This window comes from Camelus dromedarius, chromosome 4, assembly GCF_036321535.1.
Source record: "Camelus dromedarius isolate mCamDro1 chromosome 4, mCamDro1.pat, whole genome shotgun sequence".
Taxonomy (NCBI): Eukaryota; Metazoa; Chordata; class Mammalia; order Artiodactyla; family Camelidae; genus Camelus; species Camelus dromedarius.
This window is the reverse complement of record NC_087439.1, coordinates 11,764,870-11,836,531: the sequence shown is the minus strand read 5'-3', so window position 1 is coordinate 11,836,531 and position 71,662 is coordinate 11,764,870. Positions and strand designations below refer to the sequence as shown.

The following is a 71,662-nucleotide window of genomic DNA, read 5'->3' as shown; positions in this document are numbered from 1 at the left end:
GGCGATGACCCACTCCCTTGTACCTTTTCAAAAAAAAGGACTGGTTTGGAGACCATGCGTGGTGGGCGATACATGTGCGGTGTCCTATGTCCTGTGTCCTTTCCAGAGCGTGTTCCTGTGCTCTGGGTCAGTGCCTGCCTCAACCACAACCACACTGCGACCTTGAACTAACATCTTCCAGTCTTTCCTAACCTGTAAACTCATGGCGCTGGACTGGATGCTGGCTGAGATTCTCTCCAGCCCTCACGCGCCACAGCAGGACAAAGAGCAAATGCAGCCGCCCCCTCTCCTGGCTAGCGCGCCTCCAGGCTTTTCTGGCAAGTCCAGCTTGTGGAAGTCTCAACTTTCCAGGGCAGGGCTATATCCTAGCGTGTGACTGCAGGATGCCCTGTATCAACCCTTGGCTGACCACTCATCGTCATGGTGGGTCTGAAGAATCAGAAAGCACCGACCTCTGTTTAAGAAGAGGCTGCGTTTTAGAAATCTTACATTAACTGGCTAAAACAAAAGAAGTCTTGCTATCCAGAAGAAAAGACCTCAGTCATCTGAAAAGCCCCCCAGTATGGACGTCTCACGCCCCCCAGTCTCCCATGGTACAGGATACATGGGAAATCCTCTCTCAGGGTGGAGTCTCCTCTCATATATCTTTTGCTTGTTTCATTTTGCCATCTTCAATGACATTGCCGCTGACACCAACGCAAAATGTGAAAAAGGGGCAGTTTCTCATCTGAATATCAACTTAAAGCCAAAAGTCTCAGAACAGGGGCTGCCTGTTTTCAAAAAATAATACCATGCTAATGAACAACACCACAGAGAGTGTGGCAACTCTGATTTCTAATGGAACCTGGAAGAGGGGCTCATTAGAGATTCAAGGCTTGTGACTCACTTTAATTAAAACTTGAGCTGGGAGAGCTTGGAGAAACCAGCCTAACGAATGAGGTTTAGAAGAGAGGGAGGGGAGAAAGGGGCAGGATATTGACATGAATAAAGGAGACCTTAATTAAAGGATTAATGATGACAATAACAATAAAAATCGCTTCATCCTCACTTTGTGTCTGCAGTTGGACGAAGTACTTTGTAAGTCACCGCCAGGCTGAAGCTGCCCTCTGTGACTCAGAGGGAGTGAAATGCTGGGGTCATGCTGGAAATACCTGCACATTTATCACTTGGATATTTTGAACAATTGAATATTTGGCTGAATCATCCCGTCCAATTCGTCCCTTACGAGTTGTGTATAGACCCACCTGCCTCATTTAAGAGGAGGGTCCTTTGGATCCCTTAGTGATGATTAAGATGCCCAACCCTCAAAGTAAACTGTAAAAGAGCAGCAACACAGTCCAATAAATCCCCCCTTTCTCCTTTATGGCTACCTGAATTATTTGAGGGGGGAAGATCAAAAATTAAATGCTTTCAAAAGAATGTTTAAATTTATTTTGCTTTTGCCCAAGCTTGTGCTTTATCTGCCAAGGGGGTCAGTCAGCAGTGACTGATGGCCACTCCCACTGCACTGATTCCTTTGGCTGCCCACTGTCCTCGTTTTTAGGTCTTGAAATTGAGCTCATAACAGGGATTACAAAGCAAGTGCTATCAGCACACTCATTATTCACCTGGAGTAAATGATACAATGTTATATATTTGCATGGTTCCTTTCCTGGACTCTTTTCTTTGCCCAATAGGTCCAGGCTGTAAGCCCGGTTACAGAGCAGAATTCACCCAGATTTCAGTATATTAGCTACAACTCACGTCTTGCTGAGTTCCCTAAATTAGGATTCTGTTTAAAATGAACTTAATGCAGAGACTCTGGTTAGGATGATAAATAAACTTTCGTAAGCATTTAAAGCTGCACAATTAATTATGAATATCTTATACAACTCTATCTGTAAGTAAACTCCACAGCGCTGGGTTTCATTTAGACCACCAATCCCTCTGCACACAGCAAGCTGGCAACATTCACTGGCTGGAAGTGGCTCAAGCAGGCTCTCCTTGCTCCTCGTGTCTGTTGTTGTCCACAGACTTGGCCTTGATGTCCAGGTGGGTAGATGCCCACACACCGAACCCTCTGCAGACAGCTCTGCACCTGCATCCCTCCCATCCTAGGGATGTTTCAGCCCTTGCTTGGAAGGTTTTCAAGCTCCCTCTGTTCCTCTTCTTTTTCCTCCTCTTCCTCCTTCTCTCCTTTCTCCTCCTTACTCCATTATTTTCTCCTTTTCCTCTTGCTTGTAGTGGAAATTACTATGTATTTCTCCTGTGGTTTTTCCTTCTCTTTGGGGGAGAAAGAATGGCCTCTACTGTGGGCTGAATTGTGTCCCCTCAAAATTCATAGGAGAAGCCCTAAGCCCACAGTATTTCAGAATGTGACTGTGTTTGAAGAGAGGGCCTTTAAAGAGTAATTAAGTAATTAAAATGAGATCACTGGGGTAAGCCCTAAATCCAATGTACCCCTATAGGAAGAGGAAATTAAGACAACAGAGACACATACAGAGGGAAGACCAAATGAAGACACAGGGAAAGACAGCCATCTACAAGCCAAGCAGAGAGGACTCAGGAGAAACCAACCCCTACTGACACCTTGATCCAGAACTGTGAGCAAATACATTTCCGTTATTTAAGCCAGCCAGTCTCTGGCATTTTGTTATGGCTGCCTGAGCTAAGACAGCCTCCTATAAGTGCCATGAGGAAAATTATCCCCAATCGCATCTCCTTTCTCCCATCATCCCCCACCTCTACCTCTAAAACATTCTTTCTCTATTTTACCCTGAAAACAGAAAACAGCCACTACCAGGTGGTCTGGCTGCAGACACGTGGTGGAGATGAGAAAGTTGTATGTGCCAAGTGGAGTCATGGGAACTCGCCAGTGATCTTTTGCTGAGAAGGCATGAACAACCCTCATCTATCCACATAAGTAGGCTTCAATATGCTTTTAAAAATACCTCCATCTTTATTACCCATTGTATCCTCACAACAGTAGGAAAAAGAGAAAACATTGAAAAAAATTAAATGTACAAATGAGGAAACCAAGGTTCAAAGAAGTGGCATTGTTGATCCAGGACCACACAACTCACCATTCCTAGAGTTGATATCAGTTTATGTGGTGGACATTAGTGTCATCACCACATAGTTCCACATTTCCACCTTTTGGGCAGAGGGCAGGACTATACTTCCTGGTAGCTTTGGAAGAAAAGTGTATCCACATGACCTGCCTTTAAAGTGAGGGCAAGTGATAGATGCCACCTCAGGGCAGAAGCTTTCAGGACCAGTGTGTCATTCACAAAATTCTCTTCCCAGCCTCCAATAGCTATGTCTCTGAAAGATTGTGATGAAGAGATTTCCCTGCCAACCCCAAGGAGCAGATGGCCTGAGTGAGAGATGAACTTGTATCAAGCCACTGTGATGTCAGTGCTGTTTGTTATCATGAATGATCTAACTTATCCTGATTCATTTTTAAGATGCTTTCAGCTGGAGGAAAAAGAAAATCCATCAGAAAATATCTTATAATAAGGACACTTATTATCTCCTATAACACAAAGTATATAAATAGAGAAGTTCAAGTTTGGGCAATTCTGAGGCTCAATAATGTCCTCAAGGACCCAGGTGTTTATTCACCTGCCGTCCTCCGCACTTTAACTCCTCCCCTCAGTGGGGCAAAATACACCAGCAGCTCCAGACATCACATCTTTACCCAAAATACCCAGAAGTCAGAGAAAGACTTTCCCTTTTGAAGAATGAACATATTTTTTCCAGAAGTTCCTTTCCTTCCCCCAGCAGAGCTTTTTTCAAGCTGCTGTGGCCAGAACTGTGTTACCCACTGAACTGCCAAGGGGAAAGAAATCAATGCTGATTTGCTAGACTAACCCAGCTCCCTCTCCAGGGGCAGATAACAGGCCCATTCTCCCCTGAAGCACAAGGCCATTTAATTCTATTTACAAGAAAAGAGAGGGACATGGTTGTGAAGTCACCCAACTGTGTTTGCTATGAAGGGGATTCAAGAACCCAGTCTCATGTACCAATTTTTCCAAGAGTCAGAGAGCAGCACTAACCATGCTCAACCCTGAGACTTTGTAAATAAGCACAGGAAGATTCAGAACTTTCTCTGACACATCAGCGAATTCCCCGAGGGTCGGAGCTGTGCCTTTTTCATGCTCCTGGGATCGGACACAGTGCACAGACAATTCATCCCTGGAGGAAGCCTTGGGTCCATCTTCAGGCAGGGAAGCCCAAACTTGAACTTCTATATTTATGTACTTTGTGTTATAGGAGATAATAAATGTCCTTCTTTCTCTCACGTGCAGATGTGGACTGAGACCTCGCAAGGTGGTGACTTCCTGGGTTCTCAGCCAATTACTGATGCAAGAGGCCCCAGAGCCGTGACTTTTGTTTCCTACTGCCATACCCATCCCTCCACCAGCTCCTGTTTGCACGCTAGCAGTTGCTGATGGATTCATTAAAGTCCTGTTTACTACTCTCACTTTGGGAAATAAACTGACAACTGAAATTATAACTAGATTTAAGACAAAGATGACAGACCCAGACCGGAAAGTATTAAGGGAGACTGGATGTTTGGGGACCTCAGGAACACTCAGAATTTGATATCCGGAAAAACCTGCCCATCATTCCATTAACCATTTCCCCAGGATCTCCTGCAAAGACAGAACTGTGACCTATGTAAGCCAAGAGGTCAACCCCTTGTAACAACTCTGACCTCCTTAATGGCCAGGGTATAGGCCAGGGAGTTTCCGATCTCAGAATAACTTTTGCTGAAACATTAGATACTTTTGAAGAGAGGGAAACAAGCCATTCTGCAGAAGTAACTGTGTATTTGTGTATGTGAGGCAGTGTGTGTGTGTGTGTGTGTGTGTGTGCCCATTTCTTTGCTGGGGTTGGGCGTGAGAACCAAGGATACACGTGACCTTCCTAGTTAGCTTTCTAACACTGCATGTTCCACCCCTTATACAAGGTTAGGGTTTTCATTCCCTTGGAATTTCCAATCCTAGAAATTCCCCAAGCACACTTGATCTGCGGGACGCTCCTCTGACTATGTTCCCACGGATCGGATCAGATCAGATCAGCACAGGAAAGACCCAGGGAGGCTCCCAGGAGAACTGCTGCTCCCTGCTGCCCTGACATCCCACTGGTTACTGCTCAGTTATCACTGGACTGCCCAGTTGGCTGCAGGCAGGCCAAGCCTTACTTCCTCCGAACAGTGACAAGGGAAACTTGGGGAGACAGCCTTTCTATGGTCAGAAGGTTGGGGGTTGCTCAGGGCAGAAGCCGGGGTGATGACTAGAAGCAGTTTCACACCCCAGGGGGCTGGCTGGCTTGGGCAGTCCCCTTCGGACTGAATTCAGGCATTACTATCTCATGGTGGTTGCAACACTGCTGGTTTATCCAGGGCCTTCAAGAGTTTTTAAGCCAGTGTCCTAATGGGGCCTGGCCATCTGGCAGTGTGGTGGAGTGAGCAGAAGCATTCATTCATCCTTTCATTTATTCACTCAACATAGTTATTAAGCACTGTCACGGGCTGAGCCTTGAGAGAAGCCCTGTAGATGCAGATAAGAAGAGAGGACAGTCCTTGCCCTCTGGACAGTCCAGCTGGGGAGACATTCAGTAAATAAGTAAATAAGCAACCAAGACAGTTACAGATGGTGATAAATGCAATGAATGAAATAAACAGAGTGATGCTGCAGAGGAGCTGGGATGCTGTCACTTCAGGTAGGGAGAGAGGTCAGACTTTTTCTCTAAAGAGGACAATACACAGATCTCAAGGTTGAGAGTAAGTCAGTCACTCGAAGAGCTGAGAGTGCACCCCTGGGAGAGAGAACAATGGTTGCAAAGGCCCAGGGGCAGGAACAGGGAAAGGCTTGTGCCTGGAGCTTGGTGGGTTGGGGATGGGGGGCTTGGGGGCCAGATCCAGCAAGGATTTGTAGGATCTGCTAAGGAGTTCGGATTTCAATTTCAGAGCAACAAAAGTCCACGGAAGGTTCTGGAGTAGGAGAGAGACATGACGGGACTGTCATTGTAAAAGAGCCCTCTGAATACTGGTGGCTGAGCCTTATCTTCACCACTTCATTGGTGGTTGTCCCAGAGTCCCACCCAGTGACTGGTTTACCTGTCTAGGCAAGTTCAGATGGCCAGATAATGGTCAACACCCCACATCCCCCTGTCGTGAGAGGAAGGCAGTGTGAGAATTCTCAGCCCCCCAGGAATGATGGTGGATTCTGGAACTTGTGTAAACAGGGAGAAAGAAGATCAATAGAGAAGACCAGAATCCTTGGCCTTTGTCCCAGTCTTGCTTTGAGAGCTGTGAGGCTAATGGGGACCCACCCCAGTGCCACCAACCTCTGTTACACCATTTACAAAATGGACGTGCTGACTGGTTATTTCTTAAATACCAAATTCTGACACTCCTTTGAAGTTTCTGGATCTGGGATCTATTGTGAAAGTAAGTATTAGGATGCTCATTGCATTGGTGGAAACACTGAGACTCTAAGGGCACCAGGGCAGGGAGCAGGTGGAGGTCGCGCTGCAGACATCCTCAACCAGTGGCCCTCCAGACACTCCTAAGCCTGATTCCCCATCCTTCTCCTGGAGAGCCTGTGCCTAAGTCTTCCTGGGACAGGATGATGAAGACTTCTTTGGTTCTCCTCCCAGTGACTTTGAAGGGTATATCATTGAGGATGATTTCAGTCACAAGTAAAATATCCTGCAACTGACAGTGGCTTAAACTATTAGGACATTATCCCTCAATAACAATAATTCATGGGCAGAGTTGTTAAGTGAGCGGCTTCATGATGATGGGGTGTTTGTTATCTGTTTCTCTGTGATTTTTTTCACTTCCCCTCATGGTCACAAAATGGCTGCTGAAGCTTGAGGTATAGCATCAGTTCATTCATTCAGCAAATAACTAATAGTGCTACTATATGTTGGGCACTTTTCTCAGTATTGTGGACACAACAGTGAATAAAACTGACAGAAATCCCTGCCCTCAAGGAGATTCCATTCTAGTGGGGAAAAGGGAGACAATGAACAACATAAATGGTAAAATTGCATAGTGTGTTAGTGGTATGTTCTGTTCAGAACATAAAAAGGAGAGAGTAAAGATAAAGAGGAAAAGAAGGATAGGGATTTTTTTTTGATGGCAGCAAGGAGAGATCTAACTGAGAAAATGACATTTGAGCAAAGACCTGAAGGAAGTGAAAGAAGGAGCCAGTGAAGATCTAAAAGAAGAGCATTCTAAGCATTTAGAACAGCAAGTGCAAAGGCCCTGAGATAGGAGTGTGGTTAGCAGGTTCTAGGAAAGCAGGGAGGCCAGGGGTTGGAGGAGTGTGATGGAGGAGGAACCTCATACAAAATGAGGTCAGAGAGAACAAGGAGGCCTCAGGTCCTTGAGAGAGCTTGACAGCTTGTGTAAACACCAAGGAAAGAAGGGCTTCTTCTAATGCAACTTTTTTGTTTATCAGAGTGGAAAATATTCCCCAGCAGTCCAGTCCCACCTCAAAGATTTTCCCTTGCATTTCACTGGCCAGAACGGGGTCATGTGTCCACTCCTAAACCAATCACTGGCATGATTCAGTCCCAGGGTCTAGACCCACTTCCTGCAAACATGTTGCTGAAAGCAGTGGAGTCCTGCCAGCAAGGACAAAGGTGGAGTACCTCTTGGGTGTGCACCCAAGAATGTCAACCATACAGAGACTTCCCTCCCATTCAAGCAGTTGGCCCTTGGTATCAGCAGCAGAGCCTGCTCCAGACACCTGGTTATTAACAAGTTATTAACCCACAGGGTGAGACTGGGGAGCAGTGGATTCTGTCTGGGCTTTGGGGGCTTTTTTAAGAATGAACTTTCAAGGTTCCTCTTCATCTGTTTCTCTCTCTGGTCACTGGTCCACAAAAAGTCTCTTTCATTAAAAGAAAAAAAAACACTTTTAACTATGGAAATGTCAAGCATATTCAAAGTAGAGCGAATAGAATAATAACCCCTTGGGGACACATCTCCCAGTGCTTTAACATTATCAATACATCTGTCCAAACAGTCCTATTTCATCTATAACACTAGCCACTCCCTCTGCCCAGTATTCTTTCCATTAAAAAGCATGATTCAGTTTTCACAGAGCTGGGACAAAAAAATGTTAAAATTTGTATGGAAGCACAAAAGACCCCAAATAGCCAAAACAATGTTGAAAAAGAATGGAGCTGGGGCAATCATACTCCCTGACTTCAGACTATAATACAAAGCTACAGTAATCAAAATAGTATGGTACTGGCACAAAACACACACACATAGATCAATGGAACAGGATAGAAATTCCAAAAATAAACCCATCCACTTATGGTCAATTAATCTACAACAAAGGAGGCAAGACTACAATGAAAAAACGACAGTCTCTTCAATAAGTGGTGCTGGGAAATCTAGACAGCTACCTGTAAAAGACTGAAATTAGAACATTCTCTAACACCATATACAAAAATAAACTCAAAATGGATTAAAGACCAGATACTATAAATTCCTAGAGGAAAACATAGGCAGAACACTCTTTGACATAAATCACAGCAATCTATTTTTTGAACCAGCTCCTGGAGTAATGGAAATAAAAGCAAAAATAAACAAATCATATCTAATTAAATTTAAAAGCTTTTGCACAGCTAGGATGTGCAAAATGAAAAGACAACCTACAGAATGGGAGAAAATATTTGCAAATGATGAACCGACAAGAGACTAATTTCCAGAATATACAAACAGCTCATACACGTTAATATCAAAAAACCCAAAACAAAAACATAAAACCAAGCAACCCAATCAAAAAATGAGCAGAATACCTAAATAAACATTTCTCCAAAGAAGACATCCAGATGGCCAACAAGCACATGAAAAGATGTTCAACATCACTAACTGTTAGAGAAATGCAAATTGAAACTACAACAAGGTATCACCTTACGTCAGTCACAATGGCCATTATTAAAAAGTCCACAAATGATAAATGCTGGAGAGGATATGGAGAAAAAGGAATCCTCCTACACTGTTGGTGGGAGTGTAAACTGGTGCAGCCACTATGGACAACAGTATGGAGGTTCCTTTAAAAACCAAAAATAGACTTACCTTATGATCTAGCAATCCCATTCCTGGGCATATATCTGGAGAAAAATATAATTCAAAAAGACACACGAACATCAATGTTTATAGCGGCACTATTTATAATAGCCAAGACATGGAAACAACCCAAATGTCCATCAACAGATGACTGGATAAAGAAGTTGTGGTATACTTATACAATGGAATACTACTCAGCCATAAAAAAGACTAATATAATGCCATTTGCAGCAACATGGATGGACCTGGAGACTGTCATTCTAAGTGAAGTAAACCAGAAAGAGAAAGAAAAATGCCATATGATATTGCTCATATGGGGAATCTTAAAAAAGGACACAAATGAACTACTTATTATTTGTAACTTAAATGATTGATTTCTTGAATATGTATAAATACATTTGACTGTCCTTTATTATTGGATTACTGCATTCTGTTGATTTGTATTTTGTGGTTGGCTTGATTCCTTTGATAACCATGTAAGTTTAAAAAGCTAAAACTCTAAACTGTTCTTAGAAACAATGAACAGTATATATAGGTAAATTTTAATTAATTAATTAGTTAAATGGCTATGAAATTAAGAATCTGAAAAAAAAAAAAACATGATTCAGCACACAAGTTCCTGGGGAGGCCTGCTGTGTTCTGAGACCTGGTTGTGGGAGAGGCATGGGGAACTGAGATGGTCACTTCACCCAGCCAAAGCTCTTCTGGGCCCCTGTCACTTGCCCGCAACCAGCTGAAGGACACCAAAGCTTCTCCTGAATCATCCTGGCATCAGCTCTCAGGAGCTACAGATGTTCACAGAATCATCTATAATTGGGGCATTTGGCCCATTAGGAATTTGGATAGACCAAAGCCTAAGTCCTCAGCACTGCTCAGAAAAAGCAAACACGAGCAATGCGAGATTTGACTTCTGTGCAGTTAATTTAAACTCCGTTCTGAATATAAATCAGCTGCTTTAGTTCCGATCCACTCAGTCCCATCCAAGCCTTGTGCTGAATGATAAACACTGTCGGTAAGGATAAATCATGACCAGCAAAATGAACTGTTTCCTTCAGCTTAAGTGAAGTCCCTGGACAAGGGAAGGACAATGCTCTTTTTGAAGAAACTTTGCTCGGCCATGTTCAGAAGTTCCTCTGGGTAGCAGGGTCAGCTTATTGGAGGGTGAAAGGCTCACTTGTCATGTTTTTGAGGACCTGGCAATGTCTGTAGGTGGAAGAGAAAATTAATAAGAAGTTCCTTTAGAAGTTTCTGGGGAATGACACCATTATTAGCCATGTCCTTCTGAAGGACGGGGTTCTTGGTGTGAAGGCTATGATGAGAGCAAGTTGGAGAGGGATGGGGTAAGTTTTCCTGGCTCCTGGCTGCTTGGTGGGGTTTCACTGAATATCACAGATGACCAGCTAAGCTGATGGAATACAGAGGGGAAGGCTGAGAGAGTGGAGTTACAGACTGCCTCTCCCTCTTAACTTCAGGGGAATGTGTAGGTCACAATAAGGTGTGTCTGAGGGTATCTTAGAGGATTGTGCCTACCCCAGCTTCTCCCACTGAGCTAGAAAGTGTGTCCCAGGGGCACCAGGATAGAAGAACCTCATTTCTGTGTGATGATGGAAGTAGTGCCTATAAGGAAGTTCAGGCAAGGCTCATAAAAACCCAAACATTTCTCCTACCAGATTCTCCTGGTCCCTGAAGTTCCTACATCAGAGCTTCTCCTTTGAATTAAGACCTTAAAGATCCTGATAATATGCAGATTATGATCTTGATGGATAGACTTTAATTTAGTCATTCATTCAGTGGACATTTTTGACTTCCAGTTCTAGACCAGACATTATAGTAGGCACTGCAAAACGTGATATTTCTCTCAACTGTCAGAACATAATTTTAAAAAGTTTAAAACACGGCTTTCATTACAAATATAAAATGCATATGTGTCACAGATTTTATTCAATGTATTAACGAATGAGAGGACCAAAAAGACGGTAAAACTAGTTCTAAGCGCACTTAAGGAACCTAGATTAATATAATCCATCAAAAAAAAAAAGGGTATTAAGAAAGAAAGAAAGAAACAGGGAGAGGGAGGGAGGGAAAAAGAAAGGAAGGAAGGAGAAAAGATTGTCAGGCTAGATAAAAACTCATTAATGTCCTATAGGGCATTAAAAGCATAACCATCATTGGGTTATATTCTTTGCCAGACATAAATCTGCAGCTAAACATGTGATTTCTCAGTATCTAGGCTCTAATCAAATAGTATGAAGCAGAAGACCATTCTCCCAGACAATTAATAACCTGTGAGGGGGCTTGTGAAACAAGGCCCTGGTACACTGAAGGACATGCTGCCCTTTCTTTAAATTTCCAAGATTCTGATTAATTTTTCTTAACACAGGAGGTGCAGAATAACATGCCTATCAACCCTCAGTTGAGACTAAGACCTAGTGCCAATAGAAGGAGATGGAGGAGAAAGGAAGAAGTTTGGGTCTACCAGCCAGGAGACCTGGGTATCAGTCCTATCACCCAGGTGTTGTGTGACCTTGGGCAAACCACATTACCACCTAAGCCATAAATTTTCTCTCTGTTCATGAGATGTTGAACTGGGCAGGCTCCTGGGCCCCCTTTGGCCCTGATATTTTCTGAATCACCACAGATTATAAGGTAAGGCTGTCAGGCAAGTCCACAGTGACAGACCAGTGGGGAAGCACCATGGTAGATCTTTGGATAACTGGAGGGAGGTGGTGGCTGGAAGGAGGTGGGGAGATGGTGCACTAGAGCACTGAATGCAAAGACAGAGCACTGAAAGACAGACTGGAGGATGTCCCATCTAGGCTCTCACCTTCTCCCAGCCTCTGTTCCCCCTCAGTGCTCTGGGGTGTGTAGGAGTCAGGAGAAGCCAGGACATGCCACAGTAACAAATTGGTAATGAAATCCCAGTGGCTTAACACAACCAAAATTGATTGCTTGCTCAAAGAATTCTGGTGGGCAGCTGTCCTCTATGTGATGACTGAGCAAGTCACACTTTTTTATCTGATAGCTCTGCTATCTTTACGTGTGGCACCATGCATCACCACAGGGGAGCAGGAGAAAGCATGCAACACTCACTACAGCTTTTAACTTCATATAACTTGTGCTTATGGGCCATTAGTCAGAACTAATCTCCTAGCTCCAATTAAATCAAGGAGACTGAGTTGCAAACCCTCCATGGGCCTAGAAAGAAGACTAGATAGTCATTGAGTCCTGACCTGGGAAAGGTCCAGTTCTTGTAAAGACTGAGGGCCTTTTGAGTAGTCCAGGGTACCCCTCTCCTCTGTCTCTGACCCTAGAACTTCAGCTGGAATGAGAAAGAGTTCAGCCAGATACCTAGATGCTCTGTCCAGGCAGTATTGAACATCTGAGGGTTTCTAAAAGCCTCAAGCCTGGGGCCGTATCTACATAGTTCAAGGAGAGAAGGTTGGATTCCCTTGAGCCATTAGATCAACGTGGACAGGTGCTCTGGGTCTCCAGGAGGCCACTGCAGCATTCTTGATCTCCCAGTGATCCGTGGTCTGAGGTTTCTGCCTGGATCACCGCCAAAGCCCACTTCCCTGTATTCTTGAGAAAATAAACTTCTTAAAGGAGAAATGGCTTTTATTAGCTCCCTTGTGTCATTCCTTATTGTTCCTTATACATCACCTTGATTGTTTCAGAACCTGAATTCTTGTCTTTCTGACAAGGTTACAAGTTCCTTAGGGAGGGGAACGAGGTCAGTTTTTCTGTGCCTAACTCCCCAGACAGAGTGAATACTTGAGGATGGTGCTGTGTGCTGACTCGTGCATCCCTGACCAGAGCGCTGTAGGGATATTGACCAGGACAAATGCATCATGGGTGCCAGTCAAGGATGCTGGTCGAACACCTGAAAAGGGAGTTTGTGTAAACAGGTAGATCCATAAGAGTCTCTGACCCTTCCCCAACCACCTGGCTTTACTGTTATTTCTCTTTCTGTCTTCAGTCGCTTTATCTCTTAGCTTGTTTCAAATTATATTTGAGGCTTCACAGAGGTACACAGATGATTTAATAAGATTTAAAAATCAACACGGTGAGGAAATCAGACCATCATTTTATAAGGAACCCAGATCAGTTGATTGAAATTCTTGACGTTTGCTGGTGGCAGGGCAGCTGAGATGAAGCTTAGTTCCTTGTGCTGCTGGCAGCCTCGTCTTTGCTCAGGGCACCCAATGGAAGGTGTGGGAGGGGGTACCTGGTGCCTCTGAGGAAAGAGTAGCCCACGTGTACAGGACATGTGATGGGTGTGCAGTTGCAACACACCTGGGCATGGAACTGCAGCAGTTCTCAGAGCACGAAAGAAACTTTATCTTTCTGTATGGTAACAGATTTCAAAGGTCCAGTTGTCCCTCTGAGCTCTGTCACCTAATTCCATTGTCCATCACATCATGATAGGATTTGGAGCATGAATGCCAGCTTATGCTACTAAATTCCTGTGTGACCTTGGTAAGTTATATCACCTCTCTGAACCTCAGCTTTATCATCTGTAAAATGGGGATAAGGACACTTACCTTGCAGGGTTTTTTAAGGAATTTCTAGCCATTTCTTGGTGACCTGCCTGGCTAGTTTCTCTCATCAGTGTGGGAACTACAAAAGATTGTAGCTATGTGTTTTCCACAAGACTGGGCTCTCCCAGGGACAGAGTGGTTAGTTTCCCACGTTGGTCTGGGGGCTCCCCAGGGAAGGGACATCCTCTGCTTCCCACCTAACAGGTAGTTATTGTTATTCTTATCATTATTGCAATTATCATATTCCTACCTGAGGGGAGGGCCAGGAAGAGGCAGAACGGGAACTCTAGAGTTCTTGTGACCTCTGTTAAGCCTCAGCAAGCCCCAGTTGGTGGTGTTTGTTACTCCTCTGCCTGGCTCCGGGCCTCCCTCAGTGGACTAGAAACTCCCTAAGGCCAGGGACCGTGGCTGGAGCATCCCGAAGTTTCTCACAGGAGATGATGAATTAGTGTGCATTGAAGGGAAGCTGAGACATGGGGGGAACCAAAGGTAGAGGAGTCTTGACTCCTTTCTAGGAGCTTCAGGAGACACTCTGTTTGCTGACTATTTAGAAGTAGTAACTCTAGGGGAGGAGGGTGTAGCTCAGTGGCCGAGCTCATGCTTAGCAGGCACGAGGTCCTGGGTTCAATCCCCAGTACCTCCATTAAAATAAAAATATATAAATAAATAAATAAATAAATGGATGAACCTAATTACCTCTCCCCTAAAAAAGTCTTAAAAAAAAGAAAGAGTAACTGGGGCACTTTTAAGAACAAAGAGGGACATTATTAATAATCAGCTAATATATAACCATCATCTTCAGTACGAGTTTGCTAAAGCCTGGCAGGGAGTGTTAGTGACCAGAGGGGCAGGACACTGCAAGGTCATCACTGAGGAGATCAGGAAGCCCCAGACTCAGTGCCTGCTGGGGAAGTCACAGTCCTTGCCTTTGCAGAGCTGCCATCTGATAGGGGAGACAATGACCTTCAGCCTGGTCTGGTTCTTGCCTTGGGGAGCTCACAGCTGCTCTGAGCCTGCCTGGACCCTGCCAGATCATCAATCCCGCAAGCCCCTCCCCTGGGTATAATCACTGGAATCAGGTGCCTTTTTCTGTAAACAGGCATTGTAAATACAAGCTTACCCAATTTTATACTTTTTTGAGAGGGGGCCCATATCCTGCAGTGCGATCAGCTGCTGGTACCCCCCACTGGAATCCACTGAGACTGGCTGGCCCGCAGGGTGCCGGCACCCCAATCACTGTGTTTAGAGATGGCCAGTGCCTTCAGAATCACAAGTCTGTCCTCTGTGGCCTTTCGTCGTAAGCCCAAGCATTTCCAATTGCCCAGGTCTGGTCTCCTTGTGCTTTCATGTCTTTGTGGGCTCTCCTAGGTGCTTCCTCCTCATCACACTGGGATCTGTGGGTTTTGAGGAGTGCCATCAGGTGTGTGCCCCTGTCTCTCCCAAGGCTGTCGAACCCAAGTTTGTGTGCCTGGCACACAGCGACACCGCACAAATGGAAACGTTGGAATTCGGTACAGAGAAAGGTTTATTGCAAAGGCCAAGTAAGGAGAATGCGCTGCTTGTACTCAAGAAACTCAAACTCCCCAATGGCTTTCAGGCAAGGGTTTTTAAAGACAGTATCAAGGGAGAAGGTCGTAGGATGCATGGTCATCTCGTGGACCTTCTGATTGGTAGATGGTGAGGTTAACAGGATGACGTTTTCAACTTCTCAACCTTCTGGTTCCAACCAGTCTAGGGTCTCTGTGTCTGTGGTCAGCATGCAGCACCAACCTCCACCTGGGTGGGGGTCTGAGGTTCCGCAGAACAACTCGAAGACGTGCACCAGATTGTTATCTGCATCCCTTCAGGAAGAACTAGGTAGGAGACCTGTGACTCTATGTTTCTAATCATTAACTGTTTGAGCCTGCTCTGTGGAACTAAGCGGAGTCCTTGGAGACTAAAGACTTCTACTGTGAAACAAAATTCATATTCTATGGTAAGGCAAGAAAAATTTAAACACAAAAAGTTTCCTCTGCCGTGTGGCCCCCTCTCTCCCTCCATGTGCATCGTGTATCTGCATTATGCATCGACCAAGCCTCCCCCATCGGCAGAAATACCTGCTCAACCATAAAGAGAACATCAACAAGACAGCTCCTTAAAAGATAACATGTCATCTAGATCTTGTAGGGAGCCACAATGACGGTTAGATCTGGACTGTGTAAACTGTCAATAATCTGTCATTTAATGTACAGCCTTCTGTCTCAAAACACTTATATAATTTGCCTTGGGCGGAACAGTTCTTGGAGCTTTCTGAGATACTGTTCCTGAGTTATAATCCTCAATGTGGTTCGAATACAATTTTCCATTTCTTTCTCTGATCAACTGATTAAGGACAAGGAGGGGCTTTTGTACCTGAGAGGGCCCGGCAGAATTCTGCCCAGCTTCACCAAACATGACGTTATGCTGAAGGCTTGTCGTCTCCATGGGAGTGTTCGGGAAAGGAGCTCAGAGTCCCAGAGGTGGTCTGGATGCACCTTGAAAAGGAAGCCAGACGTGACTCTCCAAATCCCCACCTTCCTCAACTGCTTTCTCCCCACCCACCACTGAATCTCCTCACCAGCCAGCTGCTCCTCTGACAGAGAAGGGTGTCACCCCACTCATTCCTTTTATGTCACTTTATTGTCTCTTCCTCCGTGGCCTACCTTTCAAACTTTGGTTCTTGAAGTACAAAAAAATCCAGCTTTGGGAGTTCTGAGAAGTCCCTTTTCTATTTCAGGAAAAGGCGAACTTTGAAGATTACCACTTCACTCTGAGCCTTACAAGGTCCAGAAATCAAGGCTGACAAATGCCCTCTCTGCCCTGGACTGTTTCAGCCTTCCCTGTCCAGAGGCAGTGCAAGCTCCTCTTCCAAGCCTGGGCTGCTTAATGTCCCAGAGGGAGAGAAGGAAAAAGGAAAAGGACAAAAAAATTAGCAAGAAGGGAACTACACTGGTGACATTTCAGACACTATTGTGCGTGAATGGATCATAACTGATTTAACTGGCTCCCCATTGAGGGACCTTGGGGCTGTTTTCAGTCTTTCCTTACAAATACCGCTTCTACAAATATCCCTGTACACATCAAGAATGCCTGTAAAATAAATGCTTAGTAGTGGAATTACTGCATCCCAAAAATGGTTGTTTTAATAGATGTTGCCAAATTGTTTCTCAAACAGGGTAGAGCAATTGTACTGCCATCAGTTTTGCACAGGAGAGCCTCTTCTCCTTATATTTCTGACAATAATGTTTTGTCAAACTTCCTGATATTTTCCAATCCAACACTGAAAAAATGGAAATCTGACTTGCATTATCATTTGTTTATGACTCCTTTTCCACCCTGAAAACTGCTTGCTCATGTGTTTTCTTTGTCCTTCTATTAGTGTTTTTAATTTCCTTGTAGGTTATTTACATTTTCAGGAAATTAGCCCTTTGTAAAATGTGTTCTAAATATTTTTTTGCCTTATCCTTTTGCAAGGAGAAAGTGTTGACGGTGCCTTCTCCCCTGTTGCCAACTGTAACTTTTATGTGGTCCAACTTAGAGTCCCTGTGTTTTGGTTTTGCTTGGAAAGATCTTCCCTACTCGAAGAATGTTAAAAATAGACTAAAATAGATCACTTTTCCTTCTAACACTGATAGTTTTTTTAATTTTTTACACTTATATCTCTGACTTAACAGCATTTAATTTTTTGGTGAGGGATCACTAACCAGTTGTCTCAACGTAATTTATCAAATATTTTCTTTTCGGATATGAAATATGCCCTTTTTGTGTCCTGAATTTCGGTGTACATTTTCAATATTTGTGGACTGTTTCTTCTCTCCCATTGCTACTGCTTCATCATAGGTGGACAAGGACAAATTCAATCACTACATTTTCATGATATTTTGTGATATTTGGTAAGATTAGTCTTTCCTCATAACTCTTAATTTTCAACTTCTGGCTATTCTTGCATATTTATTTTCTGCATAAATTGTAGGGGAAAAAGTATCTAATTTCCTGCTTTTAAAAAACCCTGTTAGTATTTTTATTGAGCTTGCATTAGATTTATACGTTCATTTAGGGACAATTGGCATTGTGATAACATTGAATCTTCCTATCCAAGACATTTATTCAAGTCTTTTAAAAATGTACTTCAGTGGAATTTTAAAGTGCTCTTCACATAGAGCCTTAAAATTCTCATGAATGAGATATTTTCCTGCATTATTATATTTTCTAATTGATGGTTATTTATATAAAGAAACCTACGATTGCATGTTAATTTTGCTACCATCTCACCTCACTGGATTTTCTTAATGTTTTCACTATTTCATTTGATCCTTTTCAGTTTTCCAGGTATATAATCAGTTTTCCTGGTATATGATCAAGGGAATGAAAAATGGTACAGCTATTTTGGAAAACAGTTTGGTAGTTTTTTTAAAAAGTTAAACATGCACCTAATGATCTAGACATCCCATCCATAGGTATTCACCCCAGAAAAAGGAGATGCACATTCATGCAAAGGCTTGTATGCAAATATTCATAACAACTTCATTTGTAATAGTCCAAAACTGAAAACAACCCAAATGTCCATCAACAGGTGAATAAACAAATTGTGGTATATCCCTACAATTGAAAACTACTAAGCAATAAATAGAATGAACAATTGATATATACAATAACATGGATGAGTTTCAAAATACTTATGCTAAATTCAAAAAGTCAAACAGACTGCATGCTGTATGAGTCATCCCATTTATATAAACTCCAGAAAATACAAACTAATCTAATGTAATAGAAAGTAAATCCTCATTCAATTAAGGATGAGGGTTGTGGAGAGAGGCAAGATGGTGGCATTACCAGGGGCCCAAGGAAACTTTTGGGGGGTGATGGATATCTTCAGTGTGGTGATTTTACAGATGTTAATATGCCAAACTTATCAAAGTGTGCACTTTGTATATTTGCAGTTTATTATATGTTGATTAGACCTCAATAAAATTGCCTTAAGCCTTTATTTAGTATTTTTATGTAATATAAGCACATGATTAAAAACATTCAAGCAGTATAGAAAATTATTTAATTAAGACATTCAGGAAAGAGTTTCCAGATAAATGGAATTCATAGAGTATCTAACATTTGATCATTTGAAAATTAATATTGATTGTTCTTTTTAACAGATTTGATAGAATATTTGGAAAAAATTAAAGGATGGATTCATAGGCAACTAAGCCAGTGGGGGGGGAAATGCCAAGTATTAACTCAAGAAAAACAAATGAAAGAAAGGCAGTCATTGTTGATGGTTTGGCTCACCCATGAACATATGGACATGGTCATGCAGATTTAAGCATTGACTATAGATGTAGTTAAACTTCAGGAGAGCAGGATTGGGAGAAGGAAAGGATGGCAGTGGAAGAGAGCTAAATCCTGATCTTCCATAACAAGAAGTCAAGAGATTATGTTCTATAGTTGGTAAATCAAATATAGCAACCTAAACATCTCATCATAGAAATATGAAACTAATAACCAGAAGGAACAACTAGACAAGTTTGGAAGATCTTGCCCCTAGGGAGGAAATGTGGGGCAGCAGACAGCTCCTTTTTAGACGTCAACCTTTTATCAGTTTTTCCTTTTTAATTATGTGCATATACCATGCTGTTCTAGGAGGCGGTGTGGTGCGGTGATTATGAGCCTAAACTCTGGAGCCTAAGTGCCTGAGCTCAACGCCCTAACCTGCTAGTTAATAGCTATGAGGCTTTGAACAAGTTACAGAACTTCTCTAAAGCAGATCTCAACTGCACAATGGAGCTAACAGTGGTACCTATCTCCTTGGGTTATCATGTGGGTTAAATACTTTCAAATACACAAAAAGCTTGCAAGTAAGGAACGGTGACATAAACATGACATGGAGCTTAACAATTCTTATTACAAAATAGTGATTAAAAATGATTTTAAAATGATACACCTCCTACCCCCAGTCTCATGTCAAAGACTGCCACTGTTGAAGTATCTTTGCACATGATTCTAAGAAATTGTATAAATAACATCATAGAGAGGACATATGCATAGGTTTTTTAATTTGCTTCACTGGCATCATCCTATTCATTTCTTCTGCCCCTCTTTTTTCTCCTTGAGAATAATTCTTGCAATTCTCTTCTAATTAACATGATCAGATCTATCTTTCTCTTGTTAATGGCTGTGTAATATTCCACCATTTCTTGATGGTGCCCTCTACCGAAGGGCATTTGGACTACTTCCAGTTTTTGCTGTGAAAAACAAGTCTGCAGTGTCTGAATCACAATGCATCCTGTGAGTATCTCCTTAGGATAAATTCTGGCTGTGGAAATATAGAGCACAGCCTCTTTCAGAAGGAGAGCAAGGATGTCAGACAAAGCAAATGACATCAAAGACATAGGTTACACATTTCATGATTTTCCTATGGGTGCACCAGTTTCTAGTTTTTTGTATTTTTTACAGTGGCTAGCATCAGCTCCATTGCTTGAGACAAAAATCCTCTATCAATGCACCATTTAATAAATAGCTCTGGCTTCTTTCCAGGCCAGTGACATTCAGTGGACATGTAGCAGAACTGTCTGGGCTCTGCAAATCAGACGGGCCTGGTCATGTGACCTTTGGCCCTTGTCTTTTAATGGCCCTAGGCCTCAGTTTCTTCATCTATAGAAAAGGAACAGTGACATTTACATGGAAAGAGGATTGCTGTGAAGAAAGAACCTATGGAAATACCTAACTATGCCAGGCTCCTAGTAGGTCCTAAAATGTAGATATTCCCCAGGAAGGGGAAGTGATTCTATAAAATCTATTTTTTTTTTAGAGCATTTTGAAAGCGAGACTAGGGAAATGCTGTTACTGCACCCCGCCTTTAAAAACTCTGCGTCAGCACTCCCCTTCTTTTCTTGTTTGTACCCAGTTTGCACTATCATTGTTAGTTAACTCCTTTCTGTCATCAGAAATGACACAAGAGAGACAATAATAGCCTAGAAATTTTGTAGACTAATCATACAACTAACTTCTTGCCTGTATGCTTTACATGGTTTCACCATACTCAAGACAGAACTTGGTATCGTGAGCCCCCAGATTTCAGCCTCATCTAGTGGAAAGCACAGAGTCAGACCAAACGATGGAGGCAAAGTTGTTATAGTTTACTGCACATTTTCCCACTCAAAAATGGTTGAAATGGAGGGAGGGGCAGAGCTCGGCTTCAAGTGGCTAGAAATGCCCCCCTGTGTACACCCAGCACCCCAGCGAGGGCAGGGAAATGAGGAGAAACAGACTCAGCAAAAGTCTTCAGCCCCTAGTCTGTCCCCTCTGCAGAAATGAAGCCAGTTCACAGTCTAGGTTCCCTGTTAAGGTGTCTCATTCTTGGGATGATGACTATCTGGGGTCAGTAGTAGCTGTTAACATCTAGGGGCTGAGGTTAGGGATACTGAAGAATGAATCTCAGATGGACTGGCTGTAGGATTCCTTAGAGTCTTCATAGGACAACTTCTTGTGCTAATAAAACAAACTACAAAAAATTAAAATTAAAATTAAAAAATTAAAAATAAAAATAAATTAAAAAAACAAGCCACAGATTCCCACAAAACCTTTCTTGGTCACATTGGATGGGATCCCACCTAAAAAGTCAATAAAGAACACAAGGTCCTCTGGCCTGTCTTTTCCTCCTGTCTCCTTCCACATATTTCGGGAGGACACACACAATTCTGGGTGTTGCTGCTCTGCTGTGTGGGAGCCCACTAAAATGAGAAGCATTTCAGTGTTTCCCAATCGTTTCTTCACTTCTTCGCTCTGAGTTGAACTGGGGTCAGAGCTATGGGAATATGTGGTTCCTGCTCTTGGGGATCTCACAGCTTAGGGAGGAGGCCAATAAACACAACCACTGCAGAGTTATTTATACCAGCGACACATCTCTGGGCAGAATATACCTGAAAAGGTGGGTAGGAAGTGCAGAGGGTCAGTTCTACTTAGCAGTGGGCTTCTTAGCTGAGGTGCCCTTAGTTGAGTGAAGGTCATTTACCAGATGAGATTTAGGAGTGGGAGAGCCTCTTCAAGCTGAAGGAACTGCCTTGGTAAATAATAACTGGTAATAATTCAGGACAACCAAAGAAACTTGGGCAGGTGGAGGAAGGGCAGCAAGAGCTTGGGAGGCAGACATTGGCACAACACAGAGGACCTTATTATTCTCCCAAAATCTAAACGCTTGGGCCTCCTGAGGATCTGGATTGCTGACGGCATTTCTTTCTGTCTGTAGCAGTCTGATATTCATCGCAAGCAACAGAAATAGAAATCTCACTGATTCAAACTGAGAAGGAAATTACTGGAAGACCATTGGGAGCTCCCAGAATTGCTGATAAGACTGCAGAACCAGGCCTGGGAGAAGGTCAGGGTCAGGGATACCAGACCACAAGCCAAAATCATGCTGCAGAACCCAACCAGTGAAACCCCTTTGCTGCTGCCTACACTGTGGAGGAGGGCCAAGGTGAAACGCTTGGCGTTGCTGCAGCTACTGCCCCTTCCCTGGTGTGCAGTAATCCCATCTTCTCCTCCCTCGTGGAGGCTGTGTTTGATCGGCCACACATTCATTCCTAGCTAGCTGCCAGTGAGGCTGGGAATTCAAGCAACTAGGCTCTTTAAGTAGAGCATGGTTTTCTGCCTCCCATTGGATCTTTGAAGGTGGGAAATACCCCAAATATTAAAATAGGTTCAAATGCAGGTCAGTCATAACTAAACAAACAGAAGAATGCCTGATCCAAAGTCTTTGGAGCATTATTGACTTGATACCAATTCATGAACTACAGGAAGGAAGATGCCCACCTCTGAGTTGCTTTGTGGGGGTTATTCACTCTACTCACTTCCAGCTGATTTTTTCCTGGGTTATTGTTTTTGTTTAAAAATGCTTTGTGTTGCTATTTTACTATTGAAAAAATTGCTTTTTTTTCAGAAATAGGTAAAATTGAGAAGTGCCAAAAAAGAATCAATAATTATTGGATTTGAATTGAGGAGTGACTTGAGTTACTGGGGAGTGAATCAACCATATTAGTTCAGAAAACTATGAGCTTCCCTGTACCCCCACCCCTGGCTTGAGTTAGGGCTGGTTGAGTCTTACGAGGCTAAGGCTGATGAAGGGGATATCTGACCCCAAGCACTGGGAATCCAGAATCACAGGGCACACAGATCCACAAGGTGAGAAGGACGAGGCTCAGAATAAAGCTTTGTGAAAATTTGGGAAATCTGGGTTCTTCAGCTATATGCAATAGAAACCAAATCTAGCCAACTTAGCAAGAAGAAGTTTATTCTGGGATTTCCAGATTTGACAGAAAGAGCTGGGCTTACAAAGAGAGACACTGAGGCAGTGTGAGAGGGTAGCAAGCAGGGCAGGGCTAAGGTCAAGTAGCAGGAATGGCCAACTCAGGACAACACGGCTAGGAAGGAGAAAAACTCCAGCTGTTTTTAGGCTATTAGCCCTCTGCCTACAACTTGAACACCAGAAAGGGATCATGCTATTGGCCTTGCTTTTTGCTTGACTACCCCTTGGCTGAGTTACTGCAGGTCCCCAATCATAACTGCAGTGGACTGAATGATAATAGAGAAAAGGCAATACTAATAATGGAAGGTGGGGTGCTCTAGGAAGGGAGGATGGATGCTGGACAGCTCCCACACCCATAAGCATCCACTCTCACAACCCTGAGCAGGTACCTGGTACACCTGCGGCAGTTATGAATGGCTGCAAGGACTTAAGAAGCCTCCTTCTCTCCACTTGCATCTGAACTTAGCTCAGGTGGAGCAGCCAAATAGGCACTGATTTCACCCCTCCTGACTTCAGCCTGACTACATTATCTGGTCTCTTGGGGGCCACCGTGTGCCCCTGCTTCAACCAGTGTGGAGACAACATGACACAGAATCCACTGGATGTGTGAAGCTAGCCGTCCACTGTGAGGCAGCAATTACGTATCATCTATCTATCTACCAAACCACAAATCACTGCTCCCCTTCTTCTTAAAACTCTTTGGATGCTCTCTGGAACTCTATGAGATTGTAAAGGAGCATTTCTTCACCCTGTGTTTACCATCCGCATGAATATTCAGCCCTCTCAGTGCCAGAAGCTCACTGCTAGTGGTGTCCAAAAATATGAGTCAGGAGACAAGAAACCCAAGCAACTATTCCAGCCCTAGGTCTTCTTTCACAAGCTCCTACTTCTGGTTTTTAGGTTCAGGTCACTCCATTCATTCTTTGGGTCTCCCAGGAAGTCATGTGACACTGAATAGCTAGTAAGTGAAACCTTATTCTCCCCCAAAGCAGTGTTCCTCTGAATCTAGACTTCCTGGTGACAGCGTGGCAGGGACAGGGCTTGAGGGGTGAGAAAAGGGGAAGACAGATTCCCATCCTCCAGATTTAGGGCCTGTTTCCCAGCAAGAGGGGATATTAGGCCATTCTGGCCAATCTCAGTTACATTTTTTATTGTGGTAAATGATATGTAACATAATATTTATTTTAACCATTTATAAATGTACGTAAGTTTTTGTATGTTATGCTTTTGTTTTCATTCACCTCTAAGTATTTTCTAATGTCCCTTGTGATTCCTTCTTTGATCCATTGGCTGGTTAAGAATATGTTGTTTAATTTCCACCTATTTGTGAATTTTCCATTATTCCTTCTGTTACTGATTTCTAACTTGAACACCCTGTGGTTGGAGGAGATACTTTGGATGACAACTATCTTTTAAAATCTACTGAGATTTGTTCTGTGGCTGAACATACCATGCATCCTAGAGCATGTCCATGTGTACTTGGGAAGAATATATATTATACCACTCTTGGGCAGAGTTTCTAAGTGTGTCTTTTGATCTAATTGGTTTACTGTGTTGTCCAAGTCCTCCACTTCCTTACTTACCTTCCTTCAGTTGGTCATTCTATCCCTTGTTGAAAGTAGGGTATTGAAGTCTTCAACTGTTATTGTAGAATTATCTGCTTCTCCATTCAATTCTGCCAATTTTTGCTTCATGTATTTTGAGGGTCTGTTACTAAGCCTGAAAATGTTTATAATTGTTATGTATTTTCTTGCTGTACTGAAACTTTTATTAATATATACTATCCTTCTTTGTCTCTTGTAGTCTTTTTTGAATTTAAAATCTATTTTTAAACATTTTTATTGATTTATAATCATTTTACAATGTTGTGTCAAATTCCAGTGTAGAGCACAATTTTTCAGTTATATATGAACATATATATATTCATTGTCACATTTTTTTTCTCTGTGAGATACCATAAGATCTTGTATATATTTCCCTGTGCTATTAAAATCTATTTTTTCTGATGTTAGTATACCCACTTCACTTCTCTTTTGATTACTATTTATAGGGAATAGCTTTTCTTCCATCCTTCCACTTTCAATCTGTTTTTTGTCTTTGGATCTAAAATGATAGAGGTGAGTTATGCTTTTTAATTCTATTCTGCCAAATTCTGCCTTTTGATTGGAGAATTTAAACTATCTACGTTCAAAGTAATTATTGAAAAGGAGGAAGTTATTTCTGCCATTTTCTGTTTGTTTTCCACATGAACTATTGTTCTTTTGTCCCTCACTTCCTCCATTATTGTCTTCTTTGTGTTTAGTTGATTTTTTTATAGCAAAACATTTTTATTTCTGTTGTCATTTTGTTATGTTTAGAGTCTATACATATTTTCTTTCAGGTTGCCATTGCATTCAACATCCTAAACATATAACAGTCTAATTAGAATTTATACAAATTTAACTTCAGTAGCTTCCAAAAACTCTGCTTCTGTAGTGCCTTGTGCTGTCTCACAGAGATCCTTGCTGAGGGCGCCTTGATGTGACAAGTCACTTCTCTCGTGTTGCTCTCAGGATTCTCCCTTTGTCTGTTGACAGTGTGATTATGATGGAGAGCACTGTGGGTCTCTTTGAGTTTATCCTAGTTGTTTGTTGAGATTTTGAGATCTGTGGACTCATATATTTCATCACATGCGGAAAGCTTTTCAGCCATTATTTCTTCAAATATTCTTTCTGCTATTCTCTTTTCCTTCTTTTCACAGAGTGTATGGTGGTCAGCTTGGTGGTGCCCCACAGGTGCCTTAAACTCTGTTCACTTTTATTCATTCTTTTTATTTTCTGTTCGGATTCAGTAATCCCAATGATTGTATCTTCATGTTTTCTGATTCTTTCTTCAGCTTGCTCAAATATGTTTTTGAACCCCTCTAGTGTATTTTTCATTTCATTTATTGTAACCATTGGCTCCAAAATTTCTTCTTAGACCATTTTTATATTTTCCGTCTCTTGATTGGTGTTCTTTTATTTTGTCCACATATTGCTTTTCTGTCTTTGTCCGTGTCTTCCTTCATCTCTTTGAGCATTTTTTAAAATTTATTTTATTTTTTTAAATTTATTTTTTGAAGGGGGAAATAACTAGGTTTATTTATTTGCTTACATTTTTAGTGGAGATACTTGGGATTGAACTCAGGACCTCGTTCATGCTAAGCATACACTCTACCACTGAGCTATAACCTCCTTCTTCTTATAGCATTTTTAAGACAATTGTTTTAAAGTCTTTGAATAGTAAATTCAACACTGAGTTTTGTCAGGTTTGCTTTCCGTCCATCTATTTTGTTCTTTAAATTGGCCAGTCTTTTCCTATTTCTTTGTGTGCCTTGTGATTTTTTTGTTGTTGTTGAAAGCTGGACATTTGAATCTTATAGTGTGGTAAATATGTAAATCAGAGTCTCCCTCTTCCACAAAGTTTGCTGGTTTCTTTTTTAAATTAAAAAATATATATAGGGTGTCTCCATGCTGGGGATCAGCCTAAAGTGAAAGCCTGAGGTTTTCTCAGTTTTTTGTTTGTTTGTTTGTTTGTTGAATCTGCCTCTTTCCCTGGGCATGTTTTTTTAAATTCCACCATATATAGGATTGTTTTTGAATACCCCAAATAGCAGGTACTGCTCCTTTAAATCTCTTGGAGGCTGATTCAGCTGTTGGGGGTGAAACAATGGCATATAGCCTCCATGCATTTCCCTTAGTAATCTGAAGGAGCAGTACATAGTCAGAACACAGAATCCCAATATTTGGAGGGCAAGGTCCTTATTGACCACTCTGGCTCTAGCAAGTCATGCCAGAAATATGGGTTCCTGTCCCTACAAATGCCTGCCATGGGGTGAGGGGCAGGTGAGAGATAGGTAGCTGCCACCATGCTGATGGCTGAAATCAATAGAAATTAAGTGCAATTTGTCAGCCAAGCTGGTTCCTAGAAACTGCAGATGTTCAAATAAACTCCAGAGTTACAATATAGTCACCTCAGACTGTTTCTGCCAGTATAATTTTTGTTCGGCCAGAGAGATAGATTCCTGCTGCTTCCTATTCCATCATTTTTCCTGACATCAAGCCTGACTTATGTTTTAAAGGGATAACTCTGGCTGCTATATTAAATGTGGACTGTATGGTAGGAAGGACAGAAGTGTGGACACGAGTTAGAAAGTTATTGAAGTAGGGATGTAATGTAAACCATAATAAATATAATTAACACAATGCTGTATGTTATATATAAAAGTTGTTTAAAAAGTAATCCTAAGGGTTCCCATCACAAAGGAAAAATATCTTTTTCTATTTCTTTAATTTTGTATCTCTATGAAATGATGAATGTTCACTAAACTTACTGTGATAATCATTTCATGATGGATATAAGTCAAATCATTGTGCTGTACACTTTAAATTTATACAGTGCTATACATCGATTATATCTCAATGAAACTGGAAGGAAAAAATAGCAAATGCTAGGTTTGAATATTATATTAAAATCTTGTTTCTTTAAAAAGAAATAAAGCTATTGAAGTAATTCAGATGAAAGATTGTGGTGACTTGCACTAGTGTGGTAGCGGGGAGATAATTAGAAATTTCAAGTTCTGGGTATATTTTGAATGTAAAGCCAAAGGATTTCCTAATGGATTGAATGTAGGGAGAGAAAGAGCATGAGAGAGAGAAAGGAGTCAAGGTTGGCTTCAAGATTTTTTATCAAAACAACTGGAGTGATAGAGTTGCCATCAACCAAGATGGAGGAAATATTAGGGGCTTAGTTTTAGCTCACTGAACTTGAGATGTCTGTGTGACATGTATGTAATAAGTACCCAGGTTCAAGAGTGAAGTCTGATCTAGAAACATAAATTTGTGAATAAAGACACATATGTGGAATTTACACCAAAGAAGTGAGTACAGACGGAGAAGACTATGAAGAATCAAATTCTGGGGCAACTTAACATAAAGAGGTGAAGAAAGCAAGAACGAACCAGCAAAATAAGCCAAGAGTGACCAGTGAGGTAGGAGAACTGTCAAGAGAGTGCTATGTCCTAAAAGGCAACCGAAGAAATTATTTCAAGGAGGAAAGAGTGAGCAGCTCTATAGTGTGCTTCTGATAAGTAAAATGAGGACTGAAACTTGATGGATCCATGTGGAATTCACTAATGATGTTAATGAGCGAAGTTTTGGTTGAGTGGTGGGGATGAAACTTCCATTGGAGTGGTTTTAAAGAGCATGGGAGGAGAGGAATTACCAACAGTGAGTATCAACAATAATTTTGAGGACTTTTTCACAAAGGAAAGCAAAACATTGGGTGGTAGGTCGTAAGAAGTGGGTCAAGGGTAAGTGTTTTAGGATGGAGAAATGACAGTGTGTATATTTGGCAGTTGAGAATAATCCAGGAGAGACTGTAACATTGATGCTGTAGAGGAGAGGGAAGGAAGGACTGCTGCCCCAAAGAGGGTGAGAGGTGATGAGATTTAGTGCACAGGTTGAGAGTGTCATTATTGATAGGAGCTTGGACAGTTCATCTAAGTCATCCTCGATGGAGATGCCAGTTGTGGTGGGAGTATGGAGTTTCGCTTCTGGTTGCTTGAATTTTCTTAGTAAGGTGGAAGGCAAGATCATCAGCTGAAAATAAAGACAGGAGATGAAATGAAGATGGAAAGTAAGTTGAATAAAGAACTATAGTACAGTCGCCAGATGGGATTATGGTTCATTTGCAGTTTATGTCACAGGATTAAACTAAGACCACCAGCATGATTATGTCATTTTCTCCATTTACATTCAGTTGCGTGGAGGATTGGATCTAATCTGTGCTGCGGTTTTTGTCAAGTGAGTACAATGAAGCAAAACAGGAGCAAGGGAGTTGAGGATGTGTGCCAGGGGTGATTATAATGACTGACCATTAATGTAAGTAGGAGAGAGAGGGTATGAAGTGGGTAATGGACAGTGGAAGAGTGGCAGAATAACAGATCAGAAGTCCTAGAGGCAAAGGACTGTGCAACATAGCATACTAAAGGAAGAGTTGGAAAGATTCAGAGGTGTGGGCAGGGAGTGGAATGGATGAGCAACTATGAAGGATTTACAGTGGGTAAGAATGGCAACGTAGGGTAAGACCTTGGGAGCGCGTGACTAACGGAGGGTGCTTTCCAGCTCATTGGAAAGGATAAGAGCCTGTCTTCTTATCAGAGCAGAGCTTGGGACAGAGTAGGCTCTCAATGAACATCTGTTGATTGAATGGGGGGTGACTGACAACCACCTCCAGGCAATTCTGATTGATTTCCTACCTTCTCTGTTCTATCCCACTTGCTCTCAGTCCAGAATTGCTCAGGCAAAATTGTTTTAGATCAATGAGAATTAGCACAGGTGACCCTTGGCACAACTGCAAACCTGCAAAATTTCTAATAGTGGCTGTTTTCCTTTCAGTGCATATTTAACACTTTCTTGTGCAGAGACTTCCAGGATCCTGGATGGTTCCCCTCTATCCTGCTCCTGCATCTCCTCTGACCCCCAATATCTGCTCCAGGAAAGGAATAATATTGCTCGTTTACACTTCAATATGAGTAAGTCACTTTTTCCTCTTCTAGGAGGGGATACATTTAAATTGGGGGAATAAAAGGATTGGCCCCTGGGAAAACAGTGTAGATGTTAGCAAGGCAGAGGGTGGTATCTGTGGTCAGGAGAACTTATGTTTTTAAAATCAGACCAGAGAGGCACAGCTGCCTTGCTGGCCTTTGCCCTGGGTGTGCCCCTGGTGGGAGTGCTGGGTCAGTAGGAAAGTCCCACCACAGACCACTCTGCTTCCCCTTTCTTCTGTCTGTTTTGAGAACACACACTGCAGTCCTGACACAGCAATCCCAGAATGTGTATGAGCATCCCAACACAAGGGAGAGAAGGTGTGGGTGGCTCCATGAGGCCTCACACACTCTTCACATCATCTACACCTGTTGCTTGGAGGCAGGCACCATCCCCCTCAGATGGTTCTCAGAGCATCAACTTCTGTGAGTTGGGCCAAGGTCCAACAATAATAATTTTGTCATCTTTTTCCTTTAATTTCTGTTTTAATTAACTTCATCGAGGTACAATTTATATATTATGTCCAATTAACTTTTTTGAGGTATAATTTGCACACTACACATATATATATTTATATATATATATGTATACACTACATATGTGTGTGTGTGTGTATGTATATATATATATATATATATATATATATATATATATATATATATATATATATATGAAGTATAAAATCCAATGAGTTTTGTAACTAACACCCCAATCAAGACACAGAACATTGACATCAACCCAGAATTTCCCTCCTGCTCTTCTGCAGTCAATTCTCCCCTGCCTCCACCTCAGGAAACCCTGGCTCTGTTTTCTGACACCATGGATGAATGTGGCTTGTACCAGAATCTATACAAATGAAATCATACAATACCTCCTGTTGGGGTCTAGCTTCGTTCACTCAACATAATGGCTTTTGTGATTCACCCATGTTGCTATTTCTTTCTCTTTATTGCTGATTAGCACCCCTTTAAATGGATATACCACAATTTATTTACCTGCTTACCTATTGGTGGTCATTTGTGTTGCTGGTTTTTTTTTCTTGTACATATATACTTTTACTGAAGTATAGCCAGTGTACAATGTTGTGTCAATTTCTGGTTGTACAGCACAATACTTCAGTCATACATGAATATATATATATATATATATATATATTCATTTTCATATTCATTTACACCGTAAGATACTACAAGATATTGAGTATAGTTCCTTGTGCTATACAGTAGGACCTTGATGTTTATATATTTTGTATATATTAGTTAGTATCTGCAAATCTCGAACTCCCAATTTATCCTTTCTCACCCCCTTCCCCCTCTGGTAACCATAATTTTGTTTTCTATGTCTGTGAGTCTGTTTCTGTTTTTTAAATAAGTTCATTTGACTTTTATTTTTAGATTCCACATATAAGTTATATCATATGGTGTTTTTCTTTCTCTTTCTGGCTTACTTCACTTAGAATGACAATCTCCAGGTCCATCCATGCTGCTGCAAATGGCACTATTTTATTCTTTTTATGGCCGAGTAGTATTCCATTGTATAAATATACCACATCTTCTTTATCTAGTCATCTGCCAAAGGACATTTAGGTTGTTCCCATGTCTTGGCTATCATAAATAGTGTTGCTATGAACATTAGGGTGCATGTATTTTTTTGAATTAAGTTTCCCTCTGTTTATATGCCCAGGAATGGGATTGCTGGATCATATGGTAAGTCTGTTTTTTGTCTTTTGAGAAATCTCCATATTGTTTTCCATAATAGCTGCACCAAACTACACTGTCACCAACAGTATAGAAGGGTTCCCTTTTCTCCACTGCCTCTCCAGCATTTACCATTCATGGACTTTTAAATGATGGCCATTCTGACTGGTGTGAGGGGATACCTCATAGTTTTGATTTACATTTCTCTGATAATTAGCGATACTGAGCATTTTTTCATGTGCCTATTGGCCATTTGTATGTCTTCTTTGGAGAATTGCTTATTTAGGTCTTCTGTCCATTTTTGGATTGGGTTCTTTTTTTTTTTCTTATCAAGTTGTATGCTGGTTTTTTTAAATTATTGAAATATAGTCAGTTTACAATGTTGTGTCAATTTCTGGTGTACAGCATAATGTTTCAGTCATACATATACATACATACATTCCTTTTCATGTTCTTTTCATTATAGGTTACTACAAGATATTGAATATAGTTCCCTGTGCTATACAGAAGAAACTTGTTGTATGTGTTGCTGTTCTTTTCATTTTTAAAATTAATCCACAAGCTTCATTAAGTACCATTAATGAAATTACTTTATTAAGGAAGCACTGAGCTAGGCTTGGGGGATACTGACAACTATCCTGCACGATTGTCAAGAAGAATAAAGTCAATAGATAGAAATGTTTAACATTTGTCCCCGTTACATTTTCTTTAGCTCTGGTCCCTCTTCCCATTGTCCCTGCTGGTGAGCTTAAACAGACTGCAGAACAAATGACCAGACAGCCAGTGAGGTGTAATGGGGACTCAAGGACCGCTCCCCTGGCCCCCACTAAGACTTGGCTTGCCTCCTTGCTGTCAGGTTTTGTTTCGAGCCCTTGGGTTTGTGTGGGTGATCTTTACATCATGCATTGACATGATTGGCCCAGTTTTAAGCTGGAATGGGGTTACTCAGGAGTTCTTGGTGATCTGCCAGGGAGCCCATCAGCAAAACTAGTCTCGGACTTACTAGTCCATAGAGAGTCCAGCTCTGCAGAGGCCACCATGAGTCAGGTGGTGTTTGCCTGGGACTCCAGCCCCATCAGCCCTGTCTGATAAAGCACCGTAAGCCAGGTGACTGTCACTTTGGAGAACATCAGAACTTGATAGGACTATGTTGGAACCCCTCTAAAACGCATTTAAATTCTCCAATCCAATTATATGCACTCTGCTAGAAAGATAAAGCCAAACCCTGCATTTCTTGAACAACTTGGTCCCCAAATGCAAGTCAACCACTTCGTCTGGTGCTCAAGGGAAGTAACAGCCAATCTGAGTTCCAGAGATAAAAGTGTCTGAGTGGGACTAAGAAGAGACTGTACAATATTTTCCAAATGGTGTGTTTTGCACTTTATGGGTGATTTAAGAGATTTTTAAGAGTAGAACTGGCAATGCAGGCATTTCACATTACATGCTAGCTTGATAGAAGATGCTCTTCTACTGAAAGCCCTTTCATTTACAAATACACTGATACTTCTATTATTTTGTTTGAGCCTCACACCCTTCCTGTAGGCAAACAGGGAAACTCTGGGTATCACATTTTGCAAATGAAGATGCCGAAACACAGAGTAATGAGCAGGGCTGGGACCAGGGTAAGCAGGTGACCAGAGTCATTGCAAAATGCAGAGTGGGATCCTGTGGTTTATTTAAAATGTCACTTTTGTTTTCAGAATGGGCTTTCTGGGTTAACTTTGATTTTTTTTAAAACATTGTGTTAAAATATTACTTACCTTGATTACTGAGTCTTTTGTACCCCAGGCTAGTGTATCATTGGCCTCACTCTAGTCCTGGCCCTGCAGGCTGGATGGATTAGGTTGAATCCTATAAAATATCCATTTATCAAGTGTCAAGTGGGATGAATATTGGTGATTCCCTATGATTCATGGATCCTCTCAGGGTGGAGTCCTGAGGGCTCGTCCCGGTCTCCGTGCTGCATGTGACCACTTCGTTATTCTGCACAGTGGTCCTCAGCCTGGCTGTGTGTCATGAGACTTCTTATTAAAGTCATGAACCTGTCATGAGGCTTCTTATTAAAACCAGAATCTCAGGCTGGGGTGGGGGAAGGTCACATATGTTTTCAAGAAGCTCATCTGGTATGAACTTCTGGATTATAGCTAGTGGCTGGATTGAAGTAGATTTAAATCAAGCTGTAGAGGCAGGGGATCCTGGAGTTGAATTCTGGTGTCCTCACTTTCTAACCACAAGACCTAAGGCAAATTACAAGTTGTTGTGAGTGTTGAGTAATTTATAGAAGTCTCTAGCATGGTGCCTAACACCTATTACATTCTAGATAACAGTTAAAGCTCTCTGAGTTATTACACTGTGCAGAGAAGTTGTCAGTCACCTTAGATCACACAGCAAGTTAATGAAAGAGTTGTGTTTGGTTCCCCAGAGCCAGAGCTAAATGACTTGACATCCACTAAATGCTCCGTCTAACGAAGGAGGCACTTGGTAATTAGCCCACAGCTCTTTCCAGTGCTCCTTCTGCACCCCCCAGAGTTGAGCTGACCAGGCAGAGGAGAACCTGCAGCCTAAGAAGTGGGTTCCTTCACTGGGGATCCCCTGAAGTCCCAGCTCTCTTGGGTGGTTCACCCCCAAACTTGTGACTGGAGCTGCCAGCTGTCTTCATTTCCTCACTTCCAGTTCTCTTCCTTTAACCTTTTCTGCCCTGGCTTCTACACCTAGCCCTTAGTCAAAACCAGAGACTTCCTACATGTTGAAATTTAGGCACACTGGGGACCCCTGCCTTGTGGAGTGCTGCCAGTCACTCCCTTTCCTGAGTGTCTTCCCCTTTTTGCTTTCTGCAACCCCACAGGTCAAAAACAATGACTTGCCCCAGCCCAGTCTCATCTCCTGCCACTTTGCCTCTCATGTCCCAAATAGCCTGGTCATCCCTGGTTCCCCTGCCTCTAAGCATCCTGCTGCTGTGAGGCTATACCTGCATCTTTCCCACCTGCAAGGCCCTCACCTTATCCTGCTCTACAGGTAAACCCCTAGTCATCCCGTTAAACCCAGATTTGACCATAAAGCTTCTTGGGTGTTCCCGCCCCCACCTCCAGGCCACTTCTGTCTCATCAGATACTCTAATCACCAGCCGCGATTGTCTGCAATTTACTTGTACCCACGTCCATCCTATGTACTAGACTGAGCTCCTTTAAGACAAGGACTGTTTCCTGCATCTCTCTAGCACCTGGTGGGTTCACAATGTCTCTAGTGAGAACAGCAACACGGCCTTAGTGCTCATCACCCACCAGGTGCCATCCTAGCCACCTTTCACCATTTAAGCCATTGAACATCTACAAAAATTATTACCACCTTCCTTATTTTACAAACAAGGAAAGTGAGATACTCAAAGCCGAAGTGACTTGTCCATGGTCACATGGCTGCTATGTAGAGGAAATGGAATTTGAACCCAGACATTCAAGGTTTTAGGGTCCATGTCTTAACAAACACACTATTCAACCTCCCTATCATAAGGAGTGTCTGATGTCGGGGAGATAGGAAAGGGGTTTCCCTTCTTTAAAAGCTCAGGTTTTACTGGGACCAGAGCCAGCACAAAGGCGCACATGTGCACACACACAGAGAACACGGGAAAGCTATGAGAGGAAACATCATTAAATGCTGAAATGTGTTGGGTAGAGCAGTGCTCCTCCAACTTGAATGTGTACATACATCACTTGAGGATCTTGTTAAACTGCAGATTTGGATTCAGTCTATACGGGGTGGGCCCTGAGACTCTGCCTTTATCAAAAGTTTCCGAGTGATACTGATGCCGCTGGTCCATGGCCTACACTTTGCACAGCAAGGATGAACTGTAAGGGTTGATGTAGGTCAAAGAAGGCAGGTTTCAGTGTGGGCTGGAGAGGTCCTAGGACAACTGGGTCTGGGATCATGGTGGGGCATGGACAGGCACAGGAAAGGGGGAGAAACATCCTTCCTGGAGTCATCAGCTCTCTGTTCTTAGGGGCCTCGGGGCAACGGGTGGTTTCAAAGTCCTGTGACTTGTGCGCCAAAGCCCACCCCTTAGCAAGCAGCTGCAGGAAGCAGGAGCTCCAAGAGTGAATAGCCCAGTTTTGAGAACTGCTTAATCCTGATCACATCAGGAAACATTTTGCAATTTCAGGCATCAGAGCCAAGGGAAATATATGTGCTCTACAAGCAGCAGCAGCATTGTTTAAAAGGGAACAATCTTTCCCCAAGTAGTTCCTCTTGAGGGGAGCATTTCTGCTGGCTCCAGAACTTTGGCCATCTATAAAGCATAGCAATGGAAAATGAGGAAGTTCTCAAGCAGGAAGAGCTCCTGGCCAGCAACGGAGCAAGAGTGGCTCTCAACCAAACCATGTTCTCTACAAGGGAGACCTTTGAAATTAATGGTAAAGTACTACTCCCCAGTAATGACATTGCCTGGCGTTGTGGTCTTTCTCTTGGCAACATCAGAATAACCAGCCAATAGAAAGTCTAGGTTTGTGGCGTAGACTGTCAACAATACATCCCTAGAATGTTTCCATCAGAAATTTGTGGAATACTGGTAATAGACGCTGTGTCTTTAGCATTCATTTGGGGTTTTTTTAGCTTTACAATTCCCTTAAATTGCATGTAAATACTTTCCCTTTGATTAATGTTAATGCTTATTAGACTCCCCTCCTTTTGCTTAGTGTCTCTTTCCGACACATAGGTTGTGTGTATGATGAATTGTGTGATGAGAGGACAATGCAAAACAAAGGAGATGAAAAAGTTCCATGAAACTGAAGGCACGTATCACATGTATTTAATGCAATTCCGTTAAAATTGCAATTCCATTAAAATTGCAATTCCATTCTTTCAGGTGACTTCTGTTAGAACCCATATGTTGCTCTGAGAGTGCATATGGTGTGGGCTAGGATATGTTACAGCTTCATAATTAGTTTGTCTTAGATTCAACTCAGATTTTAAAACTTCAGTCAACTCTGTTGTTTTATTTATTTAGTCAGGTGATGCATTGTTTTAAATCTTCTAGAATTTGTGGCATTTAAAGTCATAGGCGAGTGCTTTTAGAGGGGCTTTCTGATTTCTCATCTCAGAATATCCTCTTGGAATTGTCTTGTAAGTCAATCAGTCATTCCCCCTCCCAGTCTTTTCTGGAAGTTGTATGTGCAGGGATAATTGCAGCTCTGTCCCTTGGCCTGACTGTCTCATCCAGTGTCTGTACAGATCACTGGCTGGAATTTATGCGGTTACAAAGATGAGGAGTCTGGTGCTCTGCCTTTAGGAATTTATAGTGGGATAACGAAGAAGGCAGGAGTGTAAATGACTTTAATAACTGTTGGTGATTCAGAACTTTGGGGAAGGCAGCATTCTGGAGATATGACTTTTTAAGGTACTGTAAAGGTTCAAGCAAAGTCAGGTAAGTCAAGTGATCAAACATATTTGGCACCTACTACCTCCTGGCCACTGCACTCAGCATCGAGGAAACAGACAAGAACAAGCATGACTTCTGGCCTCAGGGAGCCCACAGTCCTGTTGCCATGGCAGCAGGCGATGACAGAGTGAGCTTATCCATCACTTGACTACTTCTATACAATTTATCACTGGCTGTGAGTGAGATTTGCACAGGACCTTATGGACAGATCTAACCTGGTGTGGGGCCCTGGAGGGCAGAGTTGAGACCTCTTCTAAAGCTTAAAGGATAAGGAGGATGAGTTAGAGAAAGGAGATGGTGACTGGGGCTAAGGTAGGGGACCACATGGTTATGATACATTCACAAGGAATAGTCAGGAAAAATACAAATAGCTCCATATTGTTGGGGCAAAATCAGGTGAAGAAACTCAGTGGGGATTGAGACTAGGACCAATTAATTGGACTTTATCCTGAGGGCAATGGGGAGCTTTGAAAAGGTTGATGTTGGGCTGAGAGGTAGTGATTTGCCTTTGCAATTATTCACTCTCAAGAGTAACCAAGACGACAGAGAGGAGGTTGGCAGAGAGGATGAGAGGCAGTGGGTATGTGGAAGGAAAAGAGAGAACACTCTGGAGAAATATTAGATGGCAAATCAGTAGGACTATAATGGGGGGGAGGTGGACAAGGCAAGTGAGGATGATGCAAGAGTCAAGGGTGAATCCCAGATTTCTGACTTGGGTTATAGAGGCCACTAACTAAAAATCTAATCCCGAACCAAATCGCTCCAGTTTGGATGGAACATTTTCCTAAATGCATTCACAACTTCCTGTCTCCTCTTACAAAGATCATGGAACATACGGACCTTTCTAGATGAGTGCCATTACGGACAGTAATCACTGGGAGGCTCTGGAACACAGGGGCCCCCTCCCTTGGGGCTTACTGAGATGAAAAAAACCTACTTGCTTCAGCACTAAATGGCTCCAGGCTTGTTTATCTGTCTGTCTATCTACCTATCTACCTACCTACCTAGATATCTGTTGGCTGAAGATTGCTTTAGTTTTCTAAAGAGCCTCCACATACTGCTGGCTCTTGATGCTTGAAGGTCCGACGAAATCCCAGGTCTTTCCTCCTGAACCAGTATCAGCCCCTCTCCCCTTCAACAATGGAAAATTTGAGCTTGAATGAGGGACTTCACGTTTGTTCCTGTTGGCAATAACTTTCTGGGATGTGATCCTTTCCACCTTCTTGAAAATATGAGCATTTGTCTGGCTCAGGTTTTCCTGTCGCTCTCCTGATGTGTCTGGTTTCTCAAATTCTGTTCCCACGTTGGCAAGCTCTTATCAGTCTGTAGAATGTAATCTGTCTAGCCCTCTCGTCCAAAGCCCTCAACTATTTGAAGTTTCACATCTTTCTTCATGATATTTCTTCCCACCAATTTCAGTCTGAAGAGCATCCTACTTGACAGAGAAGACCCCAAGAAATATAAATAGAAAAGTTATAGGGCTTTTTGTTGTTCTTTGTTTTAATTAACATTAGACATTGGCCCCAGCTTTGAACATAGCTGTCCCTTTTTCCTATTTTAAAGTTAATTTTAAATATTCTGTTAACAAACCTTAACCCTGGAGTCCATTCAAGGTCAGCCTTGCTGATATGACTACTTTCATTCCATGCATTGTTCTGACTTTATTTTTTGTCATGTCATTATTTCTCAGCATTTTTTTTAAAACCTGGCTTTACCCAGAGGTGTCTTCTTTTTAACTTTATTGTGAAATAATTGTAAATTCACAGAAAGCTGCAAAAAATGTACAGCGAGGTCTCCGTGACCTTCGCCCATTTTTCCCCAGAGATAACATCCTGTGTAGCTATAGCACAATATGACAACTGGGAAACTGACATTGGTGCAACCCACAGAGCTTGTTTAGATTTCTTTAGTTTACTCATTTGTGTGTGTAGATAGAGATCATTTTTGATATTGGAGATTTGTGTCTTCTTTCTTTTCATCTTTGTCAGTCTTGCTAGAGCTTTATCAATTTTCTTGATTTTAGTCAAAAAAACAGATTTTTGCTTTCAATTTTCTCTTCTGTAATCTTATTTTAAATCTCATTGATTTCTACTTTGATCTTTATTATTTTCTTTTCTTCTATTGTTTAGGGTTTATTTTGCTCTTCTTTTCTAGTTTCTTGAGGTCAGAACTTAGCTTACTGATTTGAAACTTTTTCTCGTTTGTAATGTAAGGATTTGGTGCTATAAATTTCCCTTCTAGTGCTGCTTTAGTTGTATCCCATGATTTGATATGTTGTATTTTCATTTTCATTCAGTTCTGTTTCAAAAATTTTTCTTTGAGAATTTATGACCCATGCATTATTTAGAAGTTTAAAAAATTTTTCCAAGTGTTTGGAGATTTTTCTATTGTCTATCTGCTGTTGACTTCTATTTTTGATTTGATTTCTATGTTGATTTCATTATTGTCAGAGACTATACTCTGTAAATTTTAATTTCTTCTACATTTTGTTGAGGTTTGTTTTATGACCCAGGGTATGATGTTAGTGACTATTCCATGTGTGCATGAAAAGAATGTGTATTCTGCTGTTGTTACATGGAGTTAGATCCTATTGGTTGATGATGTTGTTCAGTTCTTCTATAGCTCTTCTATGCCTTTGCTGACTTTTTTATCAATTGCTGAGAATGGGGTGTTAATGTCCCCAATTATAATTGGGATTTGTCCATTTTTCCTTTTAGTTTCATCAATTTTGCTTCATGAGAATAGAAGTTCTACTGTTTGGTTTCTTACAGGTAGCTGATACTTGGGTCATGCTTTTTCATCCACTTGCCCAATGTCTGCCCTCTATTTGGTATATTTAGACTATTTAGATTAAAGTAATTATAGGCATGTTAGGCTTAAAACTGCCATCTTATTTTGTATTTTCTCTTTGTTTCCTCTGTTTCTTATTCATCTGTTTCTCTTTTCTTTCCTTAATATGGTTTACTTGGACACTTTTTTAGAATTCCATTTTTATTTATTTATAGGTTTTAGAGGTGTATCTCTTTGAATAGTTTATTTAGTGGTTGCTCTGGGCATAGCATACATAAAAACTTACAGTCCACTGGTATCAACACTTTACCACTTTGAATCAAGTGTAGAAATCTTATTTCCATTTACATCCTTTTATCCTCTTCACTTTTAAAATGAATTGTCTGAGGTACTTCCTCTGTGTACACTGAGTACCACATCAGATAGTATTATAATTTTTGTTTCAACTGGCAAATGTGAGTTTTAAAAATTGTAAGAAGGATGGTCTAATCACTACATGTTACCCATTCTTCTTTCCTTTTTTTCTGTTCTTCCTTCCCTTTTCAAGTGCCAAGCCTTCTATCATTTTCATTCTGTTGGAAGAACTTCCTTTAGGCACTTTTTAAAGGTAAGTTTACTAGCAATAACTTCTATTAGTTTTCCTTCATCTGAGAATCTCCATTTCCCATTCATTGTTGAAAGATGTTTTCATCAGATATATATTTCTGATGAAGTATATTTCGTTCAGCAAACAAAAAACATTGTGCTACTTCTGCTTGATCTTCATGGTTTCAAATGAGAAATTGTCTGTCATTTGAACTCGTATTAGTTTATAGGTAGTGTGTCATTTCTGTCTGGATGCTTTCAAGAGTTTTTCTTTTTCTTAAGATTTTTAATCTTCTTTTTCTCTAAACTTTTCAGGTTTTTATTCATGTGTGATGTATCTTGGTATGAATTTCTTTGAATTTACCATGTTTTACACATATCTCCTTCTTGAATCTGTAGGTTTATGTCTTCCAGCAAATCTGAGAAATTTTCAGCTATCATTACTTCTTTGAATATTTTTTTCAGCTTCACACTTTTTCTAGGACTTCAGTAATATGAGTATTATGTGTTTTTTTTATTGATCCACAGGTCTCTGAGGTTCAGTTTGTTGTTGATGGTGTTGTTCATTTTCTGTTTTTCAGATTGGGTAATTTCTATTATTATTTAATTCACTGATTCTTCCCTTTGTCATATTTATTACACTACTGAGCCAATGTAGTGAGGTTTTAAAATTTTAGGGGTGTTTTTGAGTAATACAACTTCCATTTGGTTCTTTTACATATCTTATAGTTTTGTGAGATTAAGAAATGTTTTATTTGTAATTACTCACTAAAGCATTTTGGTTTTGGCTGCTTTAAAATCCTTATTGAATAATTACAACATTGCTATTAGCTCAATGATAGGTTTAGGTTCAGGTTTCTTACATAAGCTGTTTAGGTTTATTACATAGATTCTGGCCCATTTTGTGGGCTATGTTTCCAGTAAAAATTTAATTTTCAGAGTCCTGACTATGTTACTCTGCCCTGCTTCATTCACCTGGTGCTATTGGTGTTCTTTCTTGCTCCCTGCTGCTGCTGCCTACAGGGGCAGAAGGTACCCCTCTACGTTGCCCAGTGCTGCTAGGTAAGGGGAGAGAGACATCAAACTCACTGGGCAAAGACCACTGCCCTGCTCACCAACAGCCCAGTGCTAGGGGTGGAGGAGAGGGGCTCTCGTTTGATCTCCACTAACATTACAGCAGGAAAGAAGTGTACCTACCAAGCTACCTTCTGCCACTGGGTGAGGGGTTGGGAGATGCCAAGCCTGGAAACTCTGGAGTTAGTGTGCATCCTTTTTTCTTCATTGAGCTCCTTCTTGGAATTGCCTTTTAAATTCCATCTGGAGCCATATTTTCACTGTGAGTCAGATACTAGAGCTGTCAAATTTCTAAAACCTACTTCCCTAAGATCTTCACCCAGATGCACCAGAGTTTACTCCAAGGAAGCTCATTCTTGCTCACATGAGGCTTTTTCTTTTTTTATTCTCTCCTCCCTTCCTCATTGGTCAAACCCAATTCTGAGTAGATTTTACTTCCTCTGTAACTTTTTCTACCCACTAAGAGATGAAATGATCAGCATTGAGGGTAAAGAATTTATCAGATCTTCCTTGTATGGAGTGAGTTAGACAAAGCCCACAGATTTGAAGTTCCCAGTTTCTAAAACACCTTGCCTCTATGCCAGGTGATAGCTCTGAATTAAAATGCCTTCTGGGCCTGAGTGGACATAACAAACCTCTCCCATCATAATACCGTGTGTGTTTTCCCTCTCATTATCCTTAGTCAGATGCTTACCCCATGGTCCTACCATCTAGTTTGAAAATATCTGTATCTTCCCTGCTGCTCCTCACCTCCACCTCTGACTTCTGTAATGCCTGTGTCTCTGAAGCAGTGTTTATCTTCCTATTCCCAACACATGTTATATTTCATCATGTTTATTGCTGTCTAGAAGACTGTATTCACAACATCCACCATCTTCTGTTAAATGAGAGGCTTCCCTTGTGTGTTGCCCATCCTCACCATGATGATTGTGTGGATACCTGAGATCCAAAGTTGCATTCTCAGTGCTCTCTCAGAACTCTAAATGGGCACTGTTCAACTCTGTGCATGTTCAGCACACAAACCTTGGCAGCCACTCGCTCATCTGGTCATCTATCCAGTTATCATCTTTCTAGCACACTTCCATCATCTTTCTAAGAAACTTCCAGGCCATTTGGAGGAGGTTCTGAGACATAGACATAGTTCAGGTTGCTCAGTGGTCACAGTGGATTAAGATACAGAGTAATGTCAGGAAGCAGAGTGAAGTCCCACTCAGCCCAGGGGAGCCAGAGTATCTCTCTTGGAGTAAGGAAGCTCCACTGTGCTCCCAAAGGATGAGTAAGAATTAGTCACACCACTCAGAATGACCATCATTAAAACGTTCATAAATGATAAAGGCTGGCTGGAGAGGGTGTAGAGGAAAGGGAACCTACCTTCCTACACTGTTGGTAGGAATGCAATTTGGTGCATCATTATGGAAAACAGTATGGAGATTCCTCAAAAAACTAAAAAAAGACTTACCATATGATCCAGTAATCCCACTCCTGGCATATATACAGAGGGAATCCTAATTCAAAAAGAAATATGCACCCCAATGTTCATAGCAGCACTATTTACAATAGCTAAGACATGGAAACAATCTAAATGTTCATTAACAGATGACTAGATAAAGAAGCTGTGGTATATTTATACAATGGAATACTACTTAGCCATAAAAAAGAATAAAATAATGCCACTTGCAGCAACATGGATGGACCTGGAGCTTGTCATTCTAAGTGAAGCAAGCCAGAAAGAGAAAAATACCATATGATGTCACTCATGTGGAATCTAAAAAAAAAGAGGACACTAATGAACTCATCTACCAAAAAGAAACAGACTCACAGACATAGTAAACAATCTTATGGTTACTGGGGGAAAGGGGGTGGGAAGAGCTAAATTTGGGAATTTGAGATTTGCAAATGTTAGCCACTAAATATAAAAATAGATTTTAAAAAAAGTTTCTTCTGTATAGCACAAGAAACTGTATTTAATATCTTGTAATAACCTTTAATGAAAAAGAATATGAAAACAAATACATATGTATAAGCATGGCTGGGACATTGTGCTGTACAACAGCAATTGGCACATTGTAACTGACTGTACTTCAATTTATAAAAAGTTGTGGTATATATTTACAATGGAATACTACTCAGCCATAAAACGAATAAATTAATGTCTCTTGCAGCAACATGGATGGACCTGAAGATCATCATTCTAAGTGAAATAAGCCAGAAAGAGAAAGAAAAATATCGTATGCTCTCACTTATACATGGAATCTAAAAAAAAAGACACAAATGAACGTATTTACAAAACAGAAACAGACTCACAGACATAGAAAACAAACTTATGGTTACCAAGGGGTAAAGAGGTGGCAAGGGATAATTTGAGAGTTCGAGATTTGCAGATACTAACTACTATATATAAAATAGGCAAATAGCAACAACAACAACAACAAAGAATTTGTCACACAGAAAGAAGGATGTGGGATTGGATATGCAGAGGACACACACTGCCGGAAGTCAGAAGAGTGCAACCACAGTGGCCTGGCCTGACCATTGTCAGTGTCCACGCGGAGGTGTGGTGTGGAGGCGTGGCTGTAGGAGAGCTGGCCGGCAGCAGGGCTCAAGGTGACAGCCAGGGAGCTGTCTTGAGGGCAGTGAGCTGAAGGGCTGAAGGCAAGGGAGCAACTCGACCAGGCTGCATGTAGGAGAGCTCACTCACACTGCTATGTGGGCCTGGATTCCAGGGGTACATGGGAAGATAACTTGCACTAGACTGAGCATAGCCAAGTGTCTTTAATGAATATCAAGCATCTATTAAAGGAAACAGTCAAATCCCTCTGTATCAAGAAAACTAGAGGGACGTCCATGAAAAAAATCATTCATCGCAGAAAGCAAGGTGCTATAATTGATGTGCAGTTGCAAAATGATATCATTAGTATAAAATTAAAGGGAGAGAAAACAAGTCTGTCTAGGAGTGTATGGGTTTGTAAGTTTCTGAGAGGAAGGCCACGCCCCAGAACGCTAACAGAGTTCACGTCAGCAGGTTAGAAGCTCAGGGGGTTAATTACAAAAGTATAAATCCTTGCAATGCTCTCCACATTGTTTGATAAATTATATGAAGCATGTTTTACTTTTATAATTTAAAAATCTGGAGAAAAAACAAAAAAACAAAGGCCTGGACAAGATTTCCAGATCTTGTCTTATAACCTAACAGGTTTTGTTTTGTTTTGTTTTGTTTTTTACTTTTCCAAACCTCACTCATTGGTTATAAAATAGGAACCATCCTCCTTCTCCCAGAGTTTTGAAATTGAAATAAGTGAATTCGTTGATTCACCTGATGAACATTGACTGAGTGCCCACCATGGCCAGGCGCGGTGCTGGGGCTTGGACCGTGGGCCAGGCTGCCGTGATACTTGGGTTGAAGATGAAACTTTTCCAGCTAAAGATATGAGCATGGGTGTTTTTTGCCCAGCCACACACGTGAGGGACTGACAATGGCATTTCTTGCCTTGTGGCCAGAAGGTGGATCACGCAGAAGATTTGGAGGTGGTGGCCTTTTTGGAGGTCTCATGAGGGGAAAGGGGCACAGGCTGGGCCCCTGTTCTCCATCCTCTGCAGCAGCCACCTTCTGTCTGGGTTGTTTCAGATCCACGTGCCAAGAAGAGAGGTGGGATGAACTGCATGGTCCCGGTGGTCATCTATCTGATTCTGCTCACCGCAGGCATTGGGCTGGTGATAATGAAAGGTAAGACATTTGGGTCCTCTCTGGTCCCCCTTGGGATGACAGTGTGGCCCCACCTCACATGGCTTAGGTTCAGAGGAGAGCCCTGGGGTCACCATTGCCCACCTGCTGAAAGAGAGTTCTCAGCCCCTGGACAGCCACAGCGGAGCGGGGCGGGGGCGGGAAGCAGAGAGCAGAGTATGTGTTGTGTGTGTGTGTGTGTGTGTGTGTGTGTGTTTGTGTGTGTGTGTGTGTGTGTGTGTGTGTGTGTGTTTGAGAGAGAGAGAGACTGCACGTGTGAGGCTGCAGTGCACGTCTGAAGCAGTGAACGATGCAGTGATTTCACACGGGTCTGCCACGTGCTTCTCACATCAAAGATTCCCAGCCTCTGAGTGGGAAGGACCGTTGCTGATCAGAGTGTTTCATTCGAACATGATTTTACTTTCAAAGTTCTCCCAGTCCAAATGGTTTGGCCATGAAACAACTCCATCAACAGACCCTAAGCTCACTCAAGAATGCTGCGTACTCTGTTGTCATCAACACATCACATACATATTGAGGTCACACGTCATGAGGCCAGACCAGCAGATTAGTGGACATGCATTCACCCCAGAGCAGGCACAAAGCCCTTAACTGCATGAAGGTTGATCATGGACGCAGTGGGTACATCTCCAGGCTGAGCAGATATGTTCTATGGCATGCAATGTCATGTCTGAGGGTGGAGTGCCCACACACAAGATACAAAGTTCTGTGCTCATGTCAGTTCCTCACAATGCATGAAATGTGTGTTTCCCTATTCAGGACCTACAGAGTTATGCACAAGTGACACAGAATGTCAGGGCTTTAGTGACATCCCTAAAAGGATGCTGTGGGGGTTGGGTGTCCAGTTCTGAATCTGCAGGAGCGGCTCCGGCACCTGGAGAGTTACTATGACAATGAAACGCTGCTTGTGGAGGAGAGCCCATCTTCCTCTTTCCTCCAGTTGATGCCTGGCCCATCTCCGGTCAGGGGTGCAACGAAGCTGCAAGTCCTGCAGGCCCAGTTCATCCAGGTCTACAGCAGGCAGGAGCACCTACAGCGATGGGTGGACAACTTTACTCAGAACCCAGGTTGGCCCCTCCGCCCTGGCCTGGGACTCCTCAGAGAGGAAGGGAAAGGGGGGCGCTGCTTGTGCATGGGCAAGGGGGTCTTGGGGCCTTAATCCCTTTCTCTGGCAAGGACGGGGACTTCCCAGACCCTGGCCTGGTATGAGACCCTGGGGGCGAAGACAGAGAGGGGAGTAAAGGCCATATGAGGTGGGCATGAAGTTACAGGCCCCCTTGGGGGCTGCAGACAGGTCTCTGGGAGACGGTGCAGGCTGGAACCTAGGAACCAAGAACCCTGTCCAAGTGAGGGTGACCTCCAAAAGCCAGGGTCTAGAGCAACTGGCCGAAGGCCAGGTCTGAGTCACAAAGCCCTCAGACCGATCCAGAAGGTGCAGGAGGGCAGGTAAGACGGAGAGCCCAGGGCGGTTCCCAGGACCACTCCCACGCAGCCAACCAATGCTGGCCCATGGGAGGTGAGGGTAACAGTGGGCACCAAGCCAGTCCAGACAACATGTGGACCTTGGAGGGGGGAGGCCAGTGGACCTGCCCTTAGAGATGAGACCCCAGGGAGCTGCCTGGCTCCTTCCACCGCGTGAGGACCCAGTGAGAAAGCGGCAGTCTGCAGCACAGCAGAGGGCCTTCCCCAGAACCTCACCATGCAGGCCACTGATCTTGGGCTCCCAGCCTCCAGAACCATGAGACGTGAATGTCTGCCGTTTCAGGCCCCCAGTCTATGGTGTGTTGTGACCACAGCCAGAGTGGACAAAGACAGGATGAGCAAGGAGCCTTGTCCTGCCCCCCAGGTCCTTGGGGAAGGGAGTGATCTGACACATAGGCAGCAGCCATTGGTGCCACTTATCAGAGCCTGGGTGTGTTTTCCATGGTGGTCTCCACGTGGCCACCTCAGGACAGCCCCGCGTAACTGGTACATGACCCCCACTTCACTGACGAGGAAGCTGACGTTCCAAACAATGAAATGACACACCCGGGGCGCCCAGCTAAAAGGGAAGTGCTGTTCCTTGGCCCAGGCCCACCCGACTCAGCCGCCCTCGGAAGGCGTCATCTATATGGTTGCGTTTTGCCTCCTGGGCCGTGAGCTTCTTGTAGGAAGGAGCTCTGCTTTTATTTTCTTCTTTCCACACAGTTTTGGGGGGTCCTTCGTGCCCAGGGACACTTTGTTGAGTGAATGATGGCACTGTCACCCCACCTTGTCAGTTGGCACACTGGCGTCTCTGTGCCTATTCCTCAGGTCTTCCAGGTCCGGAGGGGCCCAGGGTGTACCCGCCCTCCCCTGCCTGCCAGGGTCACTGGCAGACAGCAAGCCAGAGAAACTGGCCTCTGTCGACAGACCCCGTAATTCTTTTTCTCCTCCTTGTCCAGGCTACGTTCTGAGTTCCTTTCCAGGACTCTCAGGACCCCGAGGCCCACCAGGCATCAAGGGAGAGGCAGGTGAGCAGGGGCTGGGCGTGCGCACTGGTTTACACAGCAGGCTATCTCGGAGCAGGTGCAGAGGGCTGCAGACACACACCCGCAGGAGCCTGAACGCTCAGTGGGGTCTGTGTGTGAGGGGAGCTACCTGGAGTGAGACCCTAGATGGGCTGGGGATGCTAGGAAGTACCTGCATCCCGGGCAGGACACCTAGGTGCGGCTGGAGGGGTGTGGACACTTCAGTCTCCTGCTTGGTGCTCAGAGGACAAGCCTGTGAAGCATCACTGGGGAGAGTCAAGTTCATTGGTCCAGACTCCAGAGTCTGACATATCTGCCTCCACCATGGACTGACTCTGTGACCTTTCTGAGCCTTAGTTTCTCGGTCTGCAAAATGGGAGTGAGAGTGCTCTAGAGGGTTACTGGGGAGTTAAAGATAATGATTCAAAGCCCATGATGGTCTCTCTCTTTTAGGCTGTAGCCTTATGCTGCCCAGCTACCTTACAAATGGCCATGGCATGGCTGGCTCAGAAAATGTGGGTGCTCAGCTGCACCCCCCAGAGGGGGAGGGGGAGATGCATCACTATTACAGTCTGTTCTCCACTTAAGACTCTCCAGCCTCCACTCCCCAGAGGGGTTGAGGCTGCTGAGTTGTAAAGATGCAAAGACAAACATTGCTAGAGAAAGAGCAGGATGAAAAGATTTGCACAGAAGGGGTAAATAAACAAGCCAACAGCCTCTCTCTAGGCCACTGAGACAGAAAGAGAACACTGCCAACTACAGGAGGGGAACTTGTTAGGAGGGGGGACTTTTTTTGGAGGAACTAATTTTTGGAAGCAATTTAATAGAAGGGACCCCCCTAGAGTCTAGTGTTCTAAGTCTCCAGGAGGGTTTTTCCGAGAAGGTTTTTGGCTGGAGGATGGGCAAAAAATAGGAGGAGAATTTATGGTGCAAAGAGGGACACACAAAGTCACTCACGCTCCCACGTGCTCACACACACACGTGCGCAGGTACATTTATGCAGTACAGTCACACACACATGATCACATTCGTGCACGTGCTCACACATGCGCAGACACTCCTGTGCACACATGCACTCACATGCACTCACCGCCCCAGGCACAAACTCAGTCACACCTGCACTTAGCTTTTGGAGCCAGAGCAGAGCAGAGTCACCCTCTGGGTGAAATTCTGGGGCCAGTGAGGGGAAATGCTTCAGTTTCACATCTTCAGAAATCAGGACTCCAACCTACCCCTCCTCTTCCCAAATTTCCTTTTCCAAGATCACAAGATCTCTCTTACCCACTGCTTGTCCAATCCACTGCCAGGGGACAGGGCTAGCGGACCAAGTGAGACCCGCCCCCCCTAGTGGTACTGAGGTTTTCTGCCCTTTGTTCCAGCAGATGGGTAATGTCACAGTGGTGAATTTCCAGGGGACACATCTATTTCCCTCACTCCGCCTTTAGCTGTGATGGGAAAGGTCTGAAGTCAGACACAGCTGTGATTCCTTGAGAGCAGGTGCTGCCTCTAGAGGCGTGCTTTCGCGGGGACTGCTCTGCTGCCCAAGGCCGTCCCCTCTGATGGAGACATGGAAGTCATAGCAATACAGACGCAGGCCCAGGCCAGTCTCAAGGAGCCTCATTAAGACACACAATAGCGTGATGGCTCTGGCTGGCCCAGAGCAACAGGACACTTACAAATTCTCCCGGGGAAAAAGTTCCTAGTCTTGTCTAAGAAGTGCCATTTGGCACAAGTGGATGTTCTGAATGACCAAGAACTTCTTTGCTGTTTGCACCTGAGGCTGTTGTAAGAGACCTCAGCCGTAAGCAAGTTCTTTACAGCTGTTTTGTCTTTGGTCAAGGAATAACAATTCTTCAAGTCTCCAAACCACCTCCAAGAATCTTATTCCCAAACCTTGAGCCTAATGTCACTCAAATCTCAGATCCAGAGAGTTCTGCGTGACACTTGCTTCTTTCCCTCCACTCCAGATCATATTGTCTACTTTCCTAATTGACTAGAGGGGCTTCTGGCATCCTTCTGTGTCCTCTCCAGCTCTGAAATCATGAAAATAATGGAACGGAGCCTTTCAATCAGAGTCCATCCCAATAAGCCAGCACCTGAGGGAGTTGCTTGGGATGGGACTCTGCTGATGGTGGAAACACATCGGCTTCTTAAGTCAGTGGGTACCAATGAGTGGGCTCTGCGTGGGGCGGCTGGGAAGTTTGGGAAGGGGTGGCCGAGCCTGCCCTGCAAGGAGCCTCCTTCAATTGATATTCGCGGAGCAGTGGCAGAAAGGAGGAGGGAGCGACAGAGGACCAAGGAGGGGACAGGCTGGGACAAGCCTGGAATGCTGATGACAAGTGGAAAATTTGAAAACTTGGGCACCAGGGAAGCCCGTGGCTGAACCCCGGGGGACAGTGCTGCTATGCTTTCTCTCCATCAGCGCCTCAAAACTTCTGTTCACAGCATTTGGGATGTGCTTTCTGGAATATTCAGATTTCAGTTCAGGAAGCTTGAAAAATTAATTGCAAATGCAGACACTTAAATAGTTGTCCAGTACTGGTGGAGCCTGAGCTGTGGGCTATGGTCCCTCCTGAGGGGACCAGGGCACTGACCAGGGCCCTGAGAACCCGGCTTCTGGGACCTTCCGCTGCCCATCGGCAGACCAGGTCATCCATTTTTCAGGAGTCTAACTTTTGTCTCTGGGGCAAAGGGGTGTGCTCCTTGAGGACAGCCATCATATCTTCCACTTCTGGGCACCACGCTGGGTCTCGGGGAATCTGAGTTTGGAATTCGGGCGGGACAGGAAGTGACAGAATTGGACTTAGAAGCCGGGTTCGCCTTCCTCCCATGTCTGACCACAACTCCTTGGTTTTTCAGGAAGAAAGGGAGATCCAGGCATGAAAGGAGACATGGGGGTCATGGGACCCCCCGGAGCCCAGGGGGAGAAAGGTGACTCCGGGAGGCCAGGCTTCCCAGGTAAAAGTCTGCACAGTTAGTTCTGTTGACCTGTGGATGTTCCCCTTTAGTCCAGTGGGCTGAGCTGGAGGCAAAAAGTCCTTAAAAGTCCTTCTGTATTTAGGTGTGGCTGGAATTCCTGGAATCAAAGGAAATCAAGGTAAGAATTTTGAGAATCTGACATCATTGCAGGTGCCACTGTCCCTGGGCAAAGTCAAGTTCAGGACCCGACTCTGTCTTCCATTTCATTGTAGTATTAATCCAGAGCCTCTGGGGTTTCTTAAAATAAACCCAGCCCCTCCGAAGAGGAACAGAGCAGCATGTGGAGGGCAGGCCTAATTGAAATTTCCATTTATAGTGTCCCGTGAAACAGGACACTCACACCTAGAGTTCCTAGTTAAGTCCATAAGCCCCAAACTCTGCAGCAGTGAATGGAAACAATTAACAAATTGCTGAGACTAATTTTCTTCCCACTAAGAGGGCCGGTATTAAGGCTTCTAAAGAGAGATGTTTTAAGCTGTTCAGGGAACATGTAAGTTGTTAGGGGATGCATGTGTCACTGCTGAAGACAGAGGTGTGTTTGTTGAGGGAATAGGCAGCCAGGCCCCCTGCCAACCACCCCCAGCCTTTCATCCATCACTTAACTTTTAGGACCACCTGGAGCGGCGGGATCCCCGGGAGCCAAGGGTGAGCCTGGCAGCGCTGGCCCCACTGGACCAACAGGTGAGGTGCTCGGTCGTATGGTGGGTGTGGGGAGTGATGTCTGAAGATCCGCCCCACCCAGCCCTTACACTCTCCACGGCATCTGTTGTCCAGGACCACCAGGAAGGCCCGGGAGCCCAGGAGCCGAAGGCATGAAAGGAAGCAAGGGGGAGACAGGTAACAGAGGCTGTGGATGGGTGGGCGAGTGGAGCTGCTGGGTGTCGGGGGTGGGCAGGGAGGAGGACCATGTCCCAGCGGGCCCACCAGAAGGAGGCAGAGTGTCCCCTGTGCTCTGACCTCTGAGGTATGTTGATTAAGAGGGGCACTTTTGACTGCCAAGACCCTTAGAGTCCAAGGCCCTGGGGCTGTTCTTTCTTTGCCAAGAGTCCCTGAGAGACCTTGAATGCCATGACCGAGCCTCCGTTGTCAAGGAGAAGAGCGGGGCACCTGGCCCACACTGTCTCCTGGTCTGCCCAGCAGCTGTGTGTATAGTTTCCACTCTCTCCCGCTGACCCACAGTGGGGCCCCACGGGTCAGGGCTCTGGATTTGGGCAGCCAGTGTCAAGAAATTCCTTCTTGCACATTTTCCCAGGGGGGCTCAGGCTGAGAGGAGTGACCCACAGACCCACAGTCGTGAACTCACAGAGACTAGTCTATAAACCATCATGCAAACTTAGTCAAGGTAATAAACGATCACATCAATTTAGTCTAGGTTAGAAACCATCATACCAACGTGGTCTACTTTAGAAACCTCTGTGCTGATTTTGTCACTAAGGAAGTCTGGGCACCTGCAAAGGGATAGAAAGTCTGGGCCGCTGTTTTGGGGGCTGGGCCCCATGACACACAAGACCTGGTTCCTGCCCTCAGATGTGTAGGTCGGTGCCGGAGACAGGCAGACAGACCACTACCAGACAGTGTCAGGCCCTCCCTGCTGTGGGTTTTGCATGGAAAACCACCGCATGTCATTTAGCAAGCCAAGTGCAGGCTAGGAGGTGTTGTGGCCGGCGCAGGGCTGTGAGCACAGGCTGTGCGTCTTCCGAGGATGTCTGTGGACGCTCTGCTGCAGCCCCCGTGGTTGCCAGAGCAGGAGATCGTGCTTGAGTTGGACAACCCAGATGTCTTCACCCCAGAGCCATACCAGACCAAACCTCTCAGTTTTCATTGATCAAGCGGTCAACCGATGGACTGATCAATTGATCAATTCCTTAAACAAATGTGAATTAACTCCGTTAAATGCTTCAAGTTCACAGTGGCCCCTGGTGGGGGTAGGAAAAAGGTAGACCAGTGCAGGAGTGATGGAAGAGCTGGATCTGGGTCTTGGAGGATGAGTACAGCTTGGCCGTGTGAAGAGGGAAAGGCAAATCTGGGAGAGAGGGAACAGAGCAGGTGAAGTCACAAAGGAGTGAGGGAGGGCTCTGTGGGTTGATGTCCCTGGAGTCCAGGTTTGGGACGTGGTGGAGGCTCAGGATCAGGACCTCTGGGAAGAGAGGTGGGCAGGGCCACTTCCTGAGCCTTGGACTCTGGGACTTTGACCTTTAGGGGTTTCCCTGAAGGTTATCAGGAGACACGGCACAGCTCCTACACCCACTGTCCTTCCAATCCATCCAGTCTCGAAGCTGATTTCCTTTTCACTGGTGGTGGGTCAGTGCAGGCAGGGGCTCCAATGCCTGATGCCATATAGATGCCACCTGAAGGCCACCAGCAAGGCCTTGCTTTCCGGAAAGGCTCCATCTTGATGTGGTGTTCAGGTGGCCCTGACTGGCTGGCTGCCTCTTTCCCACCTTACACTTCCATCTTCCCTGAGCCCAGATGTTAGGGTCTCTGGCTCCAAGGCCTAAGGCTGTCTTGCCCCTGAGTTTTCTTCTTGGCTTCATGCAGGTGATGCTCTTCTCCCTCAGTTACAAACTGGGAGTCCTTCTGCCTCACCCCCCACCATTGCCAGATTAATGACTCTTGACTAAGCAAGGGTATTGGGGATAAAACATGATTTTACCCACAACGGGCACTGTGCCCGCTCCTCAAGCCCCTTGCCCGTGTCTCCCACTGTCTGAGGGTGGGGAATCTTAACTGCAATCTGCATCCTGGGAGGGTTTGCCTAAGAGCAGCTCCCGCCAATGAGCATTTTCATGACAACCCAATGGGATAAGCACTCTGGTTAGCATTACTTTGCAGTAAGAGATGCAACCAAGGTTGGAATCCAGGCCTGGCTGGTCCAGAGCTTGGGGCAGCATCCATGATACTCTATCATGCTTCCTTCCTCCCCAGGCAGCCTGAGTGTCCCCACCCCTATCAGGGCACTCTGATGGGTGACACCTCCCTCCATCCTAGTCCAGGAAGGGTCAGAGCAGAAGCTGCAGCAGCTTCTCCCACTCTTAGAAGGAAGCACGAAGCTCTCAGGCCCTGTTATGGCTCTTCGTTGTCTGCCCAAGACCCCACCCCCATTTAAGCACAGAGCCCTTTGGTCCACAGTCTGGGAATCATTTGAAGTCCATTCTCGAGTCTCTGCATATCTGTTGAGCACCTGGATGGGAATCTCCATCAATCAGGCAAACTCTAAGGGTTATTCCTCAATTCTGGCTGCCCAAGTAAACGTGGTGAAGTATATTTTCAATCTGGGGCATGTGATGATCACAACTTATTTCAAGGTGCATAGATTTCCCACTCAAATCCAAAGGCTTGTCTTGATCAAGTAGCAGATGGTCCATGCGGACATCTCAGGAGGGCATTTCCATAGGACCCTAATCTGGCTGGTCATAGCCAGGGCTGTTTATCATCCCGAAGTCATAGGCTAATGAACTTTTGGAGAGGTCGGATTTCCGAAGTGGGAGAAGGAAGGGTGGGTGGTAAGTGAAAGGCAGATCTTCTCATTATGGAAGTTAATTTTCCATGTCAGGATTTTGGTATTCCCCAAACTAGAGATATTATGGTGTTCATTCCAGTTTTGATCATATCAAGCCAGTTTTTCAAGCTGATGCATTTCCCATTTTGTGAATAAAATCATGAATCTCGAAAGAGACTGTCTGTCTGCATGGGGTGAAAACAGAGAAATTACTGTGCATTAGCTTAACCCAGGTAAATAGCTGGATCTTGTTATTGTGCATAAATTACCAAAAAAGTAAGACGTCTTTTTATTATTAATGAGGCCTCTAGGCCAGGCACTGGGCTTGGGACCTGACTCCCATGGTCTTAGTTCATTGCCCCACATGCCTGAGTTTCATCACCCCTACCTTACAGCTAAGGAAGCGAAGGCTCCCAGGGGGTCAAAGCTTCCCCTAGAGTCTCATAATTAATATACACTGAATCCAGGAGTTAATCTCAAAGTCTGATTCCAAAATTGGGTTTTTCTAAGTTTTGTTGTATAGAATAACATAGAGTGTAGGACTCGAGAAATCAGAATTGCCAGCACCTCCGTCCCCTGCCGTAGACTAAACCCCGACTGAGTCACCAAATCTTCCTGCAGTCTTGAACACTCAGGAGCCACACTCCACCCCATTCTGGGGGAATGCTTCCCCTTGTTCACACCCCTCAAGAAAGAAGAACCATCTCTGATTAAAGATGGTGAAGAGGAGACTCCTTCCATTCTTTTGGGAAGATAGACTGTATAGTTTATTTAAGTAAAGCATTATCACCCAGCGGAACTTTCTCTAATGGTGGAAGTTCCCTTCACTATTCACAAAACAGGGTTTATCAAACCCTCAACACTTGGGTTTTTTTCTAATCTTTGATCTTTCAAATGACTGCAAAATCATTTGATTTTGAAAAAAGAATATCTGCAAAAATACAAAACTAATTTTACATCTAAATCCCTTAGCCTTTTTGAAAAGTAAAGCTTGTTTGAAAATGAGGAAGGGCTCGCTTCAACTTGGCATTTCTCTTGCCACCATTCCTACCTCACGAAATGATGTTAGAGGCAGCCAAAACATTTAAGCCCCAAGACACCAGTCTGATCAGAAATTCTGCATCTTAACAGCCTTTATGTCTAAAATAGAACAAGAATCAGAATTTTCTGTCCTTTTCTTTTTCTCTTGAGGCAAAGCCAAAGTGCAAATAACTTGAAATCTAATTTCTCATCTGTATGTTAAGGCTTTTTACTTTACAGATAAGCAACAATGAATAATCCGTAATAGCAATCAAGCCTATATCTTGAACATAATTTCTCAGGTAATTCCATTCCCATGTCTTAAGTACTGAGTTAGCCCAAGAGTTTATTCAATTCTACCAACTCATATTATTAAATTGCCATTTAGAGTTTTCCTCATCTCCTCTAAGTTTTGTAGAGACATCTGCAGAAGTCCACATGCATCCCAATTTTGGGTCCCAGCTTTTCATCTTACTTCTTGCCACACAGCTCAGTTTGTTAGTTATTAAATTAATCCTAAATTTGCTGCATTTAGTCTGTAAGTCAGGATGGTCTTTAAGGAAGTCTCCTAGTATCCTGGAAATTTCCACGATAAATTAGAGTCAGGGAACCCGAGCATCAACTTGGACTTGCTGCCAACTAGCTAGGCGATGGTGGATTGTCAGTACTTGACCTCCCGGGGCCTCGGTTTCCTCCTGTGTGAGGAGAGGTCTAGAGTCATATCCAGGTCCCTGCCAACTTGCCAGTACTCTGGGTTTGAAACAGGCAATTTTCCCTCCAAACAAGGGCATTCTAAGATTTTAGGCAGAACACCAGCTGAAAAGGAAGGCATGTGCTTTCTAACTAAACTATTTTCTTGGAAGAAAAATTATTTCTCTAAATAAGCACCTTGCAAATAAATATTTTGGGCCCTTGCAGCTTGATCAATCTGTGATACCCAGGGAATCCCGGTTTGCTTGTGGTTAAGAGGACAAACCCAGCACTCGTTTCCTTCCAGTGCAGATTTACAACATGCACGTCTAGATCGTAGTCTTCAGGTATTTCTCATTTTCCCTGATCTGATCAAGGATGCTGCCTTGATTTATAGTGAATTAATTACTAGTCCCTGGATTAACGCACAGCCATCTCAGAGTCCAGTGAGGCCTGGAGACAAGTTGCACAAAACCTAATTCCAGTTTCCTCCCCTTGAAGAGGGGAGTTTTGAAGACAAAACCAACACCTGTCAAAGACATCTCAGAAGGCATCTTATCAAGGGCCAATGTGTTCTGGAAGAGCTCAGATGGGGCAGGAGCCAGGAGTTCCTCAGAGACAGGAAGGCTTTTTGGAGAAGGCGGGCTCTGAGCTGGTCCCTGACAACTGAGTGAGATGTGTTTAGGGCACTCAAACCATGGCCCCCAGTCCAGCAGCAGCAGCAGCACCTGGGAACTTGTTAAAAATGCAGATCCCCTCCCTGATGCACTGAATCAGCATCTCTTGGGAAGTTGTTTTTTAACAAACCCTGTGCAGGGGATTCTGACGTTCACTCTAGTTTAATTACTGATTTTTAAGAGTAGGGGATGGGCGAAGGCTGGCTGAGAGTGTCTCTGGAACCAGATGGACAGACCAACTGACACTTCAGGAAGGAATGAGCCGGCATTCTGGTGGAACACAGGCAACCACAGTGCCCAGTGGGAGGCCAAACCTGGGTCCCACCCCAACTTCACCACAAACTTCCTGTGTGACCTGGGATAAATCACCTAGCGTCTCTGAGTGTGGACTTTCTTCTTTGTAACGAAGGAAATGGCATGACCTTGCAGGGAAGCTGGAGATGTATGTAGAGCCCCTGGCATGGTGCCAGCCACGTGCAGGCAGCAGCAGGAGGTGAGCGGCTGGAGGAAGGGTGTAAGAAATGAAGTGGAGAAGGTCCGGCCACTGGGACCAAGGACCTAGTGAATAGGGGCTTCCTTAGGGTTCCTCTCTGGATAAGTTCCTGTTTGTTATTTGGTGCTTTGAGGACAGCTGAAGAGGGACACTTCTTTGGGAGGGGGGCAATAAGGGGACATCACCATGCCTAAGGTCCCTGAAACTTGCTTCTGGAGACAGATTCTTAAGATAGCGATTTGTGCAATATGGCGCCCTCTACGATGTGACAGAGAGGATCAAGACTCTAGATATGGACCGTTATTTTCAATTTAACAACCAAAGACGTGTTTCTGAATGTGGATCCTCCTCCCTAATCTTGACACCTGCAATTCAGATGCCACCTCTGAATTGCCACCTCTGCTGGGCGACCTCAGGTCAACAGCAAATATTTGGGGGGGGGGCTTGCCCAGAGCTCATGCAGGGGCTCCAGCGCCAGTGTCCCAAGCACTCCTCCTCACCCCACCCCACAGAGCGAAGACAGACACATGCAAGCAAGGTCCCCGTGTACCCATTAGCAAGCACCTGCCAGACACAAGGCTCAGTACGTGACACAGATGACTTCATTTCAGTCTCACAACCACCTCCAGAGGCAGCCAGGAGACTTGGAGGAGAAAGGAGAGGCTCAGGGAGAGGCTCAAGGTCACAGAGGCAGACGCAAGCCCAGGCTATGTGACCCCAGCCACCGTGCTGCCTGGGGAGGGAGTCCGTGGTCCATGGGTGAGGCCAGAGAAGGCTGCATGGTGGGCGACATCTGACATCCTAGCAGGGTTCACAGGCTTGATCAAGTTTCTCTGGGGTATCAAAGGGGTGAGGGTCTCTGAGAGAGACCAAAGTATACACTGATGGCCCGGGGATGAGCTGGGCCCTGCCTGCCAAGGTCTGACATTGAAGGTCCCTCCAGCTTTTAGAAAAAGCTTTCCGAGCCTCAATCCTCTCCTCATCCCCAAAATGAGAGGCAGAGCTAGTTGCCCTCTCAGATCTTTCCAGGGCTTCCTGTCTCCCTCGGTGCCCAGGCCCGCAGCAGCAGCTCCTCGGCCCTCTGCCCCTCCTCCCTAGGCAGCGCCCGGTGGGCCATCTGAACAGCTGCCGGGAGCAGGACTTCCTTGCTTGTTACCCCAAGAAAGGATCCTGAAGAGGCCAGCTGGGCTCCCTCACCCGCCCTGCACTGACCAGCAAGCAGTAGGTGCTCAGAAAAGTCAGGAATTGAAGGGGGAAGGCAAGAACTTCCCCCAGGCAATTGGCAATGAGAGTAACTGAGTTCCTTGTGGTTTCTGGTGGTCATGAAATGGGTGGGTCTCTGGTTAAGGCTGGGCTGGCGCCAGGGGAGGACACCAGACAACAGCATGGTGGTGAGCACATTCCTGCCCTTACCCTCCAGCCACTGTTGCTTGACAGTCAATAATGTGCTTTCACTTCCCCAATTTCTTGTCTTGGAGAGTCTTCTTTCTCTAAAATAAAAGCAACACTGGCACCTAAATTTGAGAGACCATGATGTTGCTAAACCAGTCAAATGCTATCCCACAGTGACCCAGCATGGTGCTGGGAGCAGTGGGCCTTCCATGTAAACTAGTGAATAAAGGGAGCAAGGAAGGAAGGAAGAGAAGGAACTTCCACACACCAATGATTGCAGTGCTTATGTTTCCATTTTCTGGACTGAAGACCCTTTAGCCACAAGAATCTTTTGCTATACTGGGGGCCACAAGGAAATAAACCAATAAACGCCATGGAATATCTGTGGGTGAGGGCCCTCAAAGCTCCTGGTGGCCACTGAGTCCCCTCTACAGTCCATTAGAAATAAAAATAACTTTATTTTCAAAACCTCTCTCAATTCTTTTCCAATAAAATGCAACAGGGAGGAAAAGGATTGGACTTAGACACCAAGTCAGGTTATTCCTGGACAAGGAAGGCGAGCCAGTGAGTCCGGGGTTTGTCTGTCTGTCTAACGTAGACTTTCATCCAAAACATTCCCATTTCACCCCAACACGCGTCCCCATTTCACCCCAACACGCGTCCCCATTTATCTGCAGTCTGTCTCCTTTTATGCTCTGCTGAAGAGGCTTTAAACAATCCTGGAGAACCAATGTACCTTTCCGCCTGCATTAATCAGACAAAAGGTAGAGGTTGTCCAAGATTAAAAGTGTCTAATATCTAAGTTTTATTATCTTCTCCCCTTTTTTTTGTATTTTGATCTTAGGACTTCAAGGACAGAAGGGAACAAAAGGAGACTCGGGAGTTCCAGGTAAAGGGCCGGCTTTATTTTAATTTCTCACCACGATGACTGGAAGGTCTGGAGCTCCAAGAGTGGTCTTTTTAACCGTAGTGACCTTCCCCTAGAGTGGCCCAGCCCAACGCCAGGCTGTGGCTGAGCATCCAGGTTCCTCCGGTGAAACCTGGGGAGCGGAGTAGACAGGGAAGCGGGCTGAGCGGGTAAAGAAGTTCAGGAAAGCTGCCCCCTGGTGGTGTCTTTAGGCAGTGCAGCCGCAATGGAGCAGGGTGACCCTCTCTGGGTCCCAGGTTGGTGGCTCTGGTCCATCTCCCTCTTCCCTTTGACCCCCCCCCCCAAGGCCACCAACCCTCTCAGCCTGCTCCTCCCGCTACTCTTCCCCATGGACTCTACCGTCCTCCTCGGCCCTGCCCTTGCCTGTGGTTGGCTCCTGCGCGCTTGACACAGAATTTCTAGTCTTCTTTGCCCGCCCTACCCTGATGAGCGCCAAGCAAGCAAGACTCCTGGGACGTATTTCCTGAGCAGTCTTTCTTCCTCCAGAGCCAGCTATTCCTATTCTAACTTACTGAAGGAGAAATTAAGGCCTAGAAACTTCCTAGCAAATTCTCCCAGAATGGGAGACGCGACGTCGTCCGAGGAGGACCGGCCACCTCTGGAATTCTGTTGGCCCTGTTCACCTGCGTGTTCCCACCCTGGGAGGCGGGGCATCAGGGCAGCACCCCGCCCCCAACCCAGGCTGAGCAGCCAGACAGCCCGCAGACATGGGGGAGGTCGGGGGGTGGGGGGGAACCTGGTAGTCAGGGACAACTCGTTCATCAAACGCCAAGGCCCTTGGCTGCCTTGGAAAGCAGAGCGTCTGACCAAGGGGGTCTCGCTCCTCTCCAGGCCTCGTGGGCGCGAAGGGAGAGAAGGGGAGCCCGGGCCTGGTAGGCCTCAGGGGTGAACCCGGACCAGCTGGCCAGAAGGGACAGCCCGGAGCGAAAGGTAAGGGCTTGGTTTCTGACGTGAGGGCTTGAAGAGAGGCCTGTGGCAAGGGGTTGGGAGCGTCCAGAACCAGAAGGGTAGAGGTTTAGCGGCTCTGTGGACTAGCCCCGAGCTGGGTCTGCCCTTGGCACCGAGCCTACAGAGGTGAATGAGGCACAGCTGGGCACTCAGAGAAGCAGGCAGGTGACCCTGCACTGGCGCCACGACCAGCCAGGTCCCCGATACCCCGCAGCCTCTGTGACTGACCGTAGCAGAGGCTTCCCCACTCTGTCTCTTAAAATGTCCCTCTTGAATCTCACTCCAATCCTTCCTGCTGTGACTCAGGCCCATGGCTTCTTGCTCAGCCATCAGGACTCCTGGCACAACCAGTCCCCATGATGCCAGGTGACCAGCAAAGCTGGAGGGGGAGAATCAGACCCCCCGCCCCTCCTCCCCACTGCTGGCCAAGGAGGGTGAGGGGGTCCTGGCTGGGTTTCCATCAAATTGTGTGGTTTTCCTCCTCATAACAGGGTCTTCTGGGCTGCAAGGAGAAAAGGGACAAAAAGGTCAAAAAGGTAACTGCCCTTTCTGCCCTCTTTCCTGTGTGTTTTAGAGGCTATTCTGTACTTGAGAACTGCCTGTGGTCAGGGAGAGGGGCCTTGGTTCTCAGATGCCTCATTTGGGGGAAAAGCTGATGGGCTTGTCCGGGAATAAGCCTGCCTCAGGAATAAGCCTGCCCCTGGCAGAGAGCCACTGGGCAGGTTTTCCTTCCTTCCACCCTGCCTCTCTTCCTTCTTCCCTTCTTTCTTCACCTCCTTTTCTTCTCAACTTTTCTTTCTCTTGTCTCTACAATGCAAAGCTGGATTTGCCAGCTGTAGAGGCAACTGCTCCCACGGCTTCGTGCTGCAGACCCAGTTGCACAGGTCATGCGGGTGCCATCCCCGTTTCTTTCCCCTAACCCTGGAACTTTCCAAAATGAAAAGGCAGAGTCTGCATCCACATGAAGCCCTAGGTTGCTTCCCTCACCATTCCCACGGGTGTTCTGTCTCCCAGGCGAGTCCCTGATGTCTGTCAGGATTATCGGCTCCAGCAACCGAGGCCGGGCTGAAATTTTCTATAATGGTGCCTGGGGGACAATCTGTGATGATGGCTGGGACAACTCAGATGCCACGGTCTTCTGCCGCATGTTGGGTTACTCCTCCGGAAGAGCCATCTCTGGTGTGGCAGCCGGTAAGTGAATCAGTGTGCCTCAATCAAGAGCCTCCTTCCTGGAGGTGCTGACGCGGGCCCCCTCGCCTGGTAGGCTGCTGGCACCCTTGGGCTGCAAGTGACTCAGCGTGTTTGGGTTAAAAGATAAGGATTGGTTCAAGCCACTGAAAAGTTCATCAGTTCAAGGCCCCCAGTTTACATCCAGGAGAAAGGCGACTCTCTTCCCTGAAGGGACAGCGAAGGCTTAGTTGGGTCACTGTCCATCCAGCCTCGAAGCCAGAAGGCCACGCGTCCTAAGGTGTTTATGAAGGATGCTCTCTGAAGGCTGGCTGAGGAGCTGGAGTGGGCAAATAGAGAAAAGCTGCAGGGCAGGGAAACACAGTGTTCATTCCAGCTCTCTGGGGACCTGGGCAGCTCACCCTGTGATCATCTTGAAGAAGAAAGTGCGAATGGAAGAGAAAAGGAGTCAGAGCAGGGACTTCCTAAAATCAGTTCTGAAAAGATGTCCTGGGCTGCTGGAGACTCAGCTCTGCCTGGCAGCAAAAAGTTCAGACTTTCCACAAAGGAGTTAAGTCCCCAGGCTGAGTGAGACCAGTTGTTCGGGCACAGAGCTGACCTGGCCAGTTTCTCCTGCTCCCACCCCAGAATGCTCTCTGACCTTACCTCCTGTCCCCCGAGCCCAGCCAAAGTGCATACCTGCTTTTTAATCTGAGTGCAGTTGGCTTATCAGACTCCTTTAAAATACACATTTTCCTTACAAAAATTAAGCCTATATCAATTGTCACACAGTCATGTAAATCACCGGAAGCAAATAATGCAGTGATCCCTCTGAGCTCTTGATTTAAATAAATATATCAGAAGGAAGGGGGGTTGAGGAAAGTGTGAATGCTTAAGAGCAGGGGACTGGCCCAGTTTCAAAGGGGTTTGAGGAAGAGATGAACAGAGGGAGATCCCTCAGAGGAGATTTCAAATCCACCTTGGATTACATCTGAAATGTTTGGATGAGGCTTTTGTCAAAGGATGGAAAGCAGAAGGGAGGCAGAGTCATTGTGGGAGCAGACCAGCCGTCAGCACCGTGGCCCTGGGTGGGTGCGGGAGAGATCGGTGGTCCCCCTCCCTGTGGAAGCCCCTGAGGACAGACGGGCCACACTGCGTGGCCCCTAACCCCATGCTCCTCTCTCCTCTTGCTTTCCCTGTATCTAGGCTCTGGGACCATCTGGCTGGACGATGTTGCATGTCGAGGGTCAGAATCGACCCTGTGGAACTGCAACAAGAACAATTGGGGCTCCCACAACTGCAACCACAATGAAGACGCGGGTGTGGACTGCAGCTGACCCCGCAGCCCGTTCACAGCTCTGCTCGCAAGGTGTCCACAGGCAAGACACTGTGCTCTCTGAGGGGCTCCCAAGAGCTGGCTGAGCAGCCACTGGGTGGGCTCGCTAATAAAGCTCAAAGCGCTATCTGGCACCATCCTGTACTCTGGCTGCGATCACTCCCTCATTCCTCCCACCCCCTCTACCCAGGATGTGCCCACTCACCGCACACAGCATTTCATTGAGTCCATGCCCTCCCCCTGCCCCCCAACCCCCACACACCGGGACAGTGGAGTCTCAACTCAGAACCAGGGGAGGGTGCAGGGGACAGGGGGACTGAAATGCGATCCAGAAGCTGAGGCTCACCTGTGGTCAGAATTAGTCGTGACCAGCCCTTCCATCATTCAGATCAGGCACTGGAGCTGCTCGCCAGCAAATGAAGAGGCCACGTGTCGTTGGCACTAGGTTGTATGGAAAATAGGAATTGTACCTTTAAGCCTGAACACTCATTCTCATTTGGATGTGAGCTCCATAAATGCAGGAACTTTTGTCTGTTTTGTTCACCCCTATAGGGACTCAGTAAATACCCAATGAATGACTGAATTAAACCAAAGGTAAAGCAGCTCACCTCCCTGAGCAACTTAGCTTCCCTCTTCCTTTGCAGCCTTCCCCTGGGTTGTATAGTCTTGGAAGACAATCACACGTGCTGGATCTCTCTCTCTCTCTCTCCCTCTCTCTCTCTGTCTCCTCTCTCCCTGTCTATCCAGGTGGTGTAAACGGTTCAGGTGAATGTGAACTCTGGGAGAGTGAGATGCGTGTGGAATATGACTCTGAGGTACCACCATTCACACTTGACCTGTAAGGGAGCTCAGCCTCAGGGCTTTAGGGAAATTGCCAAGGGTCACTTGTAAATGGTAGAGCCAAGGTTCAGACCCCAGGAGGAGTCGTGAAAGGGCTGGGAGATGGAGTGGACACCTCAGGGCTTAACCAGGCACGCAGGACCCAATCTGCACTTCCAGAAGCTGGAGCTGCTCGAGTCAGAGCTGCCCAACCAACACAGGTGTCCAAGCTGCAGGGGGCGGAAGGGCTCTGGCTCTTGGTGGGGAGAGGGGCATGGGGCAGGGGCTTGAAAGCTGGCTGTTCTCATTTGTCAGGAACCTTTATAAAGATGCGGGTTTTTCTGGCATGTTGGGATGGGGCAGTGGAAGGTCAGAGAGGAAAGAAGACATTTGAAGCCTTGTCAGGGGTTCTGGGATATAATATTTTGCAAATGTGGAACTAATATGCCTTATCAGCCTCCTTAATCTCTCAAATCTTGTTACCTGTCCCTTACCTCTCATCAGGTTTTTGTTTTGTTTTGTTTTAGGCTTTGGTTCCCCACCTCCCCAAGGGAAGGAAAGGTCAGGTACATCCTGAAACAGAGATGTCATCTCTGCCATCTGAATCTCAAAGCTGACTTCCTGACCCTCTGTAGAAACAGGAGAGCCATGAAAATAGAATTGAAAGCAGAAATAGTTTTCTAGTTTTTCCCATTTAGTTTATCAAAAGCCAAGCCTGGCTCACTCAATCAGAGCGTGTTAAGTATGTGAGGTCTGAGCGGAGCAAGCAGGAAGGGCAGGGCGGGTCCTGTGAAAGTCCCACGCCTTTGTGGGGAAGATGGGAGAGGAAATGAGGAGCCGGAAACGGAGGAGGGTCCTGCCCCGAGTCTCAGACCCAGCGGTTCCACCTTCATCTCCTGTCTCAGCATCTGCCTCCTCCGAGAATGATGGACTGGGGAACTAATTCCTTCCTGGGGGGCCCCTTCCACATCCTTAGGGATGTGCCAGTATGCATGCACGTGCTTGCTCTCTCTCATACACACACCTTTTCACAAGATCAGACAAGTTTATAGGCACAGAATAGACAAAAATCCTTGCAGAAAATGGAATACCTCCCTCCCCAACCACAGCAAGGAAACCGAGGGACATGGCTCAGTCGCACCCAGCACTAACCTTCCATGGCTTTGCTTTGTTTCAGGGCTGTTGACTCCCCAGCCTCTACTCAGAGAGCAGACCTCTCTCCTGAGCTCTGGTCATCTATATCTGTCTACCAACTGCCTCCACATGGGTACCTCGAAGGTCAGACAGCTAAAGCCTGGCTCATCATTGCCCCCATCTCAGCCAATGGTTCCCTCCATCCAGTGTCTAAGACAGAAACTGCCTCTACCAGGCACCAACTTTCACTAATTCTACCTCCCAAACATCTCTCCAGTCCATGTGAACCTTTCCACCTCTGCTACCACGATGGTCCAGGCCACAGCACCTGGATGCTTGGAACATCTCCTAATTAGGCTCATCCCTCCACCACGCTCCACCAACCGCCTGTTCATTCTCCACACAGCAGCCTGAGAGATCATTAGGAATGACACAGCTCACCATGCCACCCCCTGCCTATAGCCTTCAATGGCTCCCCATTCCCTTAGGGAACTCACCATCACGGCTTACAAGAACATGCCCCTGACAATCCATCTCACACAGTCCTCTCACAATCTTTGTGTTTTGTTTCTCCTGCACGACATCCAGTCCTCTGTTCGCAGAGTTTCTCTTACGCAATGTCTCTTACACAGTAGACTTGCGAAAGCTATTTTCCGACTGGCTCCCTGAAGAGATGAATGGTTGCAAGAACCAATGTAGGCACCAAGGAATGCTAAACAGAGCGCTTGGCTGCTTGGTGTTGGGATTGCTTCATAGTCTTTCCTCAAACAGGAGGCACGTCCCTGTTGTATATCACTCTCTAATTATTGTGACAAAAGACACTCCCCCATCCTCACCCACTAAACAGTTTTCCAGAAAGAATGGTTTTCTCCAAAGGCAAATCCAGTTCTAGGCCTCTTACGTTTTATAAGACTAGGTTTCAAAAAAAAAAAAAAAAGTCATGGGGCTCAAGTTTTACAAGGGGTATTGTAAATTTTCAAAGTTCTTGGGGGGAAGTACAGCTGAGTGGTAGAATACGTGCTTAGCATGCACGAGGTCCTGGGTTCAATCCCCAGTACCTCCACTAAAAAAATAAATGAATAAACCTCATTACCTACCACACCCCTGGAAAAAGTATTTAAAACAATAAATTTTTTTTTTTTAAGTTTTCATCTTCCCACCGCCTCAGCATTCCCACAAACAGGCTCTGAGAACTGACCCAGGTGACCAGGGGCATCAGCGTGACAAGCTGGGTCCCTGCCACAAATTCCCCTTCCTCCCCATTTGTGACTGTGACTTCAGGACATTCAAACACACCCGTGAAACCCCCTTGCACCTTTTGCTGGTGTTCTCCACCCTGACCCCCGCTGAAGGCCCTCACCCCCGGTCCTCAGCCTCTCTGGGCTCCCCGCCTGCGTGGCCGACCCACTCCCTGGGCGCTCTCCGCATGCGGCCCCCGCTCGGCCTGCAGTGACTGTTTCTCTAGGACCTGCGAGCAGGACAGTCTTTGTCTTCCCGTGCCTCTCCCCTGCCCATCTTGAGGCCACACCTGACCGACCAGTCCCTGAAAGGACACAGCACACCAGAGCATCACCTGATACAAGCCACGTCATGCCCATCTGACGAGTAAGCAAACTGAGTCGCTCGAGGTTCACTACCGTGGGATGTGGGCTTCAATTCACATCCTTCCGTTAACGGCCTTCGCCACGGGACTGCAGCTCTGCTCAACGGGAGCCGGGTCTGTGACTCTTTCCCTCTCACTCAGTATTCCCACCACGTTACGAAACCAAGCCCAGGCTGACCAGCTGGGGGATGCGTGTGGAGCCGGGCCCAGCTGCCCCAGTGGAGGCCATCCTCCGTGAGTCAGCCAACAGCCGGCCACAGTCACATTAGCCCAGCCAAGACCAGCCACGCCTGGCCCACATCAGAAGGACTAACGGCCCAACCCACGCACACACTCATGAGAAATCCCAGATGGTTGTGGCTCAAAGCCACTAGGGTTGGGGTGGTTGGTTAGATAGTGGTAACAGCCTGCTAACAACACCCAGCCAGTGAGAAATCGAGGGGGAGTCACAGCCAGGAGGGCTGCTGCCCGCCCCTCTGCAGGGTGGTTCCTCTGACAAGCTCCCAGGCCCAGCTACGCTCAGGAAACCCACTTCAGAACCGCAGGGACCACAGAACGTGACTGCAGTGTGCAGCCTGCTGGTTCTGCGGCTGAGCAGCGGCTGACGGTGCTGAACAGGAGCTGGGTAAAACGGGCAGGACGGCCTCCTCAACTGTCAGCGAGCAGGCTGGGGCCGCGGGAGCTTGGGCATGACCTCTGCGTGACACCGCCATCCGCTTGAAATAACTATTTCCCCTCCTGCTTCCCCTTTCCGGAGATCTGAGCCCTAGCTGAGGCCCGCGGGACAGACACCAGCACGGAGCAGACTGCCTGGGCCCTCAAGGGACCCTCCATGCACTAGCCCCCCATCACTCCCGGGCCTGGCAGAGTGAGAGCCTCCAACATCCGCCTGTAGGGATGCAGGTAGGAACCCCAGAGTGCCTGGGTTAGGGTCCAGTGCTGCCACATAACCTGGACAGTCAAGTTACGGAAACCCTTGGGGCCCCAGTTTCCTTGTCTGTAAAACAAAGATAGCAACTGCCCCTCCCTCTCCGAGTTCTTGTGAGGGTGAACTGAAGTAAGTTAAAGAAACGTTTTAAATGGCGCCTGGTGCATGGTGAATGCTCGGTGTTGATGAGTATGACCATTCAAGACCCTTCAGAGCCATTCTCATTCCCAGCGGTGCCTCCCTGAGCCCCCGCGCCAGGCAGCGGTCTGCTCAGGGCCCGCGCATCCGGGCCAGGCTTGCGGGGAGGACGGACCAGGATGGTGTGTCTGCGGGTCCTCTGGAAACTGACAAAGATGGAGTCGCAAGTGGAAGAGGTTACTGTGAAAGATGAAAGGTTCAGACCAACATGCAGACATGAGGGAGTCTCAGCCAATCTGCAGGGAGACGTGAGCCAAGCTGGCCCCTCAGAGGCGCCCCCTGTTGGCAGGAGTAGTCAGGCCCTAGTCTCTCCTCCCAGCTCAGTCCCTGGCTGGGGCTGCCCTGGGAGTGCGGGGCCTCAGCCCAGACGTGGAGGTGGATTCTGCAGACGCTGCACTGCGGCTGGAGGCTCCTGTGTCCCCACCACTGAACAGCAGGTTCTCTCCTGAAGCCAGAGACCCAGAAATACCTCTGTGGCTGCTAGAGGTGGTTTGCTGAAAAGAGGGCGGGACTTAGGCTCAGATGCAAATCCAACACCGATGACCAACTGTGTGGCTTTAGGGAAATCACATAACCTCTCTGAGTTTCTACTTTCTCGTCTGTAAAGTGGGACTATGATGATGACGATAAAAATAAAACACTACCTTATGTGGATTACTTTATGTGTTCTTGGCGTATCCTGGGGACTGAATAGCAGCAACATTTATTAGAACAGCTCCTGACTCCACCTGTTCTTACTGTGTCTCCACACCCAGAACACCTTCTCTTCTTCCTACTACTGCTCCAGAATCCTCCCTACCCTTTAACTCCCAGTTCAAATTGTACTTCCTTTAGGAGACCTTCCCTGATTGCTCTCACTCCAGAGAAATCTTTCCTTCCTCTTAATCCCTATAGCCCATCCATGTAAGGAAGGAAAAAAATCAGTGCTGAATCTAAGATTTTTTGAGGGCCTGCTATGTGGTATGCACCACATTAGGTGCATGAGATTTTTGTGCTGGGTACCCAGGACGTTATCTATTCTTCACAGCAACACTGAGTGGGATGGTCCACTCTGATCTCCATTTTACAGATGGGAAAACTGAGGCTGGGAAAAATATAATGACTTTCCTTTCATCATTAGGACTCAGCTCCAGTTCTTTTAGTTCTGAATACTTTTTCATTTGCACTAGGCTGGACTCAGGAAGCATTCAGAAAATATGTATTTTTGTAACATAAGACCATTCATTAGTTAAATTGTACACAAACAGCATTCACCCATAGGGTGGTTCTAAGTCTGTGAGGCTGAGGAGGAGCTCAGAACTCAAGGGATTCATTCATTTAAGCACTCTGAAGTTTCCTTTGGGGGCAGGGTAATCAGAGATGAATAAGATCAAGTCCCAGGAATATAAACCATTGATTCACAGAAGAGAGTCCAAAAGCTAGTAAACATATATTTTTTAAATGTTCCTCCTCACTTATAACAAAAGAAATGCAAAAAGAGGGAGATCATTTATTTGTACATCAAATTGGCAATTTCAAAAAAATCCTTGCTGTTGGTCAGAAAGGAGAGAAATGCTGAATAGAAATAAAAATGGATGTCCTGGGGCAGGGTGAAAGGATATTGAAATTTAGCATGATTCAACCTGAGCTTTTTGAAATGGAAAAAGGAGCTAATCAGATATGCTTACTGTATTGGTTAGTTGTTGCTGCATAACAAATCATCCCGAGGTTTGGTAGGTTACATTATTTACGCTCACTCCTGCATCTGCAGGTCAGCTGGATGCTGGCTGACCTGGGCTGTGCTCAAATGGGCAGCTCTGCTTCAAGCCACTGTCCAGCTGGGCTTGGCTCCTCTCTGTGCCTCAGGCTTAGGGTTGCTCCTTCTGTATCCTTCTAGAATTTGCCTTCTAATGAAGGCAGCAGCATGAAAGAGCAAGCAGGAATACATGATGCATCATAAGGCTTGGGCTCGAGGAGGCACACTGCCATCCACATTTCATTGGTCAAAGCAAGTCACACAGCTGAGCCCAAAGTCACAGGGCAGAGAAGTTCCCTCCTCCTCCAGTAGGAGAACAGCAAAGGGGCAAAGGGCACATATAGGGGGTTGCAGAACTGGGGCCAATGGGGCATCTCCCAACCCACTGGGAGTGATTCACTGTTCTTTGGGATGTTGTGCATAAGGCCTTGGAGTCACACATATATGCCATTACTTTATGTAAATTCAACCACCTGAGTTCAGAAAAATTAAAAGAAAAGAGGCAATTTAAATAGTAGCCTAGTTATATTTTGCACATATCTTCATTCATAGATGCTGTACGTTCTTTCTATATTTACACATACATGTTACTGTACATGGCTGTGCACACAAAACAAGGAATACTGCACTTCATGGCGATTTAAGGGATTTTTCAAAGGTATTTTGATGATACAGCACACCTTGAAGTCATTGCAGGCTTGGTTCCAGACCAGCAATAAAACAAACGTCAAGATAAATGAGTCATGTGAATTTTTTGCGTTCCCAGTTTACATAAAATTTATGTCTACCCTCTACTGTTATCTATTAAGTATACAGTAGCATTGCAACTGAAAACACCATGTACATACCTTAATTAAAAAATACCTTATTGCTAAAAATGCTAACCATCATCTGACAACGTGGGGTTGCCACAAACTTTCAATTTGCGCACACACACACAAAATGCAGTATCTACCAAGCCCAAAAACGCAAAGTGCAGTGTTCCTCCTATGAGCTGAGATTTCTTCTCTTGTAAAGAAAAGCTGGAAATAGCTAATGGCAGCAGGAGAGTATTAGTTAACTAAACGATATACACAACATGCAATTACGGATTATTCAGCCATTATAAACCACATTACAGAGGACATTAGGAAAATGAGGAGGTAGTCATGATATATTTATTTTAAGAGAAAAAAAAAGCTATAAAATAGGATGCACAGAAGGACCACAATGTAATAAAAAGTTTCTCCCTTCTCTCTCGCCACCCTTACTCCAGATTCAATCAAGCACCAAAGCCCTGAATTCTCCTTCAGCTGCTTCTTGGGCATGTCTGCTGATCCTCCCACTCCCCCACCTGGCCTGAGCCACAGGGACAGCAGCCCAGATGATGGTTATTGCCTCCTGGCTGGTCTCTCTCCCTTCAGTCTTGTCCCTTTCTTGCCAGGCACCCAAGGCAGCCAGTGTGGCCTTAGCTCTTGTCCCTTTCTTTATTTCAAGCCCTTCAAAGACCACGCACTTCTGTTACAGGGAAGTCCCCACTCCCAGCCACGGTAGAAGGGGACTTGGTCATCCAGTCCCTTCCGACTTCTCAGCCTTTGCATCACCACTTGCCACCAAGACCAAATTTACTCTCCAGCCCAAGGAACTTCCCTTGGTCCCCAGAAAAGCTGTGATCTTTCATCCCCATTTCCTCTGAGCCCCACACACCTGGATTCAGCCAGCACGATGGCACTGGCAGGGCTCAGGAGAACTGTTCATCACCTCTCTCTGCTCTGAGGGCAGGCACTGTGTCTTGCTCTAGCCCCACTGTGGATCACAAGGCACACAGTATGTATATTTACATACATTTAAAGATGTACTTGCTTAGGGGAAAATTTTGGAAGGAAATACACCAAACTGACTCTCTTTGGCAGTCAAATTATGTTGGATTTTTCTTTTCTTTTTTATATTTTTCCATGATTTGGGAGTTGTCTGCCATGAAAATATATTTATAGGCAGAGAAGAAATTGTTACCTAAACAATAAAAGTACAATGTGCATCAGTAGAGTCCGGACTCTTCCCCTTCCTGAGCTCAGACTGTCCCTCCCAGTCTCCCTGAGTGTCACTGGTGCACAGGCACCTCAGAGGACGTGGGGGTACAGGATCCGAAGAACTCCTCTGGGTGAGGGCTGTGAAGAGAAGTGGGGCGCCAGCTGCAGGGAGACAGGTGGGGTGCAGAGGGAGACTATTATTTTTATAACAAGATAGAGTAAGTCCTGTTTGTATGCTGATGGGAATGACCCAGTAGAGGGGGGAAATTAATTCAGGAGAGAGGGCATGATTTCAGGAGCCCAGTCTTTACGAGGACCAGAGGATGAAGGGTTCTGAGCAATTGGTGAGGGCAGGACTAGTTCTTCTAGGAGAGCAAGAAGGAAGGTGAAAATCCGAGTAAAGATGCAGAAGCCAGTGGGTTTGGAGGGGGAAAGATGAAGGACTAAGGAGTTCTCATCTGATTGCTTCCATTTTCTCAGAGGGCAGGAGCCAAGGTCAGCTGAGCTGTGGGAGGAGGAACGGACACCTCTGCTCTCGGCTCTCGAGGAGGAAGGATCCGACGCTGGGGTGGGGAAGGATGCACTGCTGCCTCATTGGGAATGTTAGGAGTAGCCGGGCACCCATCATTGAGGGCTCCCTCACGTATTCTTTTTAGGACAAGCCGCAAGGTCGAGATTCCCGGGACCGCGGGACAGACAAGGAGCTGTGGGTTCAAGGTCACACAGCCAGCAAGAGGCAGAGGCCGGATTTGAACCAGGGGTGTCTGACGATAGAAACGAGTGGCACTCCATCCTTCCTCTGT

The 71,662-nt window shown here is 45.3% G+C and overlaps 1 protein-coding gene and 1 long non-coding RNA gene across 2 annotated transcripts; one reads left to right on the top strand and one right to left on the bottom strand.

The window, feature by feature from the left end:
- The first annotated feature begins 35,383 nt into the window (after window positions 1–35,383).
- Window positions 35,384–62,577, top strand: MARCO (macrophage receptor with collagenous structure). The gene is made up of 13 exons (XM_010979291.3): window positions 35,384–35,599; window positions 44,699–44,797; window positions 45,661–45,882; window positions 47,239–47,307; window positions 50,164–50,262; window positions 50,366–50,401; window positions 50,893–50,964; window positions 51,058–51,120; window positions 58,899–58,943; window positions 59,814–59,912; window positions 60,422–60,466; window positions 60,945–61,121; window positions 62,304–62,577. The coding sequence occupies exons 1-13, from the start codon at window positions 35,491–35,493 to the stop codon at window positions 62,432–62,434; spliced, it is 1,266 nt and encodes a 421-aa protein (XP_010977593.1). The 5' UTR covers window positions 35,384–35,490; the 3' UTR covers window positions 62,435–62,577.
- LOC135321121 (uncharacterized) lies at window positions 58,938–65,180 on the bottom strand. The gene is made up of 3 exons (XR_010380535.1): window positions 64,884–65,180; window positions 62,780–62,874; window positions 58,938–60,432 (listed from the first exon to the last, which is right to left on the bottom strand). It is a non-coding gene; the product is annotated as an uncharacterized LOC135321121 (long non-coding RNA).
- Between the last annotated feature and the right edge of the window lie 6,482 nt (window positions 65,181–71,662).

What these genes read in the sequence shown, in the direction of transcription:
- MARCO (XM_010979291.3), top strand. Translation starts at nt 35,491, where the DNA reads ATGGAAAATGAGGAAGTTCTCAAGCAGGAAGAGCTCCTGGCCAGCAAC. An exon ending in TGGCCCCACTGGACCAACAG is followed by an intron (nt 50,965 to 51,057) that starts GTGAGGTGCTCG and finishes TCTGTTGTCCAG; the next exon opens with GACCACCAGGAAGGCCCGGG. An exon ending in AGGAGACTCGGGAGTTCCAG is followed by an intron (nt 58,944 to 59,813) that starts GTAAAGGGCCGG and finishes GCTCCTCTCCAG; the next exon opens with GCCTCGTGGGCGCGAAGGGA.